This window comes from Hemitrygon akajei, chromosome 3, assembly GCF_048418815.1.
Source record: "Hemitrygon akajei chromosome 3, sHemAka1.3, whole genome shotgun sequence".
Taxonomy (NCBI): Eukaryota; Metazoa; Chordata; class Chondrichthyes; order Myliobatiformes; family Dasyatidae; genus Hemitrygon; species Hemitrygon akajei.
Genome location: NC_133126.1, coordinates 133152334 through 133224422, shown reverse-complemented (window position 1 = coordinate 133224422; position 72089 = coordinate 133152334). Strand labels below are relative to the sequence as shown.

The following is a 72089-nucleotide window of genomic DNA, read 5'->3' as shown; positions in this document are numbered from 1 at the left end:
AAGCTAGCCAAGAATAGTGTCCATCCTTGAAGACCAAAGGGTTAGTCTTGTGCATGGGGCAGTTTTCACAAGGAAACAGACATGGTGGACAGTGAGGTTAGGAAGAGAAATATGGATATTCTGGAGTAGGTCGGTAGGTAGTAGAATGAGGAGGTATTAGATGCCATGGGACACATTGGGATTGCTGAACATCCCAATGTTTAGCAATCCCAAAACTCCATCCGAGCTTGCTTTGGAAGTAAGGAAAGAGATAATTGGGCCGTGATGGAGAGCGTTGCAACTCACTTGTGGGTGAATTTCCAGAAATCTAGAGGATAGCTAATATTATTCCCTTACTTAAGAAAGGCTGAAGGGATAAGCCCGGTAACCACAGACTGGCGAGCTTAGTGTCCAGGGTAGGAAATTTACTGGAGAAAGTCCCATGAGATAGGATTTATGTACATTTGGATACATGGGCTGATGAGTGATTCTCTGCATGGTTTTGTGAGGGGGAAATCCTATTGCATGAACTTGACTTAATTTTTTTAGGTGGTAACTAAGAAGATTGAAGAAAGCAAGTTATAGACAGAATATAAATGGGCTTTATGAAATATTAATGATGGATATGAATGCAGGAGATATGATTAGCAAGCTGGCAAATGGCACAAGGAGTGGTTGATATCTCAAATTCACTACCAGAGGAGATGGTGGAATCATATACAATTATTACAATTCAGAGACACAAGGCATAGAAGGATTGGAACTTGTGCAATCAAATATAACTAGGGTAAATGAGCAAAAGGGTTGGTATTGACATGGTGAACTGAAGTGTTTTACAACCACAGACTTTGATCAATTTAACTGAGGTTTTTTTTTATTTCTGAATCAGAGAACCCAAAAAAGAGAAAATTATAAAGCATGACAAACTGAAAATTTAAAAGCAAACATCAACAGTTCAAAAGTCTTCATCCTCCTTTGCTCAGAACCTAGTTGAACTGCCTCTCACAGCTATTACAGTCAGTAATCTTTTTTGTACAAGTCTCTATTAGCTTTGTACCAAGTGATGGAGAAAGGTTGCCCATTCCTCCTTGCAAAACTACTCAGGCTGTGAATGTCAGTTGGGGAGCAGCAGTGAGCAGCAAACTTGAGGTCTTGCCAATCTTGAGGGCAGGTATGGGTGGGAAACGAATGCTGGTCTGGCCAAATGCCTCTCACCTTCCTTTACTTCAAAGGGAAAGGCCCTAGTTGACTTAAACTTTCCCCTGAAGACATGCTCTCTAATCCAGGCAACATCCTGGAAGATCTCTTCTGTACCTTCTTTAGAGCTTCCATGTCCTTCCGATGTTGCGATGACAAAACTGAGCACAATATTCCAAAAGTGGTCTCAGAGTTTTATAGAGCTGCAACATTACCTTGTGTCTCTTGAACTCAATCCCTCGAGCAAAGAAGGCCAACATACTATAAATATGCTTAACCAATGAAATACACACAAAATGCTGGAGGAGCTCAGTGAGTCAGGCAGCATCAAAGGAATATAATAAACAGTCCATGTGTCAGCCTGAGACCCTTCTTCAGGACTGGAAACATGCCAGCATAAAAAAGTAGGGAGAGGAGAAGGATAGCTAGAAGGTGATAGGTGAAGCCAGGTGGTTAGGAAAGATAATGGGCTGGAGAGAAAAGAATCTGATAGGAGATGAGAGTGATCATGGGAGAAAGGGAAAGAGGAGGGGACCCAGGGGGAGGTAATGGGCAGCTGAGAAGAGGTAAGTGGCCAGTGTGGTGAATAGAACAAGAGACGAATCAGAAGAAAAATTTTCTTTACTGGAAGGAGAAATTGATACTCATGACATTGGATTGGAGGCTACCGAGACGAGTCATAAGGTGCTGCTCCTCCACACTCCTCCACGCATCATCTCCGCACTAAAAGAAGCTGTGGTCTGACATGTCGGAATAGCATTCTGAATTAAAATGCTTGGGCCATCAAGAAGCTTTTGGCAGATGGAGCGGGGGTGCTCAACAAAGTGGGTCCCCTGGTTTATGATTGAGTTTAAGAGCTGAAAGGTAATGTTACAGCTACATAGGACCCTGGTCAGACTCCACTTGGACTACTGTGCTCAGTTCTGGTCACTCACTACAGGAAGAATGTGGAAACTTTAGAAAGTGTGCAGAGGAGAGTTACAAGGATGTTGCCTGATTGGGGAGCATGACTTATGAGGATAAGCTGAGTGAACTCGGCCTTGTCTCCTTGGAGCGATGGAGGATGAGAGGTGACCTGATAGAGGTGTATAAGATGATGAGAGGTATTGATTGAGTGGATAGTCAAAGACTTTTTCCCAGGGCTGAAATGACTATCACAAAAGGGAATAATTTGAAGATGCTTGGAAGTAGGTACGGAGGGTTAAGTTTTTTACGTAATGAGTGGTGAGTGCATGGAATGGGCTGCTAGTGATGATGGTGGAGACGGATACGACAGGATCTTTTAAGAGCTCCTGGATAGGTATATGGTGTCACAACCACGGATTCGGCAGTTGCACTCGTGACTATGCAGGTGTCAGCCAATTATTATTTTATTGTGATAACATTTAACTCCACCTGTTCCATTGTAGTGTTTGTCGAGACTTGAGCCCAGGACATAGCAACACTTTGCTTCCTGCATTCCGTCTTGCCTGAGAAATTGGGCTGTTGAGTCAACTGAATCCGAAGACTACCGGTATTTGCTTAATTCTTAGTTGTTATTTTCAGCCGTAGTCTAGTTACCGGCCCTGCTTGGCCTAGCGTTTATTGCTTTCTTTCCCTGTAACACTGTTCTCATTAAAGTCTGTGAACTATCGACCCACGTCAGTGTCTCTCACTTCGCACTTGGGCCATATCCAAACCCTTGTGACACATGGTGCTTAGAAAAATAGAGGGCTATGGGCAACCAAGGTAATTTCTAAAGTAATTACACGTACAGCACAGCATTGTGGGCTGAAGGGTCTGTATTGTGCTCTGGGTTTTCTGTGTTTCTATGTCTCTCCAATGCAAAACGGGCCACGTTGGGAGCACCAGACACCATAGACAACTTCAACAGATTTGCAGGTGAAGTGTTGCCTCACCTGGAAGAATGGTTTGGGGCCCTGAATGGAAGTAAGGGAGAAGGTGGATTGACAGGTGTAGCATCTTGTCCACATGCAGGGATAAGTGCCAGGAGGGAGATTGGGGTGGGGGGGGGGTGTAAATGGACAAGAGAATCATGGAGGGGTGATTCCTGCAGAAGGCAGACTGTGGGAAGGGGTAAAGACATGTTGGGTGGTAGGATCCCTTTGGAGATGGGGGATGTTGCTGAAGAAGGAGGACATCTCTGATGTTCTGGAAAAGAAAGCCGCATCCTTGGAACAGAAGCAGCAGAAACAAAAAATATGAGAAAAGGGAATAGCATTTTTACAGGATACAGGGTGAGAAGTAGTTAAGATAACTGTGAGAATCAGTGTGTTTATATAAGATGTCCATTGACAGTTTATCTCCAGAGATGAAAACAGAGATCAAGGAAAGGGAAGGGAGTTGTCAGGAATGGGCAAAATGAATTTAAGAGCAGGGTGCAAGGTGGATGCAAAGTTGATGAAATTGACGAGCTCAGCATGGGTGTATGGAGCAGCACCAATCCTGTCATCAATGTAGCTGAGGAAGAGTTGCAGAGAATTACCAGGGAAGACTTGGAACAGGGACTGTCTTCCATAGCCAATGAAGAGGCTTAACCACCCTATCAACTTGATAGATTTGTCAAGAAGGCAGATGGGGTGTTAACCGTGATTGGCTGTAGGATTGACGTTGAGAGTCACAGCAATTTTGAGGGATCGATGAGTATGGATGCCATCTGTTCCTCCTCACTGCCATTAACCCTCTACTCTGCCTTCCAGTTGGACCTTCCAAAGTGTTACTTCACATTTTTTTCAGAATGAACTCCATTTGCTCCATCCCAGAACTCCTCTGGTCACCAACCTTCTGTCAGACTATGGTCCATATGCTCCATCTCCTACCACGCTCTGCCTCAATGGACAAGCCAATTCTGAACCCACACAGTGAAGTTTATCTGCATCCCATGCCTCCTGACTTTCTGAAGGACCCTAAAAGAGCTAAACTCCATCTACACTACATCAACTGCTTTGTCACATCCTCAAAGAATTCAATCACATTCATGAGGTACTACTTGCTTCCTCCACAAGGCCATACTGACTATTCCAAAGACTCAGCTCAATAATAAGCAAATGCTTTGAGAGGCTGGTCAAGGACTACATCTGCAGCATGCTACCACCCACACTGGACACCTACAATTCACCTAAAACACAACCAAACAACAAATGACACAACAGCCACAGCTCTGCACACCGTCCTTACACATCTGGAGAAGAAGGATGCTTATGTGAGAATGTTGTTCTTGGACGACAGTTCAGCATTCAACACCATTATTCCCTCCAGGCTCGACAAGAAGCTCAGAGACCTTGGCCTTCACCCTGCCTTGTGTAGCTGGATCCTGGACTTCCTGTCAGATCACTGGCAGTTGGTAAGAGTGGGTTCCCTCACCTCTGCCCCTCTGACCCTCAACACAAGTGACCCTCAGGGCTGTGTACTAAGCCCTGTTTGCTGTGTAGTCAGCTTTGAAACTTGCTATTTGCTATGCATGTACCCAATTTAGTAGGAGAATGAAATCTTAAGAATGTAGAAGACAATGGTGTGTTAATGAGAGGTAGCTAAGAGATGTAGATTAGAACATGATTAAGTCAATGGGTAGAAAGAATAGTGGCGGATGTACATGTGATACACAACTATAGACCGATTGCATATGCTAATGCAACTAAACCAGGAGATTGCTATAAAAAATGCTATATCGAAGGATCGGTAGGCAATCAGCGACTAGCTCAATGACTGTCTCAGCTTTGATTTGCAAATTAAAGTTTAACCCTTCTTGAAGAATCTTCTGCGTCTCTTGGTCATTTGTGGGGCACGAGAAACCACGAAAAAATTGGCGACCGCAGCAGGACCGGAAAGAGACCCGCGGAAAGGAAACGGCAGATTGGGGATGCTTCCCAGTCCTCTAGGGACCCCCCACAAGGCTAACAGAATTAAGGGTGCACCCAAACAAAAGGTAAGCTCTTTTTGCGACAATTTGGACTAAGAATTCTGTTGGCTTTGGGGAGGTCTTGGAGTCTCAGAAGTGTGGAACCACTGCTGAAGTGTCTCTCCGGTCCAAAGAATCTGGCAGAATTGGGGGTTAACAGGAGGCTCAGAGGATTGATCAAGAACACTGCAGTGAGGGTAAGTACAAATAAGTTAATATGACGTTAAGTTAAGAAAAAGTCCACGTGGTGTTGGTAAATCCCTGTGGGTACCGCTTCGTATGAAACGAAGGTCTGAACGGGCAGGGAGGGGAAAATAGAGAAAATCCTCATGGATACCGCCTTAAGAGATAAGGGTCTGAATAGACGAGGTGCAAATAGCAAGTTCTGTGGGTACCGCTCTGAATAGAGGTCTGTACGGCCAGAACAGAATAGACTAGGCATAGAATTAGAGTAAATAATAATATCCAGTAAACGAACTGTGAATCTCTGAAATACCTTAAAAAGAGAGAATAACATGACAGGTAAAGGAACGGCAGTAGAGATTCTGAGCAAAAAATTCCCGTTAAATAAATATGAGATCACAAAAACTTCAGAAAATGGGAAAAAAGAACCAAAAACCTGGTCACAAAGTGGCCAAGAGAAAGAACGTTTGATGTAAGTTTGTGCGAAGAAATGGAAGGACTAATTAAAAATTACAAACCAAAAGATAAATCTAAGAAAAGAGGGCAAAAAAGAGAACGAGAAATGGAAGTGCTAAAACTCTTCAAAATGGAGGGAGAAAGGCTGAGGAGGACAGGTAGAATATTGATTACAAGCGAGGAAGACACTAAGGTGCTGGAGAAACAGCCTGTTAGAGAGAGAGGAAGGTACAGTGAGAGGCTGGCTTCGGCTCCGTACCCGGGTGTGAAAGAAACAGAAAAACCCCCTCCCTATAATGAGGAAGGAACCCCTAAGCAGTGCCCCCTGCTGACGGGAACAGTGAACATGCAGGGAGAAGTACAGGTTTGGGATAATGAGGAGAAAAAAAAACAATACGAGAAGGAAAAAGCGGCGATATGGAAGGAGATACAGGCAGAAAGGATAAAGGTGGAACAGGCACAGAGAGAAATGGAAGAAGGGATTGAACGGATGAAATACTTGAGAGAGGAAAATGAGTATGAGGAGTATTGGTTATACTATAGAAATAAACAGACTAGAAAAGAAAGTGGCTCATCAGGGCGGGAAGAGATGAGGCATTCAAGAGGAAGTGGAAAAAAGATAGGAGATGAGAGGCTTGGAGAAACACAAGAGAGAAGGGAATCAAGCACGAGTAAGGATCATGAGGAGTCCCTGCCACAGGTGTACAGACACAGACAGGAAGAAAGAGAAGGTGACTCATTGGAGGAGCAAGAGTTAAGTGGAGAGAGAGAGGATGCGAGAATTTGTGGGGAAGAGGTAGGAGGCAGAAGCCTAGAAGAGCAGAAGGAGGCGGTCGGGGAGCGACTTGTGGAAGTAGAGAGAGAGCCAGATAAGTCACTGAGAGGGGATTGCCAGAGGAGATGCGAAAAATACTCCAGGGGCCAACCAAGTATTGAATCAAGACAGAAAGGAAGGACTCCACAGGGAGATCGAGGGAAGAAGAGGACCCCGGAGACATTTGTGTGGGAGGCAGTAAAGACATACCCTGAGACAGATGAGGAGTCAGGTGAGGAGGAAAGCCAGGGCAGGTGGGAAGGAGGAGGAAGAATGATGCCGTTGTTAGTTAAAGGATCAGGACAAGTGCAGTATATCCCTTGGGGATCCCAGGACCTAGAAGGGCTGAAAAACACTCTGCCCAATCTACATGAAGGAGCAAGGAAATGGATTAGAGCCTTTGAAGAAGAAACGGAGGGACGATTATTAGCAATGGGAGATTTGAAGGCACTATTGATAAAGTTGATGGGAACCTCCAAATTTAACGAACTAATGGAAGTAGCTGGCATAGTAAACTCGAACGACCCGAGAACTGACGGAGATGGGTTTGACAGAGTGAGGCAGAGGGTATGGCAGGCCCTTAGAAAGCTTTATCCACCCAAAGTGGACCCCAAAGCCTTAAAAGGGGATCCACTGGGAGACACTGAAAACCCAGCAGCCTACGTAGAAAACCAGTTGAAAAGGTGGAGACTGGAGACTGAGCAAGAGGTGGAGAATAGCTTATTTATGACCTCACTGTTCCGACATAGCATTTTGGATGTAATGCCTCCACAAGTAAAATCCAAACTGGAGGAAGTGGTTGGGCTGATGTCAATGACCCCACAAGAATTTAGAGACCACGTAGTCCATGCGGTGCATTTGTGAGGCACGAGAAACCACGACAATACCCATGACTCTGTTGCCACCCAGAGCTCCAAACTGCTAATTAAATTTGCTGACAATACTACATGGATTGGCCTAATCTCAAATAATAATGAGAGAGCCTACAGAGAAGAATTCATCACCCTGACACAGTGGTGTCAAGCAAACAACCTTTCCCTCAATGGTGCAAAAACAAAGGAGCTAGTTGTTGATTACAGGAGGAATGGAGACAAGCTAACCCCTGTTGACATCAATGGATCTGGGGTTGAGAGAATGAACAGATTTAACTTCCTTGGCATACACATCACCGAGGATCTCACATGGTCTGTACATACTGATTGTGTAGTGATAAAGGCACAACAGCGTCTCTTTCACCTCAGACGGTTGAAGAAGTTTGGTATGGGCCCCCAAATCCTAAGAACTTTCTACAGGGCACAATTGAGAGCATCCTGACTGGCTGCATCACTGCCTGGTATGGGAACTGTACTTCCCTCAATCGCAGGACTCTGCAGAGAGTGGTGTGGACAGCCCAGCACATCTGTAGATATGAACTTCCCATGATTCAGGACATTTACAGAGACAGGTGTGTAAAAAGGGCCCGAAGGCTCATTGGATACCCGAGACACTCCAACCACAAACTGTTCCGGATGCTACCAGCATAAAAGCCGAGACCAACAGGCTACGGGTCATCTTCTCCCACCAGGCCGTCAGACTGATTAATTCATGACGATACAATTGTATTTCTATGTTATATTGACTGTCCTGTTGTACATATTTTTTATTACAAATTACTATAAATTGCACATTGCACATTTAGGCAGAGATGTAACGTAAAGATTTTTACTCATGTATATGAAGAATTAGAAAATTAGAGGATTATGGGTGAGCCTAGGTAGTTCTAAGGTAAGGACATGTTTTTCACAGAATCATGGGCTGAAGGGCCTGTATTGGGCTGTAGGTTTTCTATTTCTATGTTCTATGATGTAAGTAGTAAAATCAATTCAATTAATGCTCATAAATTCTATCTCTCAAAATCTTCTCCAATGGTTTGCAAACCACTGGTGTAAGACTCACTGGTCTATAATTCTCAGGGTTATCCATATTTCTTTTCATGAACAAATGAATAGCCATGAATGGCGTCAGTGTCCATAGTTTTAATATCCATGAATGATATTTTAAAACCAAAGTTTCCACAGGCAGGTGTTGATATGCTTTGTGATCAACTTCTTGAAGCACTTCAGCTCAGTTCCGTTCACCTAGCTATAAGAAGGATGCCACTACACTGGAAAGTTTATAGAAATCAAATTTCACAAGGATATTACTAGGATGGGTGAGCTCGAGTTATTTGGACTGTGAGTAGACAACATTATCCCCCAAAGCGATGAGGTTAATATATATAATATCACAAGAAGAATAGATAAGGTTTGTTTTTCGCACAAGTTTGGGGTGTCTAAACGGCATTGATTTAACATAAGAGCGGAAAGGTTTAAAAGTGACTTGAACAAAAACAGAGAATGGTGGGTATGTCAAATGTATTCCACAGGAAATGGTATGTAAAGGTGGGTACAATTACAATGCATAAAAGAAATTTAGACAGGTACATGGATTGGAAAGGGAAGGCTTGTTCCAGACTCATGCCCTGCAGCCTGTTTAACCCCAGATCTCATCCACAGTCGTTGTTCATTCATTGAAATGGCCGACTTCAATCAGTCACTCCTAGCTTTCACGCTCCCTGCCTAAAACAACTTTGTCATCTGTTATGTTCTATTTTCTCTTGTTTAGTGACAACCTCCCCCCAGATGGTTTGCTATTTTGCGATGCATTCTTAAAGTTATTGTTCCCTGCTGAATTGTCACCGCTGCTCTACTTTTGGCTCAAGGCCTTCTACATCTTTGTAATCTTTCAAAATAACAAAATAAAATTGATTCCACCAATGAGAACTACAGAGATAAGGAACTTCAATAATATGGACATTGTGCATAACCATTACAATTTACAATGATTTGCTATTAAATTCAGCCTTGCTAAATATCTTCCTACTTTTCATCAGACACTGAGTGTAATGAATAGCAGTGAGGCTGGGTCACAAATGCAAAGGGCGTTTTACAGTGAGTACCATGGTGGCAGCTGGAAAGTGGGGAATTCAGGATAAATGACACCAAATTGTTACCACAGTCAGAATCAAGACTGCTCAAAGTTTTGTTCAGCATGTCAAAACTGTGTACGTTTGCTGATGGTAACAAACAATGTTTCATCTTACTGATATTGTCCATATGATGCAAGACCCAGACACTATCGGCCAGTGACAAGTAAAATTCATGACACATAAATGTCAGACAATAACATAGTCAAATGATTTGCCCGTCACAAAAATTCCCTTCTGCCATTCCCTCATACACAATCTAGAATCTACATTTACCAGAATTTTAATTGAACCAGAAGCATAATTACTGCATCTACTCAGCAGATTCACATCTGGATATCCTGTGTTGAGTGACTCACCTCCTGACTTTCCAAAACACTGACCATTTGTAAAATAAACACCAGGAATGTGAAAAAACACTATCCACTGGTATGATTATGAAACAAGCTCAATATATCCAGGGCAAATTAGGTCTGATGCTGGCAGTTTATCCAGATATACTATTGCCTCAGCAACAGGCACCAAGACCCTACCTACCCAGAGGTGCCAGTGACCCTCCCAGTCAATTCTTTCCTGCGTGCCCAGAACCTCATTCCCACTCCATAATGTCCCCAAGATGACTGTAGTGGGGATGAGATGGGAGTGAGGAGAATAGATTAACTGGCTGCGTCACAGCCTGTTATGGAAATACCAATACCCTTGACTGGCAAATCCTACAAAGAGTAGTCAATGTGACCCAGTCCATCACGGGTAAAGCCCTCCTCAACATTGAGCACAGAACATTGTTGCAAAAAAGCAGCATCTATCATTAGGGATCCCCACAACCCTGGTCATGCTCTCCTCTTGCTGCTGCCATCAGGAAGAAAGTACAGGAGCCACAAGACTCACATCACCAGGTTCAGGAACAGCTATTACCCCTCAACCATCGGACGATTGAACCAAAGGGGATAACTTCACTTGCCCCATCACTGAACTGTTCCCACAACCTATGGACTCATTTTCAAGAAGAATTCATCTCATGTTCTCAATATTTATTGCTTATTAATTTAATATTTCTTTTATTTACAGTTTGTTGTCTTTTCCACACTGTCTGTCCACCCCATTGGTGTGGTCTTTCATTGATTCTATTATGGTTATTGGGTTTATTGAGTATGCTACAAGAATATGAACATCAAGGTGTTTATGGTGACATGTATGTACTTTGATAATAAATTTACTTAGAACTTTGAGACAATTGCTCACCTCTTTGTGGTCTGTGGCTTTGTGAAGAGGGTGTGGAGAAAGAAACAAGGGTCTGTGTCATGGTTCAACCTGAGCAGCTACGTGACAGAAGACTCTCTGATCTATGGGCTGTTCCCAGTGATGGGAATAACATACTGCCAGAAGATGATCAGTTCAGTGAAAAGCAGTCTCTGATCTACCCGAAAATTGTTGATCTGCCAACTCGTCTAGACGTCCGTCAAGGAATGTTGCCGACTGGGAAATTCCAGCCTACAGGAGTACATGCTGATGGATACACTGACGTTGGGTGCAGCCACCACAAGGGCTTGGTGAGGAAAGACCACAGTACAGAGTTCTTCCACTACTCGACAGGTAGATCCTCAGTTATTGCAGTACTGCACCACTGCATGGGTCGACCATACCACCAGTGGCAATATGGAGGAGGTATGAACTTTCCCAAAGTGACGGCTTGCACCTGACTCTGAGGAGAACGAATATTCTCACGGGCAGATTTGTTAGAGCTGTTGGCGAGGGTTTAAGCTAAATTGACAGGGGATGGCAACTGGAGCAAAGGGACTCAGGATAGGTTGGATGGTAAAAAAAGCAAAGAAAGCATACATTCAAACTGTCAGGAAGGGCAGGAAGCTTATTAGACAGAATTGCAGGCAGCAGGGTGAATATCAGTGCAATAGGGATGCAGAATCAAACAGGATAGCAAATACAGTACTCAAAGTGTTGTATCTCAATGCATGGAATTTAATAATTAAGTTGGATGATCTTGTTGCACTATTACAGATTGTCAGGTATGATGTTGTGGCCATCTCTGAATTGTGGCTGAAGGATAGTTGTACTTGGGAGCTGAATGTCCAAGTTACATGTTGTATCAGAGAGATAGGAAGGTAGGAAAAGAGGTGGTGTGGCTCTGCTGGTAAACAATGGCATCAAATCTGTAGAAGGATGTAACATAGGATCAAAAGATGTTGAATCCTTGTGGGTTGATTTAAGAAACTGCAAGGGCAAAAGGACTCTGATGGCAGTCGTATACAGGCCTCCCAACCGTAGCTGGGATGTGGACCACAGCTTACAATGTGAAATAGAAAAAGCATGCTAAAGGGCAATGTTATAATAGTCAAAGGAGATTTTAACATGCAGATCGATTGAGGAAAATCAGGTTGAAAATGGATCTCAAGCAAGTGAGTTTGTTGAATTTCTACAAAAGAGATTTTTTAGAGCAGTTTGTCATTGAGCCTACTAGGGGTTCAGCTTTACTGGATTGGGTGTTATGTAATGAACTGGAGGAGATTAGGGAACTTGATGTAAAAGAACCCTTAGGAGGTAGTGAACACAATATGACTGAGTCAAACTTAAAATTTGACAGGGAGGAAGGAATGTCTGACATAGCAGTATTTCAGTGGAGTAAAGGAAATTACAATGGTATGAGAGAAGAGTTGGCCAAATTAAATTGGAAGGAGATGCAGGCAGGGATGACAGCAGAGCACCAATGGCGTGAGTTTCTGGGAAGATGTGAAAGGTGCAGGATAGATGTATTACAAAAACAAAGAAATACTCAAATGGCAAAATAGTACAACTATGGTTACAAGGGAAGTCAAAGCTAATGTAAAGGCAAAAGAGAGGGCATACAAAAATGCAAAAATTAGCATGAAGACACAGGATTGGGAAGCTTTTAAAAGATACAGAGAGCAACTAAAAGAATTGTTGGGAGGGAGAAGATGAAATATGAAAGCAAGCTGGCAATTAATATAAAAAGGGGATAGTAAAAGCTTCTTCAAGCATGAAAATAAATAAATAAAAATAAAAGAGAGATGAGAATGGATATAGGACAGCTAGAAAATGAGGTCATAGAAAGAGGAAAGCAGCAGAAAGGAAATTATAGACCAGTTAGCTGACCTCAGTGGTTGGGAAGATGTTGGAATCAATTGTTAAGGATAAGGTTATGGAGTACTTGGTGACACAGGACAAATTCTGCATGGTTTCTTTAAGGAAAAATCTTGCCTCTTAGACCCATTGGAATTCTTGGAGGAGGATAAAGGGGATGCAGTGGATATTGTATATTCAGACTTTCAGAAGGCCTTTGACCAGGTGCCACTGGTGAGGCTGCTTACTGAGTTAAGGGATGATGGTATTATAGGAACGTTACTGGCATGGTTAGAGCATTGGCTGATTGGCAGGAGGCAGTGAGTGGGAATAAAAGGATCCTTTTCTGCTTGGCTGCCATGACTAGTGGTGTTCTGCTGCGGTCGGTCTTGAGACCGTTTCTTTTTGTGCTGTGTATCAATGATTTAGCTGATGCTATGGATGGCTTTGTTACCAAGTTTGCAGATACAAAGGTTAGTGCAGGTAGTGTTGAGGAAACAGGTATGCTGCAGGACTTGGACAGATTAGGAGAATGGGCAAAAAAGTGGCAAATGAAATACAATGTTGGAAAATACATGGTCATGCACTTTGGTTGTAGAAATAAATGTACAGACTATTTTATAAATGGGGAGAAAATCCAAAAATCTGAGATGCAAAGGAATTTGGGAGTCCTTGTGCAGAACACCCTAAGGGTTAACTTGCAGTTTGAGTTGGTGGTGAGGAAGGCAAATGCAATGTTAGCATTCATTTCTAGACGTCTAGAATACAAGAGCAGAGATGTGATGCTTAGGATTTATAAGGCACTGATGAGGCCTCACATTCCGCCTTGTGAACGGTTTTCAGCTCTTCATCTCAGAAAAGATGAGCTGGCCTTGGAGAGGGTTCAGAGGAGGTGCACAAAGATGATTCTGGAAATGAAAGGGTTATCATACGAGGAGCCTTTGATGGCTCTGGGTCTGTACTTGCTGGAATTTAGGATGAGGGGGGAAGCTCACTGAATCCTTTCGAATGTTGAAAGGCCTGGACAGAGTAGTGGAAAGGATGTTTCCCATAGTGGGAGTGTCTAGGACAAGAGGCCACATCCTCAGGATGGAGGGGTGTCCATTTAAAACAGATGTGGAGAAAATTCTTTAGCCAGAAGGTGATACATTTGTGGAACTTGTTACCACAGGCAGCTGTGGGGCCAAGTCATTTCTGTATTTAAGGCAGAGATTGATAGGTTCTTCATTGGATCAAAGGTTACAGGAAGAATGCCGGGAAGTGGGGCTGAGGGGGGACAAAAGGAATCAGCCATGACTGAATGACTGAGCAAGTCTTGATGCGCAAAGTGGCCTATTACTGCTCCTATGACTTATGGTCTTACGATTTTCAAAAAAAGAAATTGAATAGTACTTCATGCATTCTCTGTGGATGGAAAGATGAAAAGACGTTACATGGTTAGATCTTGTAAATATTTTCTATTATGAATAAAGTTTATTTTGATAATTAATGAGACTCCGTGATGGACAGCGGCTGCAGTACAGTCTTCAGATACTGGATCAACTCACGGTATTGTATTCAACCTCAGGGCTCAGACCCAGAACCAGAAGATCAAGCACAGCAAGGGTATGTGTGTCACCCTGAAAGTTCCACTTCAAGTAGCACATCATGCCAACATATCTTCATTTTTTGTATTAATAGATGAAAAGCTTGTAACTTCCTACCAAGCAGTAGTAAATGAATATATTCTCCATTCTGGCTACAGTATCTCAGAAATCTATCCTCGCACCACTTCATAGCACTCAGTACAGCCTGTCAATCTTCACCTCCTTCTCAAGTTATCGAGAAATATGCAAGGGATTCGGGTCTTGTAGATTCCCCGCCACGCTGATCTGCAAAAATACAAAGAATCCCTCAGTAATACCTGTGGTTGTGTTACTCAGTCCGGTGTAGACAGATTTGTTAGATGAGTGTATAAAAGGACACAGAGCCAAGGCAGATGGATCGAATGTAGCTGTGATTATGAATGTACTGAATAAACTGGAATGACCTGCTCTCGCTCACTTCGGTGAAAGAAGTTTGGCATGGAATCTATCATTGGTGAGAATAGGTGCTGTTTGACCTGCTGAGTTACTCCGGCAGTTTTTTTTCCTGCTTATAAGTGCAGCCCCAGACATCAGGGAATAACTTTGGGGCAGAAAGTGCAGATGGATCTCCAGTGGAAATCAATGTTGTATCAGCCAGCTAACTTGCAAAATCAGTGATGGTCTGCCTGCTGTTTAGAAACAGGACAGCTTTAAGGGGAAAAATTAAATTAACCCACAAAAAGGCAAATGCCGCAAGGGGATTTCCATGGAACAGCAGAGCGAGTGAGTGTTTGAAATGAACAGATGTACACACACAAAATGCTGGTGGAACACAGCAGGCCGGGCAGCATCTATAAGGAGAAGCACTGTCGACGTTTCAGGCCGAGACCCTTCATCAGGACAGACTGTTTTCAGTTACCTGTCGTTCAGCCCGCCAGGTGAAAGCCAGACCCAGCAGCGGTCCATAACCTGACCAGTGTCTCTTTGAGGAGTAAATATTCACAGTAGGGCTTTACTCCAGTGACACGAAGACTTCGACAGCACTGATGCTCAAATAACTATTGATAAATGAACCATATCAATGGATTGAATCAAAGACTCTAGGGAGCTGTGAGGCAGCAGCTTACTAGCCTTCAACAATGTTATCAAAACAAATAATCTGGTTTTGATTACACTATCCTTTGTGAGAACTGATAAGTTGTTTTTTTAATGAAGAAGATGACATAAACCTGCTTTACTCACACTCATCTGGCTAGTATTTGCTGGAAACCCAGTACTGAGTATTGAATCTCACATTTCTCTCACATTTTTTAGGACCACCTCACACTCACATAAAGGAAATGGGTGCATGAAACATCATGAAACTTACAGAGGCATTGAACATCAATATCTTCAGACTTGCTTCAGGTAATGTGTACAAACTGAGGAATGCTTGAATCTGTAAAACACATTGTGCACTATTCAAACACATCAAGAAAATGCTGACCTGCTGATAATCCTGAATTCCTTTTCCGTGATAATGTACCCAAACACCAGTGTCAGACAACACGTGCTGGGTGTAAATGCTAAGCATCTCCCACTTTAGCAGATTGTAGCTGTGAGGAAAGTCACTGATCTGATTTTATTTTCTCTCTCCTGAGGGTTCTATTTGACTTCTGAACATTTCCAGTATTTCTATTTTATTTTAGGACATTCAGAAATAATGCTCAACAAATATTTCTTCAAAAAGCTAGCTGTGCTCAGTTTCATCTCAAAGAAAATATTTCCTCTGCTCTTGTTCAGAAAGCTGGACAAAATTTCTTTCTATTCACTCTCAGTAGTAACTATCTTTTGTAGCAATAGTTTTTTTCTGAGATTCCATCGAACTCACACACATGATCCTGTCACTGCCAAGAGTATAATTGGAGAAGAGGGTTGGAGCAGCGATTGTACTTCAACCAACCTTGTTGATCTTTGTGCCGGTGGGTCTTTGACCAGCAGGTGTCTTGTCCAGATTGAGGCTCATTTCTAGTGCCCAGCCTGGCATCAGGTGGCGTTCAGCCCAACATTCATGGGAAAATGGTCCTTTGCTGACTGGCTCCAGTGTGCAGTGAATATAGTCCTTGAAACTTCAGTACAACTCACACACTAGTCCATGTACTATGGTGCTTCAAGGTAAACTGGTTGATCATGGTTTACAATGCTAGATTTCCAGCATCTACAGTACTTTACTTTTGAATTTATGTTTCTTTTCCAGTCTTCCATTTAATTTTGGTGTGCAGAGGGGCATTGTATGCCAGACCTGGTACTGTCAATAATGCTGCTGCAGGACAAACCGTGATGTTCCCCATAGAATACCAAAGCAACTAAGATCAGTACGATGTTACCTTTAGATTAACATTTCCACAGCACTTTAACATTCTCATATGGACATCCAATAATCCAGACAATCTGCATATTGTGCATCCACAAATAAACACAGAGCTACAATCAAAAATGGATCGGTGGTGTTATATGATATACAAGTTAGTGACAGTGGAGAATATCAAATACGAATCGACTACTATGGGGTAGAACTGAAAAACCATGATCAAAGTACTTTCACGATTCAAGTCTTTGGTAAGTATTCATTCCTCGTACTTTTCTATCAAAGTTCAAAGTACATTTATTATCAAAGTATGTATACATTAAACAACATTGAGATTCGACTCCCAACAGGAAGCCATGAAGCAAAAAATCCCAAAAACAAAGTAGAGATAGAGACAGATATCTGTTTTAACACCCAATGTGCAGAGGATAACAAAACACATTATCACCATAAGAAAATAAAAGAATGAAATAACCCATGACAAAAGACCAAACACCCAATGTTCAAAGAAAATAAAAACATCCTGCAAACAGTAACCGCAAGCAAATAGTGCTTCTGAACTGACATCCACAAGAGAGTCCCATAGTTTGGTGCAGATCCAAGTAAACGTCCTGGAGCAGCGATCATCATCTCCCCATGGAACCCAACAGCTTGACCTTTTCAATCTGGGCTGGCACTTAACTCTCCATCTGAATATCAGGTTCTGCCACTTTGAGCAGCAATCTAAACAGGCTCGTACCTCGCCTCGGACCCCAACTCCCTGACCTTTCCGACAACTTGATCTTTTTTAAACTGGCCCAGGGCTTAACTCTCCATCTGAACATTGTGTCCTACCGCTTCGAGCAATGGTCTGAACTGACTTGTACCTCGCACCAGGCCTTGACACCCTGACCTCCTCAGTCGGGCCTGGTGCTTAACTCTCTGTCTGAACAACAGTTTCTGCTGCTTGGATACGCCAGAGTTTGCTGCTTCGATTTGGCCTATAGATCTCCATCAACACCTCGTACCCAGTCACATCTAGTGCCTGGACCTCGCGGCCTTCACTTGGCCTATTCACAATCTTTTATGTTCTTCCATGCTCTCAGCAACAGGCCCACTCCCTCACTTTGCCTCAGTTCTGCCACATCGATTTGGCTACAAGTCCAAAGGGAAGTTACAGACTATTACTTACGATGATCATTTGCCAGAAAAAGTATGGTTAACAAAATATTTAGTTGCGATCCTTGTATCTTTAGCCACCAGCCAGAAGTCACAGAGGTTCACCACGCCATCTTGAACTGAAATTTTAAACTGGAAATCTTAAATCTTAAACCAGAAGCTCTTTTTAATGCCCTTGACACCAAGAAAGCATTTGGCTTAGTGTGATCTTAAGGAGTCCTAATAAGATCAAAGTCAGTGGGCATCAATGGAGAATTCTTTAATTTAGTTGTTGGAAGTCAATCACTGCATCAGTTCATCAGAGAATGGCCTAGGACCAACTACCTTCAATGACCTTCCCTCAATCAAGTCAGAAACGTGGAGATTTGCAGCTCATTCTGTAATATTAAATTCAGTACTGAACTTCCGAGAAAATGTTGCAATCTTTGCCTTCAGGGTGCAGGGTGTAGTGAGATGTTACTCACCCAGGCTACTGTGATAGCATGTGAAACCACAATCTCTGCCACAAGGACAAAGTCAGCAGGGACATAGAATGGTCACTGCGTACAGATTCCCTTTCGGTTAACACAGCTGCCTGACCTGGAAATGTATCAGAATTCCTTCACTGTTCCTGGGACTAAAGCCTGGAGTTTCAAATGTGTCAGTGGTCTGAAAGTATCTCCACCACAGGCAGCTCACCACCAACGTTGATGACCTTTAGGGAATGGCAGTAAAGACTGGCCTCACAAGTCATGCCTATTTGTTAAAAGATGAAAAGACAGAAAAAATTCTGTTTGATTAATTTAAAGGGTTTAATTTGAAGTTAAAAATATGTATTAGTGTTTTAGTGGATTCATATTGTATCAATTTCCCATGAAGAATGAATTTGAAAGGACTACTGCAGTTTATTCAGTTGTTCCTAACACAGCTGACACAAGCAGACCTGCAAAGACAAGTTTAGCAACATTTCTATTCACTGAGGCAAAATATGCAAATGTTTACAGTGTTATCAAAAAAGCTTCATTTTTTCACATAGTACAATAAGTTTATTGTTGCATAGGGTAGCGTGCTGAAACTGTGCTAAAGCTAAATGTAAGAAATGAACCTGTTTATCCGTCGTTTAACCAATTGAGCATTGTGAAATCAATTGGTATCATTGTTCTCACGACAGAAAGCAAAGCATGTCTCTACAGAAGTACTAGTATAGAATTTCAGTCATAGAAAGGTAAATATTATAATGTTTTTCCATTGTGAGCCAAATGAGATATGCCAAGCAGGTAGAACACAGAGCTGAAATTTTGAAATCCATTCAACATTACACTGACAGAATCCTTCATGAAATGGGTAAACAATAAAAATCAAAATACTGTGTTATCATTGTGTTCTCTGTTGAAGCAGAGTTTTATTGGCAGAACATGATTGTACGTGTTAGTGTAAGTCACAATCAAAGAAATTCTGCAACAACTGGACTGAGGAAATGCATACATCTAAATCCAGTCTATCAAATCCCATGGGAAAGTAGATACAAACTTTGGTTGTAGGAATCATCCCTTCCCCAAATTTCAATATCAGGACTTGGATCTGTATGAAAACATAGAACATAGCATGGCACAGTACAGGTCTTTTCACTCTTTTAAACCAATCTAAAGTCAATCTAACTCCTGTTTCCCACATAGCCTCTATTTTTTCTTTCATCCCTGTCCCTATCTAAGACTCCCTTAAATGCCCCTAATTTTTTGCCTCTACCATCACGCCTTGCAGTCTGCTACTATCTCATTCTCCTTCGCTCTAGAGAAAAATTCTCTAGCTGGCTTAATCTATCCACATAAGACATGATCCCTAATCCAGACAGCATCCTGGTAAATCTCCTTTGCACACTCTCAACCTTCAACATCCTTCCTATAAAAAGAAAATCAGAACTAAACACAATACTCGGTGTGGTCTAACCACAGTTTTATAAAGCAGCAACATTATTTCAAGGCTCCTGAACTCAATCCCCTGACAAGTGAAGGCCAACACAACTTAGGCCTTCTTAAACGCTTTATCAATGTGTGTGGCAACTTTGAGGGATCTATGAATGTAGACCCCAATATCTCTCAGTTCCTCCACACTGCTAAGAATCATGCCATTAACCTTGTATTCTGTGTTTATGTCTGATCTTCCAAAGTGCAACACTTCACACTTTTCTGGATTGAACTCTATCTGCCCCTTCTCAGTCCAGCTCTGCATTCTATCAATGTCCCATTGTTAACAATGACAATCTTCTACACAATCCACAACACCACCATCCTTCATGTCATCTGCAAACTTACGAACTCACATTCTACTTCCTCTTCCAAGTAAATTTTAAAAATCACAATGAGCAGGGTCCAAGAACATATCCCTGTAGAGTACCACTGCCCACCAACCTCCAGGTAGAATACATCCCATCTACCTGTAGGCAAGCCAATTCTTTATCCATGCTCCCAAGCTTCCCTGGATCCCATGCCTTCTAATTTTCAGAGTAAGCCTTCTATGGAGAACCTTGCCAACTGCTCTACCTTCATCAATTTGTTTTGTCACTGCCTCAAAGAATTCCATCATATTTCCAAGGACGAAACTTGTCCCTCACAAATCCATGCTGATATCCCAAATCAGATTATGCTTCTCCAAATGCTGTTAATCCTGTTTCTAAGAATCCTCTCCAAAGGTTTGCTCACCACTGACAGAAGATGAATGTGTTCTATATACCCAGGATTTTCCTTATTACCTTTTGTGAGAAAAGGAATCAAATTTTGCACCCTCCAGTGTTCTGTGGCCAGTGAGGATGCAAAGATCATCACCAGAGTTCAACAAAATTTCCCTTGATTCCTGTATTAACCTGGGGTGTATCCTGTCTGGCGCTGGGGACTTTTTCAGAAGTTCCAGCACATCCTCTTTCTTAACGTTAAAATATTCCAGCATATCAACCTAGTTAATATTGTCCTTGTTGCATGTTCTATTCTATATTGTAGGCTCTGAAGTTTATAACTTTATAATGTAAAACCTAAAAGAAAAACATGCAATTGTGTAGTAATGTATGAAAATGGTGAAGAAAATAATTGCAAATGCATTTAAAAATCCTCTTACATTTATGTATTTCAGAACCAGTTTCTCAGCCTCTAGCAAAGACTTTCAGTCATGGTCAGAATGCACCAAATATCACTTTGAATTGCTCCGTCTCCAATGGAAAGGCAGTCATGATTTACTGGGAAAAAATATCCTTATCTGGAGTCATCATCAAGACATATACGAACACAAGTCTTGTGATAGATTGTGCCACTGAAGAGGAGCAACATGAGTACAGGTGCATTGCAAAAAATCCCATCAGTAATGCATCCAGCAGTGAGATATCTATCAACTCGTGTAACACCAGAAATCTGAACGGTGAGAAACTGAACATTGATCTTTTACATAATACTGTCTTTGCAGTTGATAGCAAGGGTGTGAGCTTTTACTACTAGATAAGAAACATTTAATGATCTTTTTGAACAATTAAAGCAATATTAAACAGTTAGTGCATCGCCTTACAGTGCTGATTGTGTTTCAATTCTCGCCCCTGTCTATAAGGAGTTAATACATTCTCCCCATGACCGCATGGGTTTCCTGAGTGCTCCGGTTTCCTCCAATATAAAAAGATGGACAGTTACGGATTGTGATGTGGACTGGCTACATTGACACTTGTGGGCTGCCCAGCACAATCCTCACTGATTTGATTTGGCGTAAACAACACATCTCACTACGTTTCGATGTACATATGAGAAATTAAACTACCGTAAGCCTTAAGATTCTTTATTTAGAATATTCTGCAGATTTCAACCATAAATGAGGAAAAAGAACCACTGATAATGAAATCAGAAACTGCAGAAGCAGGAAATGTAAAATAAAAATAGAAAATGCTGGAAATACTCAGCTGGTCAGGCAGCATCTGTGGTTAGACATATAGAGTTAACATTCGAGCTCTGATGAAATCTGCTCAGCCTAAATCATTAATTCTGTCTCTTCCCACGTATGCTGTCTAAAAACAGTTAATGCTCATTGGTGCAGTGTGCTTTTAAGATACAGAACTACAGATCAAAGGAAAAGCAACATATAAAACAACTTTTAAAATGTAAGCCATTGGAAAAACTAATCTTTTAATGAGAGCTAGAGAACAGCCATATTATTGAGCTAAATGTGTGGTACACTTGACCTTAAGAAGCTGAATGGTGTGTTTATCTCATTAATTTCTGTAAACTGTTTTCAGATAAAAGGAATTATCTTATTATCCTGATGCCTTTGGTGATGATGGCAATTTCATTGTTTGTTTTTGCAAAATACTTCTCTAATCGGTAAGTGTTACTGCTCAGGTTAGTATGACCTGTAGAGAAAACAAAGTGGTCTCTTGCTCACAGAGCCTGGATTTCCTTTAGTTTAGGATAATTTATCAATTAAGTAAGTTATGACATAATTTGTGTATTAATGATGTGGCTGATGTCTGGTGTCTCTTCTGGCAATGGTCTCATATTAAATTAGCAATTGCACAGGCTTTTGGCTACATAACTGAATTCTGAGATTTTTTTTCAATAATAAATACTCAGTTACATTTTAAACTTAAGGCTTTGAAGTTCTGGTTGTAATAAGAGCACAAAGTGAAAAAGACAGCATAAACATAATTAAGTATGACAATTCAGAAGATGTTGGTGGTGATTCCTTGTTCCTAGATACACTACAGTTCAGAGGTCATTTCTAGCAGAGGCCCTAAGAAAATTGTAGCCTTCCTACAGATTGAGATGGACCGTTTCTCACCATCAACACTCACAAGGGCTTTATCTCTGTAATTGGCTTTTGGAGTAGCATCTGCTCCTACATGATGTCCAGAATCTATGGACCAGGTGCTGCAAGGCTGACCAGACACTCAGTGTTACTGATGACTTCACTGTTACTGATGAGGGTGACAAGGAACATCTCCAAAATCACAAGGTAATGTTAAAAAATTTAGAAGATTATGGCTCAGAGCATGACGCAACAAGTGTGAATTCTTTAAATCAAGTATCACTTACGGAGGTCACACTACTGTCGTACAAAGATTACCCAAGTGTGCTGAGAAAATACAAGCACTGGTGCCTTCCCCAGGCCAAAGGACATGTCATTTTTGTGCAGCAAACATGAGGAAATCTGCAGATGCTAGAAATTCAAACAACAACACACACAAAATGCTGGTGGAACACAGCAGGCCAGGCAGCATCTATAATGAGAAGCACTGTTGATGTTTCCGGCCGAGACCCTTCATCATTTTTGTGGTCCTTTTTGGGATTTGTCAATTACTATAACAGATTCCTGCCAAACCTGGCTGCTGTTCTCCACCTCTTGAACTCATTACTACAGATCAGGAAGAAATGGCAATGGACAAAGCAGTGAGGTAGCTTTCAAAAAGACAAAGGAAATGGTGACATCAGACACTGTACTGTCATGTTATAACCCACATCATCCAGTGAAGCCTACCTCTGGCATATTGTATTATAGTATAGGTATAGTCAAGTCACATCCTATGAATGATTGATGCAAATACTCCATAACCTTTACATCACATTCCATTACTGCTGTAGGGAAAATTCTGCACAGTTTGACAGCGATTGGGCTGTAAAACATTTCAACCAGCTCCTGTGCGGGAGAGAGTTTACCTTTATCACTGATCATCAACCACTAGTGTCCATTTTCAATCAACAGAAGTTCCACTAACAGCAGCAGCACAAATGCAGACGTAGGGTCTTTATTGGAGGACACAATCACAAAATTGAATTCAAGAGCACAACTAATCATGGAAATGCTGGTGGATTGTAGCATTTACCCTGGATAAGGATATACCTGAAAAATTTACAGGAGGACAATCCTCTTCACATATTCTTCCTATCGCAAATCAACAGTCTCCCTATTACAGCAGAGATGATCCAAAGGGAAACCAGAAAAGACCCCACAGTGTCTCAGGTCTACATGGGCACTCTAATGGCTGGACTATACAGCAGAAACTCCAGTTCCCCCATTTTAACCATTTTAACGAGGATGAACTTGCCCTTGACTGGGGTCACCTTATGTTTGGATTGAGAGTTCTTGTACCATCCAAGCTGAGAGATAAAGTGATGGAACAGCAATGTGCTGGTCATCTAGGCATGGACAAAATGAAAGTGTTGGATCAAAGCTGTCTGATGGCCTGGGATAGATCAGCAGATCAGGCACCATGCTATGTACTGTTTAGAATGCCAACACGGCCAAAAGACGACAAGAGAATCTTGGAGAAGAAAGGTGTCCAGAGCTGTCAGAACCACTTCCTGCAGTCCTACAGTCAATTCCTACAACCACCATAGAGGAGGCCCCAGAGGCTGTTTAGCAGGCTAATTAATTGGATATTTTTATGTTATGGCAGTGTTGTTATACGAAGCAAAGGCAGACTCGTCAGTCCGCAACACCCAAATAGACCATCGAGTATCTATCTCTATCAATCATGTTCACTGGCACTTGGTACATAGACTCTCTGCAATGGTAACTCAAGTGCACATCTGGATGAATCTGGAATCTTATCTTTTGTGGCCTTTTTTGGAGCTGCATTAGGTCCAGGCTATCAATTATTTTGTTCCCCTTACAACTGTTTACAGGAAGTGACATTAGACAATCTTGAATCTTGACTAATGGGGAGAAAATCTGTACAACCTTCTGTACTACTGCTGAGATTTTATCTCTGGTATCCAGTGCATAAAACTCTTCTTGATATCACAGTGATGTGAATTGGCTAAATAATTCTATGATGGTCAGGATCTCTGAATCATTTCTGACTGAATTTGATTGGAAATGCTTCAGTGTTACTTATAAGCCTCGTATCTGGGTCCACTAGAACTGTGAATGGAAAAGTCTCCTCCTGTTATCTGCATGGTTATCCACTATTTTTCATGAGAAGATCTGAAAGTATTATTTACTCCTGATGTACAAAGGCATTGCAGTGGAAAGATCCAGTATGTTACCCATAAGGTAGGAGTTGGAGTACAACTTTGTTTGAATTCATATCTGCATATAATTAAATGATTTCACAACTGTTTTGTAAGCTTTGTATTGAGTTATCAATTTAAACACTAGAATACAGTATTTTAACATCAGTGTCTTTTTTATATATGTCTGAATGACAAATCCTAATGCCTGATATTCATCTCCAAGAATTACCAGGAAACATTTACATTCCAGCACAAAATTCACCAACCCTGACTGGAATGCCACAGACCATACTTGCGAATGACAGCTCATTTCTCTATAGCACCTTTGGCTGATCACAAGCATGAGCAACTGGTAGCCAACCCATGCAATGAATTCCCAAGACGTGAACTTGCAGGAAAAACCGGGACACCTCATAACCACCTGAGAAGAGGTTGGAAGTGACATGATCACCTGCTCATGGAATATGATGAAATGTCTTGATTCTGACAGTGGTCTCCCAAACACTGCACTCCTGCCCTGCGAGTTCCATTTCTGTGAGCATCATTGCTATATACACAGCCTCCTTTGAATCCATTACATATAAGAACATAAGAATTAGGAGCATGAGTAGTCCATCTGGCCCATCGAGCCTGCTCCCCCATTCAATATGATCATGGCTGATCTGGCCATGGACTCATCTCCACCTACCCGCCTTTTCCCCATAACCCTTAATTCCCCTACTATGCAAAAATATATCCAAACTTGTCTTAAATGTTTTTACTGAGGTAGCCTCCACTACTTCATTGGGTCGAGAATTCCACAGCTTCAACAATCTCTGGGAAAAGCAGAGCTTTCTCATCTCCATCCTAACTCAACTCCCCCGAATCTTGAGGCTATGTCCCCTAGTTCTAATCCATTACATGGATTCCTAACCTAGACGCAAACCACAATTGTATCTCAGCTACGTCCATATATGTGACATTGGATGGAAAGACGTAGAATCCTTGTGGGTAGAGTTAAGAAACTGGAAAAGTAAAAAGACACTGATGGGAATTATATACAGACCTCCAAATAGTAGCCAGGATGTGCATCACAAATTACAACTGGAGTCAGAAAAGGCATGTCAAAAAGTTAATGTTAAGATAGTAATGGGGGATTTCAACATGCAGGTAGGTTGGGAAAATCAGATTGGTGCTGATTTTACATCACTGGAGAGAGAATTTGTAGAATCCCTACAAAATACCTTTATAGAGCAGCTTGTGGTTGAGCCCAGCAGGGGATCAGCTATTCTGGATTGGGTACTGTGTAATGAACCAGATTTGATTTGGCACCTTCAGGTAAAGAAACCCTAAGGAAGCAGTGATCATAATATAGAATTTCCCCCTGCAATTTGAGAGGGAATCTAAAGTCAGATATATCATTATTTATAATGGAATAAAGGGATTACAGAAGTATGAGTGAGGAGCTGGCCATAGTTAATTGGAAGGGGACACCAGCAGGGATGACAGCAGAGCAGCAATTGCTGGATTTACGGGGAAGAATTTAGAAGATGTCCCTTATGGGTGGATTTAGAGAAAAACTCGGTGAAGGGGCGTTCTTTGGCCTCTTTACTGGGAGCTCCTCTTCCTTTTTTGCTTCCTAAGAATGGTAATCAAGACTTTAATCCTATTATTAAACATATATTAAGAATTTGGTTTCAGTTTCGTAGATCCTTTGACTTTAATAATTTTGTTCTTTCTAGTAATATCCATCTTAATTATTTTTTTTAAACCTTCAATTTTTGATCAGACCTTTTCAATTTGGAAAACCAAGGGAATAGTAACTTTTTTAGATTTGTTCATGGGCAATTGTCTAATATCTTCCACTCAGTTAGACCTATCTAATGTACACTTTTTTAGATATTTACAAATTAGGAATTTTCTACGTAGTTTACTTCCAGATTTTCCCTTGCCTTATTCACCTAATATTATTGATACTCCTTTTCAGGTCAAACCATTTCAAAAAGCTATAATTCATAAATGGTTATCGTATTTGCGTCTGTTATCTCATGATAAAATTAAAGCTGCTTGGGAATTGGAGTTTTGAAAGTCACTTTCAGATAACTAGTGGGATAAAAATTTTTATTTGGTAAATACTTCTTCTATTTGTGCCCGTCATTCCTGATACAGTTCAAGGTAATGCATCAGGCGCATATGTCAAAGGACAAAGTAGCCCGTATTTTTTCTAATACAATCCTATTTGCAATAGATATAATATTGAGGTGGCTACTTTAATACATATGTTCTGGTCTCGTATAAAGTTAGTTAATTTTTGGAAAGAAGTCTTTAAAGCTTCATCAAAAGTTTTGAACTTGGATCTACTACAGAATTTACTTCCAGCAATTTTTGGGATCATTCCATCAGAAGCAGGAGATATTCCTGTTTCTGCTCAACGGATGATAGCTTTTACAACTTTATTGGCTAGGAGAACCATTTTGCTTAAATGGATGGATTCTAATCCAACTACTGTTATTCATTGGCTTACCTCCATTATGTCCTGTTTAAGTTTAGAGAAAATAAGAAGTCAGACATTTGATACATCCTCTAAATTTGAGGAAACTTGGCAACCTTTTATTCAATATTTTCATGTGCTCTGACTTATGGCCCTTCCAGTTACCTTTTTGAAGTTTTGGATTTGATCAGAAAGCATTTCCTTTTGTTGTCCTGCTTTCACTCTCAGTTTGAGCTGCCCAGTTCTTTCTTTTTTTTTTCTTTTTTTTTGTGTTTTGGGTTTTTTGGTGTACATTTCAATTATAAAAGTTTCTTTGTCTTTTTTCTTCTTTTTATGGATAAGAGGAGAATCAATTATCTTTTTCTTTATTTTATACTATTAGATTAATACTATGTATGATCTTGATAATGTTTATTTTCCCTTTTATTTGAATTGTTATTGATATAGATATCTGAGATAATTCTCCTCTTGTTTATATATATGTACTCTTTTATTTAACTAATAAAAAAGATTGATAAATAAAGAAAGAAGATGCAGGATACATAAATTTGGACATAGTATTCTAGAGGCAGGATGATGCAACATCCCTGACAAGGCAAAGCCAACATAAAAGAAAAGCGATGTCATATAACACAGCACAGATTAGTGGGAAGCTGGAGAATTGGGAAATTTAAAACCATTGGAAGACAACTTAAAAAGCCATAAAATGGAGAAGAAGAAATAAGAAGGTAAACTAGCCAATAATTTCAATGAGATATACCAATTCTATTCAGATATACAGTACTGTGCAAAAATCTTAGGCACATATTTACAGCTAGGGTGCCTAAGACTTTTGCACCATACTGTAGTAATTTTAAGTATTGCACTGTACTGCTGCCACAAAATAATCAAAAGTCATGAAACATTTGAGTGATGATAAACCTGATTCTAATATGTGTCTCTTTGGTGGACTGAGTGGGAAGGGGTTTAAAAGCTTAGGAATGGGGTGCGAGGTTATGATCAACTCCATTTCTCGTCGATTAAAGCATTGAGGAAGACTGAAAACATCGAGACCAATATGGAGAGTGAGCAAATGTTGAGTGCCATTACCAACCTGCCTCGCTGCTGCTGGGGGAGGGTGTCATTCCCTCTTGTTCAGTGCTCCCGAGGAAAGGCCCCTGTAATTGAGTGATCTCTTCCTCTTCCCCCCCACATCTCCCCTTCCCTCCTTCCTCTCCCCCCCACATCTCCTCCCTCTCTCCCCCCTACCCTTCCTCCCCAGTCGAAGGATGGTGCAAAGTTTCTGCATTTGTGCTTTATGAACTGAACTGTAGTTTGGATACTTCTGATTCTGTTTTAATGTTGTGTTTTAGCTCGTTCTTTATAGTTTGCATGTGGGGTGGTGTTGATATTCTTGTTGCCATTTGCAGGATTTGTTTTTGCACGTGGGGATGGGGGTTGATGTTCTGGCTGTTGTTTGTTCAATTTGGTGTTTTACCCGTGGGATGGTTGATGTTTTTCTTTGTTTTGTGGCTGTCTGAAGAAGACAGATCTCAGAGTTGTAAGTTGCATTTGTACTTTGATAATTAAAGTATTTTGAACTTTGAGAGGGGAATCACGGTAGGGAAAAGGGAAAGGGCAATGGGAGGGAGTGGGAAGCACCGCAGAGACATTCTGTAACCATCAATAAACCAATTGTTTCAAACCCTGATGCCTCAGGGCTGGCTGTGTCTGCACCTGTGTCACCCACTGCTCCTGGGAAACTTTCTCTGGTAGATGTACCACACCCCTCCCACAGTGCTCTGTGGTCACTATTCCCAACATCACTTGCTCCCGCCAGATTTGCAAACCTTCTCTCCATTCCACGTTGACAAACACAGTATTGTGCAAAAGTCTCATTGAAACCTTTTGAATGTCGAAAGGCCTAGATAGAGTGCATATAGGGAGGATGTTTCCCATAGTGAATGAGACATTTTTGGAGAGGGTGGAACCCATGGGAAAGGAGATTCGGAGAGTTTCACCGAGAGAGGAATGGAGGCATTGTGATTGGCTTTCCTTGATGCCTATGGTGAAAGGAGAGCAATAACAAAGTCAATATTTCAGAGACAGTCATGCAGTCAATCCCTCCCCCACAAACAACTCCCAAATGATCAGGCAACACTGACTGAGCAGGTGAACTTCGACCTGTGTAGGTTTGCTTTCTAACTGCACAAGCTGTTTCCCTGTCAGTGCAAGGCCATAGTGCCCATAATGGTTGGTTTAGCCCCAGCTCATGCTCAGAACTCACAGATGAGGGTATTCTGAGGTGGGAGCTCCAGGCTGGAATATGGTCTGTTCATGTGTAAGCACAGTCCACGTGTGCACGACCAGACCTGCCCAGCACAATCACGGCATGTTGACCAGCATCCCACAGAAGGTAGAGAGCAGCACAAACACAAGAAATACTCTGACTTCAGTGAGGGGTGCAGTTTGAGCAGTAAACTGATATTTCCACGAAAGGTAATTCTGCATAATAAAATCAAAACTTTGGATTTCTATAGTTGCATGTGGCAATAAACACACAGAGAACAAAGGTTCATTGAATTTTTTTGCTTCATTGCAAGCTCCATGAATTAATTTACAACACCAAAGGATAAAGTGCAAGGAATAAAATCCCTTAGAAGTTTGGCAGAGATTAAAAGCACCGGCATCTCAAAGGCCTCACCCAGTCACCCAGGAAGTGAACAGTTTCGGGGGAATACTGACTGAATCAGATCAGTTTCCAGATTTGGTTAAAAGCTATGTAGAGTTTACGAGGCAATAATTTGATAACTGTCTGACTTGTTCATTGTTGCCTTAGGGACGGAAAAGAATCTCTGGTTATGAAACCTAAAGCATGATTAATTTTTAAAAATTAAATATGGAATTTGTAATTGATGTAGAAGTATTAGTTATGATGCACTACTAACATGGAGAAAAACAAGCAATTTCCTCTATAAAATATTGCTGTGATTTAAAAAAAAATAAAAAATCATATTTTAAATAAAAAATATAAAATATTAGTGCTAATTATATTAACAGTATAATTACCTTGACATTTCACCTATTTAATCAAAGTAACTGGTGTGGTCTCGTCCACCATTGAAACTGCAGAGTACATACTAACTGGATTCACCACAATAAGTGAAGTTTTATTCAGCTCTTTGAAGCAGATTGATAATCTGGGAAGAACTAGTTGATGTGAGGCTGAATGGAATGAGCTCTTATTCAGCTCATATTGAAAGGTGAAAGGCTTTGATAGAGTGGATGTGGAGAGGATGTTTCCAATGGTGGGAGAGTCTAAGCCCAGAGAACACAGCCTCAGAATAGAGGGGTGTCCATTTTGAATGGAGATGAGGAGGAATTTCTTTAGCCAGAGAGTGGTGGATCTGTGGAATTTTTGCCACAGGCAGCTGTGGAGGCCAAGTCTTTCTGTACATTTAAGGCAGATTCAATGAAGATAAAATATTGATCGGTCACAATATGAAGGGATACCGAGAGAAGGCAAGAGATTAGGACTGAGAGAAAAATTGGATCAGCCAGGATGAACTGGCGGAGCAGACTCAATGGGCAAAATGGCCTTATTCTGCTCCAAATCTTTTGGTCTTATGGTCTTACCATGGCCAGTTCTGGGCTTTGGATCAGGGAGAAAAGACTTCTATCATGGGTAAGGGGGTAAACCAGAATGTATTTCAGTAGATTGTCTTAAACCAGCCCACCAAGATTTGGAGAATTCTGTTACCATACCCCTGCTGTTGCAATATGACCAGGATGAATAGGGAAACTTGTCAAATGCCTTACTAAAATTCATATACTCCACATCCACTGCTCTAACTTCATTAATTTGTTTTGTCACATCCTCAAAGCATTCAGTCAGGCTTATAAGGTACAACTTGATCCGTCACAAGGCATGCTAACTATCCCTAATCAGACTCTACTTCTCTTAATGCTCATAAGTTCTGTCTCTAAAAATATTCTCCTGTGGTTTGCAACTACTGATGTACAACTCAGTGGTTTATACTGTAATTCCTAGGGTTATCCCTCTTTCCTTTCATGAACAAACTCATAGCCAGGAACGGTGTCTGTCTGTAGATTTAATATCCATGAATGATATTGTAAGAGTGAAGTTTCCTCAGGCAGGTGCTGATATGCTTTGTGTCCAACTTCTCAAAACACCTCAGTTCAGTTCACCTAGCTATAAGAAGGGTCTCACTCAACTGAGAAATTTCTTAAGGAAAGAAATTTCACAAGGATATTACTGGGACTGGAGGGCTTAAATTATATGGACTGTGTGGATAGATCGGGTATTTTTCACCAGAGAGAGGGGTTTAATGTGAATAAAACCATGAGGAGAATCAATGATTATTAGATGGCATTGATTGAAGGTAAGAGGGTAAAGTTTTAAAAGAGATTTGAGCGACAATAGAAGATGGTGGATCTGTCAGATGTGCTGTTGGGAAACTAGTAATGGTGGGTATAATTACAATGTATAAAAGAAATTGAGACAGATACATGATTGGAAAGGTTTAGGGGATATCAGGCAAATGCAAAAAAATGGGAGTAGCACAGGGAAGTAACTTAATCAACATGGCTAGATGGGGCCAAAGGCCCTGTTTCCACTCTATATATCTCAATAGCTCCACTACACCAACCTTGTGAAAAATTCCTCTTATCTCCTTGGTGCCACCAACTTAATGAACATATGGTTGTGATCTGGCTGACCTTTCATCAGGCCTGCTCCTGTTGTCATCTTCCAGCATGCACAAGCAGGCATTTCCCAGTCTCCAACCAGCTAATTGTATTCACCTCCCACCCATTCCTGACTCAGCACATGCAGCCTATTTAACCCCAGCTCTCATCACCAGTCCTTGTTCAATCTTTGAACCAACCAGTCTCAACCAGTTCCTCCTAGCCTTCACACTCCCTGCCTAAAGTTTGCCTTGTTGCCTGTCGTATTTAGCTTCTATTCTCTCATGTTTTGTGCACCAACCCCACCTCCAGTCTGGTTATATTGCGATCAATTACTAAAGATATTGTTCACTGCTGAATTGTTTCTGCTGCTTTGTTTTTGGTTCAAGCTGCTTCTTCTTCTTCCCTCAACTCCTGGTGGAGTCGTTGGGGCACCGTCATGACAAGCTTTACACCAGTTTGGAGTGTTCATCATGCGGTGTGTCTTGGGCATCTGAAACCTGGCAGAGCCCATCCCTCTCCAGGTTTGACCACAGTCAATTTCCTCCAACTAGGTGGCTCGCCTTGCTCATGAACATGTGGTCATTATAGTTCATCTGAGAACCTTACACCATTGTAATCTTTCAAATTAACAAAATAAAACTGATGTCATCAATGAGAACAGCAAAGAAAAGGAATTTCAATGAAGTGGACATTTAACCATTACAATTTTACAATGATTTATAATTAAGTTCAACCTTACTCAATGTCTTCTTACTTTTCATGAAATACTGAGTGTAATGATTAACAGTGAGGCTGGATCACAAAAGCAAAGGGGAATTTTACAATGAGAACAGTGAGTATCGTGGTGGATGTTGGGAAGTGGGGAATTCAGACTAAATCACACCAAATTGTCACCACAGTCAGAATCAAGACAGCTCAGAGCTTTGCTCAGTGTGTCAAAAATGTTCATGTTTGCTGATGGTAACACACTTTATGTTTCCTCTTACAGATATTGTCCATGTGTTACAAGACCTGAACAATATTCAAACTTGGCTTGAGCATTGACAAGTAAATTTTGTGACACACAAATGTCAGACAATAACAAAGTAACGATCTGCCCGTCGTGAAAATTCCTTCTGCCATTCCCTCATGCACATTCCAGAATCTACATTTGGCAGAATTTTAATTGAACCAGGAGCATAATTACTGCATCTACTCAGCAGGTTCATATCTGGATATCCTGTGTTGAGTGACTCACCTCCCAACTTTTCAAAACACTTTGACCATCTGTAAAATAAAAGTCAGGAATGTGAAGAACACTCTGCACTGGTGTGATATGTACAGTATACTGCAACTTGGAGCAAGCTCAATGTATCCAGGGCAAAGTAGATCTGATACTGGCACGTTATACACATATACCATTGCCTCATCACCAAACCTCAGCCACAGGCACCAAGACCCTGCCTGGCTGACGGTGAGAGGGGCCCTCCCAGTCAATTCTTTCCTGCATGCCTGGAAGCTCACTCTCACTACACCCTGCCCCAAAAATTACAGTGGTAGGGACAAGATGTGAGTGAGAAGAGTAGATTAACTTGCTGCATCGCAGCCTGCATGGAAATACCAATGCCCTTGAATGGGAAATCCTACAAAAAGTAGTGGATGCAATCCAGTCCATCAAGGGTAAAACCCACCCCAACATTGATCTACACAGAACGTAGTCGCAAGAAAGCAGCTTCTATCTTTAGGTCCCCCACAATCCAGGTCACACTCTCTTCTCACTACTGCCATCAGGAAGCAGGGACAGGAGCCTCAGGACTCACACCACCAGGTTCAAGGACAGCTACTACCCTTCAACCAGCAGACTCTTGAAGCAAAGGAGATAACTTCACTTGCCCCATCACTGAACTATTCTCACAACCTATGGACCCAATTTCAAGAACTATTCATCTCATGTTCTGAATATTTGTTGTTTATTGATTTTTAAAATTTTTTGTATGTGTGCACACTGGCTGTCCACCCCATTGGTGTGGTCTTTCATTGATTCTATTATGGTTATTGGATTTATTGAGTATTCTACAAGAATATGAACATCGTCAAGTCACATTTATGGTCATTTCAACCATAACTGCTGGTACAGTACATAATAAAGATGAGCCTGACTGAATGCTTTGAGGATGTGATAAAACAAATTAATGAAGTTAGAGCAGTGGATGTGGAGTATATGGATTTTAGTAAGGCATTTGACAAGTTTCCCTATTCATCCTGGTCATATGGTAACAGCAGGGGTATGGTAACAATTCTCCAAATCTTGGTGTGTCATACGGGGGTGTTGTAGGACCCAAATGCAGGACGCAGACACTGTAGTGCTAGGAACAGGGCAAGACGAGGGACTGGGAACAAGGAGCCTGGGGTGGACTTAGAGCCCAAGACTGGAACCTGGGTCTTGCCTCGGGCTCGGACCCCCAAACACAGGTGCAGACATGATGAGCGAGGGGGTGGTGTCAAGCCTTGGCTTGAGCTTGGAGGCAGACTAGGAACTGTACATAAACATAGAGCCGGGACTTCTCCTTCGACAAGCCAGGACTCATCACCACTCCACACCAAGGTGGGGCAGGACCATCTGTCGGGTAACGGCAGAACAGCCGGACTTACCCGACAGAGACAAAGACAAGACAGATTCCCCCCGCAGGGCAATGGCAGAGCGGCCTGACTTACCCCACGGAGGCGAGAACAAGACAAGACAGATTATCCCGCAGGGCAACAGCAGGACGGCCCGACTTACCCCACGGGACGAGGGCAGGAGGAGACAAACACTGAAGAATGACAGACAGTTCCATCTCTGCATCGGGGCTGCTCCGAGTAGCCGTTACGGCCGGCAGCCTTGGCTGGCTACTGTCATAAGTCAGGTGTTGAATCAGGACCCAGCTGCAGGACACAGACACTGGAGTCCCAGAACCAGGACGAGATAGAACCCAAGGACGGGACAGGATGCGATCTAGGCAGGGGAAGCAGGACCAGGACAAGGGACTGGGAACAAGGAGCCTGGGGTGGACTCTGAGCCCGAGACTGGACAAGGACCCAGAACCTGGGTCTGCCTCAGGCTCAGACCCCGAAACACAGCTGAGGACATATCAAGGCTTGAGGCTGCAGGCTGCAGGTTTGGGTCGAGGTTTGGAGCTTGGGGAACTCAGAGGCTGGAGCTAGGGGCAGACTAGGAACTGTACATCAACATGGAGCCAGGACTTATCCTCCCACAAGCCGGGACTCACCTTTAACAGGACACTGACATCAGACAGGACAGCACACAGACAGAGCCAGGACTCATCTATAACTCTACACAAAGGTGGGGCAGGACCATCCATCAGGTAACAGCAGAACAGCCTGATTTACCCCACAGAGGCAAGGACAAGACAACACAGAACACCCCACAGGGCAACAGCAGAGCAGCCAGCCTTAACCTACAGGGGCAAGGACAGGAAGAGACAAACACCAAGGAACAACAGACAGTTCCACCTCTGCATTGGGGTAGCTCCGAGTAGCCATTACAGCCAGCAGCCTTGGCTGGCAACAGAAACAACCAGATCCCCACCTAGCTCAGAGTGGCTGACAGCCACCCAGCTGGCCTGGGAAACAGCTGAATCCATACCACAATGACCACTCCAACTACTACCAGCATAGCTCCCAGAAGCCATGGTTCTCCAACACAGCCCCAAAGATGGCAAGTGGCCGTACCAGCCTTCCACCAGCCATCTGCTCCATGAGAATCTTGCCAGGGAAGCTTGACAAGATGACACCCCCCTCCCCCAATCCCAGGGCCACTTATATTCCCAGCCAACAAGATGAGCATCAAGTGTTTATGGTTTAGTCCAACTGAAACAAGGGACAGCCGGAGTCCAGAGCCCGTGGACCCTGGACCAGACCACGACATGGTGGGCTGGCTTAAGACAATCTACCAAAATACATTCAGGTTTATCCCCTTACCCATGAGGGAAGCCTTTTCTCCCTGTTCCAAAGCCCAGAACTGGCCATGGTAAGACCATAAGACCAAAAGATTTGGAGCAGAATTAGACCATATGGCCCATCACGTCTACTCCGCCAGTTCATCCTGGCTTATCCAATTTTCCTCTCAGCCCTAATCTCAAGTCAAGTCAAGTCCAGTCAATTCACTTTTTATTGTCATTTCGACCATACAGTACATAGTAAAAATGAGACAACGTTTTTCAGGACCATGGTGTTACATGACACAGTACAAAAACTAGACCGAACTACGTAAAAAACAACACAGAAAAAAATTACACTGCACTACTGACCTAACCAGGACTGCATAAAGTGCGCAAAACAGTTCGGGCATTACAATAAACAATAAACAGGACAATAGGGCAGTAAAGTGTCATTCCAGGCTCTGGGTATTGAGGAGTCTGATAGCTTGGGGGAAGAAACTATTACATCGTCTGGTCGTGAGAGCCCGAATGCTTCGGTGCCTTTTCCCAGACAGCAGGAGGGAGAAGAGTTTGTATGAGGGGTGCATGGGGTCCTTCATAATGCTGTTTGTTTTGCGGATGCAGCGTGTAGTGTAAATGTCTGTGATGGTGGGAAGAGAGACCCCGATGATCTTCTCAGCTGACCTCACTATCCGCTGCAGGGTCTTGTGATCTGAGATGGTGCAATTTCCGAACCAGGCAGTGATGCAGCTGCTCAGGACGCTCTCAATACAACCCCTGTAGAATGTGATGAAGATGAGGGGGTGGGAGATGGACTTTCCTTAGCCTTCGCAGAAAGTAGAGTCGCTGCTGGGCTTTCTTTGCTATGGAGCTGGTGTTGAGGGAACAGGTGAGATTCTCTGTCAGGTGAACACCAAGAGATTTGGTGCTCTTAACGATCTCTACCGAGAAGCCATCGATTTTCAGAGGGGAGTGGTCGCTCCATGCCCTCCTGAAGTCAACAACCATCTCTTTTGTTTTGTTCACATTCAGAGACAGGTTGTTGGCTCTGCACCAGTCCTTTAGCCGTTGCACCTCCTCTCTGTAAGCTGACTCGTCGTTCTTGCTGATGAGACCCACCACGGTCGTGTGATCAGTGAACTTGATGATGTGGTTCGAGCTGTGTGTTGCAGCACAGTCGTGGGTCAGCAGAGTGAACAGCAGTGGACTGAGCATGCAACCCTGGGGAGCCCCCGTGCTCAGTGCGATGGTGTTGGAGATGCTGCTCCCGATCCGGACTGACTGAGGTCTCCCAGTCAGGAAGTCTAGGATCCAGTTGCAGAGGGAGGTGTTCAGGCACAGTAGGCTCAGCTTTCCAGTCAGTTTCTGAGGAATGATTGAGTTGAATGCTGAACTGAAGTCTATGAACAGCATTCGAATGTACGTGTCTTTTTTGTCCAGATGGGTTAGGGCCAGGTGGAGGGTGATGGCAATGCTGTCATCGGTTGAGCGGTTGGGACGGTACGCAAACTGCAGGAGTTCCAGTGAGGGGGCAGCAGGGTCTTGATATGCCTCATGACGAGCCTCTCGAAACACTTCATGATGATGGATGTGAGTGCAACGGGACGGTAGTGAGTTAAGCAGGACACTGAAGACTTCTTCGACATGGGGACGATGGTGGCGGCCTTGAAGCATGTTGGAACAGTGGTGCTGCTCAGGGAGATGTTGAAGATGTCAATGAGAACATCTGCTAGCTGGTCTGCACATCCTCTGACACTCTACCAGGGATGTTGTCTGGTCCAGCAGCCTTCGATGGGTTGACCCTGCACAGGGTTCTTCTCACATCGGCCATGGTGAAACTTCAGGGTGTTTATGTTGACATGTATGTACTTTGATAATAAATTTACTTTGAACTTTGAGACAGTTGCTCACCTCTTTGTGGTCTGTGGCTTTGTGAAGAGGATGTGAAGAAAGAAGCAAGGGCTTGTGTCACAGTTCATCCTGAGAGGCTACGTGACAGAGGACTCTCTGATCTGCGGGTGTTCCCAGTGATGGACATAAAGTGCTGCTGGAAGATGATCGGCTCAGTGAAAGATGGTCTCAGGTCTACCCGAAACTTGTTGGTCTGCCAACACATTGAGGACTTCCTGTCAGAATGCCGGCAGATCCCCAACACGTGCCCCTCAGGGCTGTGTACTAAGCCCCCTCCTTTACTCGCTGTATACCCACTTCTGTGACATCACACACAGCTCTAATCTGTTAATTAAATTTGCTGATGACACTACACTGATTGGCCTAATTTCAAATAATGATATGGATCCAGCTACACAAGGCAGGGTGAAGGCTGAGATCTCTAAGCTTCTTGTCGAGCCTGGAGGGAATTATGGTGTTGAATGCTGAACTGTAGTCCAAGAACAGCATTCTCACAAAAGTATCCCTCCTCTCCAGGTGAGTAAGGACGGGGTGTGTAGAGCTGTAGCTATTGGAATGGAGACAGGCTAGCCTCTATTGATATCAATGGATTTAGGCTTTGAGAGGGTAAACAGCTTTAAGTTCCTCACCATACACATCACCGAGGATCTCATGTGGTCTGTACTTACCGGCTGTGTGGTGAAAAAGGCAGAACAGCACCTCTTTCACCTCAGATGGTTGAAGAAGTTTGGTATGGGCCTTCAAATCCTAAGAACTTTCTAAAGGGACACAATTGAGAGTATCCTGACTGGCTGCAACACTGCCTGATATGGGAACTGTACTTCCCTCAATCGCAGGACTCTGCAGAGAGTGGTGCAGACAGCCAAGCACATCTGTCCATGTGAACTTCCTACTATTCAGGACATTTACAAAGACAGGTGTATAAAAAGGGCCCAAAGGATCACTGGGGACCTGAGTCACCCCAACCACAAACTGTTCCAGCTGCTACCATCCGGGAAATGGTACCACAGCATAAAAGCCAGGACCAACAGCCTCTGGGACAGCTTCTTCCACCAGGCCATCAGACTGATTAATTCACGCTGACACAACTGTATTTCTATGTTACATTGACTGTCCTGTTGTACATACTATTTATTATAAATTGCATATTTAGACGGAGATGTAAAGATTTTTACTCCTCAGGTATATGAAGGATGTGAGTAATAAAGTCAATTCAATTAAATTCAGCTCTCGCTCATGTCAGAAATAAGTTTGGCATAGAATCTATGATTGGTGAGAATAGGTGCTGTTTGACCTGCTGAGTCACTCCAGCAGGTTGTTTTTGATTATTTGTCGAAAGTACTGCCCCAGACATCAGGGAATAATTTTGGGGCAGAAAGATCTCCAGTGGAATGTTGTACCAGCCAGCTAACTTGCGAATTTAGTAAAAACACAAAATGCTGGCAGAACTCAGCAGGCCAGACAGCATCTATGGGAGGAGGTAGTGACGACGTTTCGGGCTGAAACCCTTCATCAGGAGTGAAGTAACATGGGATGGTCGAGGGGGGGATAAGAAGTGGGGGGAGGGATAAAGTAAACAGCTGGAAAGTGATAGGCTGGAGGGAAATGGGCTAGGGGAAAGGTGGACTACCTCCCATACCTCCATTCTCTACCTCCTCCCATAGATGCTGTCTGGCCTGCTTAGTTCTGCCAGCATTTTGTGTTTTTATTTATTTCCAGCATCTGCAGATTCATCGTGTTGCGAATTTAGTGATGGTCTGCCGGCTGTTTAGAAACAGGACAGTTTTAAGAGTAAAAAACTTGAAGTAAACCATAAAGAGTTAAATGTCGCGAGGGGATTTCCCTGGAACAGCAGTGAGTGTTTGAAGTGAACATGTGTACACAGACTGATTACAATAATTTGTTGTTCAGCCCGCCAGGTGAAAGCCAGACCCAGCAGCGGTCTATAACCTGCCCCGTGTCTCTTTGAGAAGTAAATATTCACAGTAGGGTTTTACTCCAGTGACACGAAGACTTTGGCAGCATTGATGCATAAATAATTATTGGCAAATGAACTATATCGATGATTAATAACTTGATAAATGAACGAATTTGTGGAATAAAAACTGAAATGTATGCAGCGAAGAATAGCCACTAATGTGATTAAATAATTATAAGATCAATTTCAGTGTACAATTTATTTAATATAAATGGATTTTATATTCCAGGGATACCTAGGCGGGCTGTGGAACAGTTTTCGCGCCTTTTTGAAACGATTTCCTGGATTGCAGCGGCCATTGGAAGCGGTACTCGACTCGCAGACACGCTGGGAATTGCATGAACCGAAGAGAGTTTCTCTCATTCCTGCAAACGAGGGAGGCAGTTTCTCCATCTCAGCCTGGACGGGAACAGAGTCAGTGATCCTGAGGGATTCAGACTGGCCGTTCCTGACCATCTCCCGCTGACAGGACTTCCCAAAGGTGAGTTTCAGTCCCGCACTGTCGGCCTTTGTCGGGGTTGCGGTGGGGATTCACAGCATTGTTGTTTCGTCAAATTTACCTAGGAGCAGAATGAGGTGAGAGTGACATAGAAAATATTAGAATGTTAATGAATTGTGAGGTGAGGGTGACCGGGTAATAGAAAAATATCCATTTTGAGAGCAAAATGAAACAGATATTAACACACGGAGGGGCATCAAAATGATAGAGACCTGCATGACCCCTGCGCAGCAGCGAACATATTTTTCAGGTAAAAACTGCAACGTACACAACAACGATCAGCCTCTAATGTAATCAAATGATTATAAGATCAGTTTCAGTATACAATTTACTTATTATAAAATTGATTTTATGTTCCAGGGATACGTTGGCGGGTTGTGGTAGAAATAGGAACTTTTTGCGGTCTTTTTAAACTACTTCCTGGGCGGACAGGGATTGAAAGGGCTGTTGGAAACAGTGCTCATTCGGAAACACACTGGGAATTGGGTGAATGAGAAGAGAATGTCTCTGATTCCTGTAGAAGTGGGAGCTCCAGTCCCCTCGAACCCAGCCTGGACTGGAACAGAGTCGGTGATCGGCTGGATTCAGACTGACCGTCACTGGGTCGTTGTTCCATCTCCCGCTGACAGGGTTTTGTAGAAGGAAAGTTTCAGTGCAGAATGTTCATTACTCGGTGGGTGGGGCCGAGAGGGGATTCACAACACTGTTGTTTTGTCAAAATCTACCTCTGTGCAGAATGAGGAGAGAGTGAAGCACAGAAAAACTGTTAATATGTTATTGAATGGAGAGGAGGGAGGAACCGGGAAAAATATCCATTTTGAGAGCAACATCAAGGAGATATTTACTGAACTGATCAGCTGTGAATTGTTGAATGGCAGAGCATTCTCTGGGAGATGAATGATACACTCCTGCATTGATTTCTTAATCTTACATAGCTGAGACCGGCTGTTTGTACAGCTACACCTTCACCTCAGTAATATATCTGTAGTAGATTGATGTGCCAATGATGGTATTGGTAGAGGTTACTACTGCACAGTCCTTATAGAGATAAAGTGCTGTAACAGAGTTGTGACACTCTGTCATAAGGTGGGCATTGGGACCCAAATGCAAGACAGACACTGAACTACCAGGAACAGGACTAGGCGTGAGAAGGAAGCAAGGGAAGTGAGGAAGAAAAGATACTAGACATGACACAGGTCCTGGACGAGACAAAGATTCCGGGCCTGAGCTAGGACTTGACTAGGATAGTGGAACCAGGACATGGAACTGGGAACTAGGAGCCTGGGCTTGGACTCCAGGCCAGAGACTGGGCAAGGACCAGAACCTGGTTCTTGACTTGGGCTTGGACTCCAGGCCAGAGACTGGGCAAGGACCAGAACCTGGTTCTTGACTTGGGCTTGGACTCCAGACCCAGTTGAGGACAAGACATGGCTACAAGATGAGGAGAGGAAACAGGACTGAATGGGTGACTCCTGGTCAGTACAAGGGAACCCCAGCACCGGACGAGGGAATCCCAGCACCCGGCTGGGCGAGGCACCTGGACAAGACAAGAGCACAAAGCCGAGGCTTGGACAGGGCAAGGTGCTAGGATGTGGTTAGGACTGGACAAGACCCTAAAGACTTGACTTGGTCGAGGAAGAGACAGGAATGCAGAGCCTTGGTCGAGGGAGAGACAGGAACATGGAACACAGAGCCAGGACCCCTCCTTGGAAAAAGGACGTAGGGCTGGGACTCATTACACAGCATGCAGAATACGATGAGACAGTTCCCAACACAAGCTAGTGGCAGACCACCGGACCTACCTAGTGAAGGTGTGGACACAGACAGTTCCCAACACTATGTAGTGGCAAACGGCCGGACCTACCTATCAAAGGCGTAGACACAGACATTTCCGTCACTAGGAAGCGACAAATGGCCAGACCTACCTAGTGAAGGTGTGGACACAGAGCCAGTTCAAAACAACGAAAGACAGTTCCTTATTTTGCTCCAGTGGTTGAACTTGACAGCAGAGAAGGCAAGGGTTACAGGCAAGGTGAGGCTCCAGGCGGGAGATGAAGGGAAGGGATACAAACAGGAGGTTTGGACAGGAACAATCCAGCAACCAGAGGCGCTCTCTCTCTCTCTCTCTCCGTCTTGTTTTACGGCGGTTGGCACCCAGCTTAATGGTGCATTACCGCCGCCTTCTGCTCCGGAGTATGCGATGGACTCACATTCTAAATCCCTTCACCCAATCGCACACATACACATACCCTAACCTACACTTTATCCTCCCCATCCTAGTACCCTATTTCTGTTTATCCATCATATCCTATAAAAAAACCCTGTACCCCTTAAGAAAGCTAAAAATACCCTGACCTGTGTTCTCTCACCCATGCCCAGCAACCCTTTTAATGTGAATTCCTGCACCCACAATTCCCTTGGATTAATTCTCATCATCTCTCTCTGTATCCCATACTTCCTGCAACTCAGAACTACATGCTCTACTGACTCCTCTTCCTGACATTCCTCACACAGTCCTGTCTGATGATTCCCTATCAATTTCAATGTTTGGTTTAGTGCGCAGTGCCCCAGCCTTAACCTAGTCCACACAATTTCCTCCCTTCTGTATCTACTTCCTACCCTAGTATCTGCAACACTTTTTTGTATTTGATATAAATGTCTCCCTTTTCCCTCCCTGTCCCATCTTTCTTGCCACATTTGGTTAATTTTTTCCCACATTACACACTTAACCTCTGCTTTACTGATACTAATGTGCATTTCTATATTTTCTTTCTTTATTGCCCTCTTTGCCAACTCATCCACCCTTTCATTGCCCTTCACCCCTACATGAGCTGGAACCCATAGAAATTTAACCTGACCTCCCTTATTTGCAACTCTTGTGACTGACTGAAGGACTTCATGAAGTACATCTTGCCGGCTGTTTGAGTGAGAAGACCTTAAACTTGCTAGTACTGAAGATGAATCTCAGCATATCAACACTTTGACTAGTTTAGTTTTCTCCACCCAACGCAATGCAACCAACACTGCCATCATCTCCACTGTATACACCGCTAACTTATCAGATGTTCTTCTGCTGATTGCAATTGCTTTTGCTGGTATAGCCACCCCAAACCCTGTCACTCCTGCCTCAGGTTCCTTAGCACCATCTGTATAGACCTGAGTACAATCACTATACTTTTCCATAACATGACAGTTAAATGCACTTACCAAATCAGTTTTATACTTTCCTTTCCTTTTTACCTCTAACAAATGCCAGTCTACGCCAGGCCATACCAGCTTCAATGGAGCTACAACCGGATAAACTACTGTAGGACTTATCCTTAGATCAAACACTCCACATGATCTAGCAATATCATTCCCTACCCGACTAAAGTTTTCCTTCTGAAACCTCCCATTTTCCCAGGACTCCTGCAACACTCCTTTAGCAGGGTGAGAATCATTGTGTCCCTGCAAATTAACCCAGTAGTTTACCATCAATTGCATCCTTCTTAATTCCAAAGGCATTATTCCCATTTCTACCTGCAGGGCTGATACGGGTGATGTTTTAAAAGCCCCACTGCACACTCTCAAAACCTGAGCCTGAATCACATCCAGTTTCCTTATAAGAGACCTAGCTGCTGATCCATATGCTACACTTCCATAATCCAACACAGATCTTACTAAAGCCACATACATTCTCTTTAATGCTGAACAACTTGCTCCCTATTCCCTACCAGTTACATTTCTCCTCAACTTTCCTGATATGGTCTGCCCATGTTAATCATGAATCAAATATAACTCCCAGAAATTTAAATGATCCAACCCTTTCTAATTCAATCCCATACATCCTTAACTTCTTCCCTACTTCAATTCTTTTCCTAGTGAAAAATACAGTTTGAGCAACCAGAGGCTGAATCCTGAAGCTATTTATGAAGCCAGCCCAAACAAGAATCAGCTGCCTCAACAGAAACTGTGGAAAACCCGAAAACCTGGAATAATGTACATGGACCGGACAGTGAACCAGAATGCAGTTTTCACAGACTGGACCATGACACACTCTCCATTGTGTTGTGTGGCAATATGGTCATGATAATTGACTGGACATCCATGAGCTGATCTGGACCATCAGCAAAAGTGGAAGTATGATCTCCATGATCTGTCCTCTCTAAGCATAACATATCCCTCACTCTACCTCTATAATGAAGGTAGGAGATCAATGAAGATACACATGGAGACAGCAGTGTCATGAGTACTCAATATTGAAGAGATTGGAATTCTCGTTGACTGAGATGAATATGAGTCACCTGATTGTCAGTTATGGGAAGATCTATCTTTGCAAAGTCCGACAACTTCACTGATTTCCATGTGATAACATTATTTTTGTAGACAGTAGAGCCCAACAGTGAACAGAGTCTCTCTTAGCCTGGGTGACTTGAATTTCTTTGTAGTCTCTTGCATAGATAATGACACAATCAATAGGTATCTGTGACTATTATGGATGCTGCTATGAGGTCTTGTATCTGTCTCTGAGAGAATGGAAGTTGGAATATTTATGCTCCAAGCATTTTGTCAGTAGGAAGGATCCACGGAGTTATCTTTTCATTCTCCCTCTTTGACAAGCATCTCTAACAGAAGGTCCCATTTTAAAAAATTCCTCCACAGCAGACCAGTTTACCTCTCTTGGCCACAGTTATGTTTCTTACCCAAGGCCAGAGTAGATCTTCTTGACTTCATCCATAACTTTGGGAAGTAGACACTAATACCAGTGATTGCTAATTCCATAACAGATTAAGCCATAAGTCTGTGGAATTCATTTGCCCTGTGAGCTCAGAGTTGCTGGAATACTTTGCTGACAAAAATCCCATCCTGTGAACATGGTGTCTTCATGTTTGCCCCTCCAACATGATCACCAGTTCCTTTTTCAACCACCCATCTATTTCCAATTGTGTCTTAGTGGCAATGTTAATCTCAAAGTGCCAGGGCAGCCAGGCTATGAGGACAAATAATGTTAGGATCTCTCACTTCTGGGATTACCTAGAAGGTCCATAGATCCTAGATTTCACAGTTAAACGTTCTTATCTTCTTACAGCATTTGTTATATGTAATGTAAATTGCAATAAAGTAGACGACAATGTCAATTGTGTCCTCAGCTATTCAGAATTTAGTGGATTGGGCTTAAATAATTCACATTACCTGGCTATGGTGCTTACTCAGCTACCAAATATCCACTTTTTCCATCTCTAAATATATTTTTGCCTGATACATACTGTAAGAGTCATAGAAAGGTACAGTGTGTGAACAGGCACTTTGGCCACCAAATCCAAATTAACCAGCAACCACCCTTTTGCTATAATCCTAATTAATCCAATTTATATAATTCATCCAACATTCTTATCTACCTTTTTCATTCTCTTCCCTACACCACCCACCCCTCCCCCACCCCCAGAGACCCCGGACTCAGCCAGTCATCGACATATTATGGGAAATTAATCATTTAACCTACTGATCTGCTTGCATTTGGGATATGGGGAGGAAAACAGAGCACCTGAGGTCAGGATTGAACTGAGGGCTCTGGGGTTCTGTGAGGCAGCAGCTTACTAGCTTCCAACAAAGTTAATCTGTTTTTGATTGCATTTCCCTCGGTGAAAACTAATGAGCTGTCTTTTTAATGATGAAGAAGATGACATAAACGTTCTTTACTCACACTCATGTTGCTAGTATTTACTGGAGACCCAGTACTGAGTACTGAATCTCACATTTCTCTCATCTTTTTTAGGACCACCTCACACTCACAGGAAGGAAATGGGTGCATGATACATCATGAAACTTTCAGAGACATTAAACATCAACATCCACAAACTTGCTTCAGGTAACATGTACAAACTGAGGAATGCTCAGTAAAAACATCAAGAAAATGCTAATTGCCAATAATTGTGAATTACTTATCATGGCAATGTAACTAACACCGATGTCAGATAACAGATATGTTGGGTGTAAATGCCGAGCATCTCCCACTTTAATAGATTGTAGCTGTGAGGAAAGTCGCTAATCTGATTTTATTTTCTCTCTCCCCCGCCCAGGGTCAGATTAGGCTAGTGTGAGGCCTGTAGCATATGTTATAAAGGGGCCCTAAATTTAAAACATGCACATAAGTATTAAAACATAAATTATTTACTTAAAGTAATTCAATTTTTTTCATTTGCTATTCAGCCAGATAATACGACAAATGTCTGACACTTCAGTAATAGTGTTACTTAATTACATGTAGGTATCAATTTCAAATGTCAAAAGTAACAAAACTACAATTTAAAAGTTACTTTTTCTAGATGTAGCATGAGCAAATTTGTTGATGATACTGGAAATGTCTATTTCATGCAGAAGTTCATGTTCAATGCTCATTAGAGTGAGATTGTTCAATCTGTTTTGACCCATGGTGCTCCTTAGTTCATTTTTAGTCCTTTTCAGTTTTGAAAATGAGCATTCTCGTTTGCAGTTGGTAACCAGGAGTGACAAATTGATGCACAAAGCATGTTCTACATTTGGAAAATATGACTCCAAAGAATTGTCAGTTATCAACGGTACAACTGTAACTCTACAAGGTCTTGTTTGGTGCCAATATGAGAAGCAAGATCAGTTTTCAACAGTTCAGTAAACTGCACAAATTCTTCATCAAGACTTTCTTCCAGATCTTCTGGATATGATTTATTAAAATTTGATGACCTCTTTACAATCTCTTCAGGTGTAACTGATGAAGGAATCCAAAAACACCATTCAGCTTTAGATAAGCCTTTTTGACAGGGCAGAAAGCAAGCTGTCAGTAATGGCAAGAAATGTTCGGCTTTTAAACTTCTGAGAAGGCGTTTGAGATTCAACAAGTGGATCAAGAGTGCCGGAACCACTGAAATCATCATACGCGTGATTTTGCTTGTGTTTTCTTCGAGTTTGTTGTTGATAATCTTCACATTTAGTCAGATCCTTGGCTTTTTGCTCAATGTCTGAAAAAGTAGACCGCATAGCTTGAATATATCCATACAAGGATTCATAGAGTGCCCAAGCTGTGTTCAAGTCTTGGCCAGAAGATTGCAAAGAAGCACTGGTTATTTGAAAATGCTGTAATACTTGATCCCACAATATGACCATTATTCCTGTTTCCAACTTCATCATTGCTGAAAGTAATCCACGAGCCTATTGTTGACACTCTGCCTTCTGATCATGGTTATTTGAAATGTCATCCAAGACTTGTTTTATTGCAGAAAAGCTGTGTAAAAGTGCTTTTGTTGCATCTGCACGAGCTGACCACCTGGTATCTGACATTCTTTTCACAATGGGCAAATGAGCACTACCACCAGATAATGCGGCAGAGAGGAGATCCCACCGATAAGTAGAAGCAGAAAAAATGTGTACAGGCTTTCTACAGATTGAAAGAAAATTAATGCTTCTTGACAACATTCAGCAGCACATTTTCCAACCAAATTTAGTGAATGTACAAAACATGGAATGTAATCCACAAACTCATTCAGCTCTTTAATTCGTGTTTGTAAGCCACTATACGTGCCACTCATGTTGCTGGTATTGTCATAACTTTGACCACGGCAGTCTTTTATGTCAATGTCATTTTCCTTTAAGAAGTCAAGTAAACTTTGAGTGAACTGTTATGACCTTCCATATCCAAAAACTTCATAAATCTTTAAACTCGTCCAGATGGCAAAACATAGCGCACAGTCAAAGTCAGCTGGTCCACATTAGGTATATCTGGAGTGGAATCCAATGAAAAAGAATAATACTTGTATTTCTTCACTTCACCGATAATGTGATCCAGTACACTGGATCCAATCAGATTGATGAATTCCTCACATGTTGTTTTAGATAGGTATGATTTATATCCCCTTCCTTTGTTTGTACGAGCATTTATATGCTTTGCCAGAAAAGGGTTAAACTTCGCCAGTAATTCTAACAACCCCAAGTAATTTCCATTATGAGGACAGCCAACAGTTTCATCACTACCACAAAATGAAAGGCCTTGTTCTGTTAAAAACTTTACAACTTCAATTATTTGCTCTAGAAGTGTGCACCAATACTTTTGTTCAGTCTCCATTTCTTTCACAAGGTAGGAACCGACTCGTTTAGCGGCACAAAACTCACGGTCTAATCTGATCTTGTATGTTCCTGAGCTGGTTCGGACTACCTAAAATCAGAAACAAAATGAGGAACCATGAACTGGGTCACATAAAACTATTGAGTCACACATTCCTTGTCGCAGGCTCACCGCGGCGGCGCATCCTCCAACTGCATAACAGCGCATGCTGCTGCGGCTTGGGAGCGTGGGAGACAGCACAAAGGTCACCACGACACAGCAAGGAGGCAACACACATCTGCACACACATACCATGTGGCATGCAGCTCCCCCGACATGAAAACAACAGCGTTGCCAGATCGTCATGAGAATACGGTGAGAGATCCAATTTCACCAGACTGCAACTTGCAAGCATTTAGTGCAGGGCCCTCGAAAATGCAGGGCCCGTAGAATATGCTACTTTTGCAGCTAGGTTAATCCAGCCCTGCTCTCCCTGTGGATTCCACTCTACTTCTGAACATTTCCACTATTTGTATTTTATTTTAGGACAATCGGATATAGTGCTCAACAAATATTTCTTCACAAAGCTATCTGCACAGTTTCATCTCAGAGAAAATATTTCCTCTTGTAACAATAGTTTATTTTTCTGAGAATCTATCAAATTCACACACATGATCCTGTCACTGCCAAGAGTACAATTGGAGAAGAGGGTTGGAGCAGGGATTGTACATCAACCAATCTTGTTGATCATTGAGCCGGTGGGTCTTTAACCAGCAGGTGTCTGGTCCAGATTGAGGCTCATTTCTAGTTTCCAGCCTGGCATCAGGTGGCGTTCAGCCCAACATTCATGGGAAAATGGTCCTTTGCTGACTGGCTCCAGGGTGCAGTGAATATAGTCCTTGAAACTTCAGTACAACTGACACACTACTCCATATACTATGGTGCTTCAAGGTAAACTGGTTGATCATGGTTTATAATTCTAGATTTCCACTGTCTACAGTACTTTACTTTTGAATTTATGTTTATTTTCCAGTCTTCCATCTAATTTTGGTGTGCAGAGGGGCATTGTATGCCAGACCTGGTACTGTCAATAATGCTGCTGCAGGACAAACCGTGATGTTCCCCATAGAGCACCAAAGCAACAAAGATCAGTACGATGTTACCTTTAGATTAACATTTCCACAGCTCTTTAACATTCTCATATGGACATCCAATAATCCAGATAATTTGCATATTGTGCATTCACAATATAAACACAGAGCTACAATCAAAAATGGATCGGTGGTGTTATATGATATACAAGTTAGTGACAGTGGAAAATATCAAATACGAATCGACTACTATGGGGTAGAACTGAAAAACCATGATCAAAGTACTTTCACGATTCAAGTTTTTGGTAAGTATTCATTCCTCGTACTTTTTATAGTTCCAGTATCTTTAGAAAGTTAAGTATTTTCAAGTTCCAGCCCTTGGTCAAGGTCAACTATATGAAGAGCAGAAGTGAGTTGTGTGATGACCCTTCACAGCAAGAAAGCATTTCACTAAGTGTGACCTTAAGGAGTCTGAATAAGATCAAAGTCGGTGGGTGTCAATGGAGAAATTCTCTCAATGATCGGGGTCATTTTAAATGTTGGCGGTCCATCATTCAGCCCTAGAAAATCACTGCATCAATTCCTCAGACTGAATCCTAGGCCCAGCAACTTTCTCTCAATCAAGTCAGAAATGCGGAGGTTTGCAGCTCATTCTGTAAAATTAAATTCAGTACTGAACTTCCGAGAAAACGTTGCAATCTTTGCCTTCAGGGTGCAGGGTGTAGTGAGATGTTACTGACCCAGGCTACTGTGATAGCATGTGAAACCACAATCTCTGCCACAAGAAGGGCAAAGGCAGCAGGGACATAGAATGGTCACTGCGTACAGGTTCCCTTTCAGTTAACACAGCTGCCTGACCTGGAAATGTATCAGAATTCCTTCACTGTTCCTGGGACTAAAGCCTGGAGTTTCAAATGTGTCAGTGGTCTGAAAGTATCTCCACCACAGGCAGCTCACCACCAACGTTGATGGCCTTTAGGGATGGGCAGTGAACACAATAATCAGTGTGGTCCAACCAAGTTTTATAGAGCTGCTACATTACCTCAAGCCTCCTGAACTCAATCCTCTGACAAGTGAAGGCCAACACAATTTATGCCTCCTTAGCCACCCTATCAACTTGTGTGGCAACTTTGAGTATTTTTTGGACATGGACACCCAGATCTCTCTGTTCTGCTAAGAATCTCACTGCTAAGAACTGTACCATTAGCCTTGCATTCCACAACACCATTCGTGTCTGGTGCAAGCTTACAAACCCACCCTTCCACTTCCTCATCCAAGTAATTTATAAAAATCACAAGGAGTGGGGGTCCAAGAACAGATTGCCACTGGCCACCAACCTCCAGGCAGAATACATTCCATCTACTACCACTCTCTACCTTCTGTGGGAAAGCCAATTCTGTATCCATGCTCCCAAGCCTCCCTGGATCCCATGCCTTCTAACTTTCTGAATAAGCCTTCTATGAAGAATCTTGTCAACTGTTCTACCTTCATCAATTTCGTTCTGTCACTGCCTCAGAGAATTCCATCATGCTCCAAAGGTTCAACTTGCCCCTCCCAAATCCATGCTGATATCCCAAATCAAATTGTGCTTCTCCAAATGCTATAAATCCTGTTTCTAAGAATCCTCTCCAATAGTTTGCTCACCACTGACATAAGATATATATACCCAGGATTTTCATATTACCTTTCATGAACAAAAAATGAAATTTTGCTCCCTCCTGTCTTTTGTAGCCAGTGAGTGTCCACAGATCATCGCCAGAGTACAGCAAACTTTTTGCTTGCTTCTTGTAGTAACCTGGGGTATATCCTGTCTGGTGCTGGGGACATCTAACCGAATGTTTTTCAAAGCATCCAGCACATCCTCTTTCTCAATATCAATATTTTCCAGCATCTCAACCTGTTTAATGTTGTGCACTTTGCATTTTCTATTCTGTATTGCAGGCTCTGAGGTTAAGAACTTTATAACACAAAATGTAAAAAAAAGTATGCAGTTGTGTAATAATGTATGAAAATTACCAAGAAAATAATCACATCAAGTAATTGCTCTGCATTTAAAAAACCTCTTACATTTTTATATTTCAGAACCAGTTTCTCAACCTGTAGCAAATAAATTAAGTCATGGTCAGAATGCACCAAATATCACTTTGATTTGCTCCGTCTCCAATGAAAAGGCAGTCATGATTTACTGGGAGAAAATATCCTTATCTGGAGTCACCATCGAGACGTATACGAACACAATTCTTATGATAGACTGTGCTACTGAAGATGAACAACATGAGTACAGGTGCATTGCAAAAAATCCCATCAGTAATGCATCCAGCAGTGAGATATCTATCAACTCGTGTAACACCAGAAATCTGAACGGTGAGAAACTGGACATTGATCTTTTACATAATACTGTCTTTGCAGTTGATAGCAATGGTGTGAACTTTTACTACTAATCAGGAAGCAGAGAATGTTTTTTTTCTGCAATTAAAGCACTATTGAGCAGTTAATGCATTGCCTTACAGTACCAGCTGCAAGATCAGGTTTTGATTCTTGCCTATCTGTCAGGAGATTGTATGGTCTCCCCATGAGCGCATGGGTTTCCTGAGTGTTCCAGTTTCCTCCCCCATTCCAAAGATGGACAGATATGGATTGTGAGTTGTGGACTGGCTACATTGACACTTGTGGGCTGCCCAGCACAATCCTCGCTGATTTGATTTGGCCCAGATGACACATCACACTATGTTTCGATGTACATATGATAAATAAAACTCATCCCTAAGATCTTTATTTAGAATATTTGGCAGATTGTAACCATAAATGAGGAAAGAGAATCACTGACAATCAAATCAGAAACTACAGATGCAGGAAATGTAAAATAATGATAGAAAATACTGTAAATACTCAGCAGGTCAGGCAACATCTGTGGATAGACATACAGAGCTAACATTTGAACTCTGATGAATTCTGCTCAGCCTAAATAATTAATTCTGTCATTCTTCCCACATATGCTGCCTAAATAACAGTTAATGTTTATTGATATGGTGTGCTTTTAAGATATGGAACCACAGATCAAAGGAAAAGCAAAATATAAAACTATTTTTGAATAGCAAGCCATTGGAAAAACTAATCTTTTAATAGGAGCTGGAGAACAGCCATATTATTGAACTGAATGTGTGGTACACTTGACCACAAGAAGCTGAAAAGTGTATTTATCTCATTAAGTTCTTTAAACTATTTTCAGATAAAAGGAATTACCTTATGATCCTGATTCCTTTGGTGATGATGGCAACTTTATTGTTTGCTTTTGTACAATACTTGTCTAATCGGTAAGTGTCACTGCTCAGGTTAGTATGACCCGCAGAGAAAACAAAGTGGTCTGTTGCTCACAGAGCCTGGATTTCCTTTATTTTAGGATAATTTATCAATTAAATAAGTTATGACATAATTTGTGTATTAATGATGTGGCTGATGTGTGGTGTTTCTCTGGCAATGGTCTGGTTTTAAATTAGTAATTGCACAGACTTTTGGCTACATAATTGAATTCTGAGATTTTTTTTCAATAGTAATCCTCAGTTAAATTTTAAACTTAAGGCATTGAGGCTTATAATAAGAGCACAAATTGAAAAAGACAGCATAAACATAATTAAGTACGACAATTCAGAAGATGGTGGTGGTGATTCCTTGTTCCTAGATAGACTCATTACTACAGATCAGGAAGAAATGGCAATGGACAAAGCAGTGAGGTAGCTTTCAAAAAGACAAAGGAAATGGTGACATCAGACACTGTACTCTCATGTTATAACCCACATCATCCAGTGAAGACTGCCTCTGGCATGTCGTATTCTAGTATAGGTATAGTCATGTCACATGTTATGAATGATGGATGTGAGCACTCCATAGCCTTTGCATCACATCAGGAAATGTAAATTAAAAAACCCAGAAAATGCTGGAAATACTCAGCAGGTCAGGCAGCATCTGTGGTTAGACATACAGAATTAACATTCGAGCTCTGATGAATTCTGCTCAGCCTAAATCATTAATTCCATCACTCTTCCTACATATGTTTCTAAATAATAGTTAATATTTATTGATGCAGTGTGCTTTTAGGATTTGGAGAATATAGAACAACTTTTAAAAAGCAAGCCATTGGAAAAACTAATCTTTTAATAGGAGCTGGAGAACAGCCATAGTATTGAACTGAATGTGTGGGACACTTGACCATAAGAAGCTGAATAGTGTGTTTATCTCATTAAGTTCGATAAACTATTTCAGATAAAAGGAATTACCTTATGATCCTGATTCCTTTGGTGATGATGGCAATTTCATTGTTTGCTTTTGCAAAATGCTTCTTTAATCGGTTAGTTTCACTGCTCAGGTTAGTATCACCCAAGAGAAAACAAAGTGGTCTGTTGCTCATAGAGCCTGGATTACTTTTATTCTTAAGATAATTTATCAATTAAATAAGTAATGGCAAATCTTGTTTATTAATGATGTGGCTAACGTGTGGTGTCTCTTCTGCCAATGGACATGTTAAATTGGTAACTGCACAGACTGTACACCACATAACTGAATTCTGAGATTTTTTCCAATAATAAATACTCAAAGTTCCATTTTACACTTGAGGCTTTGAAGTTTCGGTTGTAATAAGAGCATAAAGTGAAAAGACAGCATTCCTGAATAAACATTGTGTTGCTGGAATGAGTACAGTTCAGATGTCGTCTCTAGCAGTTGTATTTTATAAAAACAGAAATTTTAAGTGCTATTATGAGGAACTGAGTTTTTAATGTGTTAGCTTATAATTGGCATTTCCTCAAAAACATTTCAGATTTTCAGTTCCTAAGGATGTCATAGTCGGGGGCAGTCGTGGGGATAAGCTCCCATTACCTATAAAATGCCCCAAATGGCAGGTGACTCCAGCAGCCTCTGATAACCAAGTCCAACTCTTGCCCTTCACGTGTGGCTTAGCTACTAGGCCCGGCAGAATTGTTTCTACTGACAAGTGGCAAAGGCAGAACCACTGGTGCCTTAAAACCAGTTACTTTGGGCAGGTTGGGCTCATCAGCCTTGGATGGCATCTAGCCTAGGAGAAGGAAAACTCTGATTTTAACCCTCCGCTGACTTGTGGCCATAACCTCTCATGGGAAAGGCTTCGGGTGTAAACCCCGAGGTAGAAATCCGGGGCCAGGGTCCCTAAGGTAGTTTGAAGTTTATAACTTCACTCCGGCAAACTCTGCGATGACACAGGTGCCAAGCTGTACTGGCGCTTGCCCTTCCCATGGACTACATCAGTGATGTGGCAAGGGGAACCCACTGCATGGGGAGCAGCTGCTTCTTCAAATTTTCCCATCCAGGCTTGCGCCCTGGAGAGGACACAGTCCACCAGAGGTGCAAACACATGCTCTCCTGGGATCAGGGGCTGCCTATTACTGTTACTTCAGATTTTCAGTCTATAAAATAATTTGACTTTTTATAATTTATCTACTATCATACCTGACCCACTCTTTAAATTGAAATCTGTAAGACAGAATTAATATTACCACAAATGGACTATGAGAAACTGTCTCTTCTGTGCACTCATGCACTGGGGCTATCACATCTATTTAAACTGCCTTCTTTGAATCTATTACATGGATTGCTAACCTAGATGATGAATCACAATTGCATCTCAGCTATGTCAGTATATGTGTAAAATCCTTGTGCGTAGAGTTAAGAAACTGCAACGGTAAAATGGTCCTGATGAGTATTATATACAGGTCTCCGAACAGTAGCTAGGATGTGAGCTACAAATAAAAGAGTCGTAAGGGTTAAAAGATGAAATGTAAAGATAAGCTCGCCAATAATATCGAAGCCGTTACCAAAGATTTTTTTCAGAAATACAATACTATGTAAAATCTTAGGCACATATGGTATATATAGCTAGGGTGCCTAAGACTTTTGAACCGTACTGTAGTAATTTTATCTATTGCACTTTACTGTGTGTAATGATAAATCTGATTGTGATATTTGTCTGGGTAGTGAACTACGATGGAGAAGGGGGCAGGGAGAAGGGAGTCATGGCTGGGAAAAGGGCAAGGCAGAGAGGGTAGGAGGTGGGAAGTGCCAGAGGGACATTTTGTAATGACCAATGAACAAATTAATTGGAATTAAATGTCTTTGTCTGGATTCTCAGGGTTGGTTGTGTCTCCACCCATGCCACCACCCCTCCCCCCACACCTAACACACTTCCTCTGTTATCAGTCCCACACCCCTCCCACAATGCTTTCCTCTTGCCATTCCTAACATCCTTTGCTCAGCCAGATTTACTAACTTGCTCTCTGCTCTACATTGACAAATACAGTACTGTGCAAACAATAGTATGTATGTGTGTGTATGTACACACACTATACACCTCAAGACTTTTGTACAGGGCTGTATAAAGAATAAAAGAGAGACAAATAGATATTGAGTCACTGGAAAATGATGCTGGAGAGGTAGTAATAGCGGACAAGGAAATTCAAATGAACTAAATGAGTATTTTGCATCAGTCGTCTCTGTGGAAGACACCAGCAGTGTGCCGTAGGTTTGAGAGTGTCAGAGGCAAAAGTGAGTGAAGTTGCTAATACTAGGGAGAAGGTGCTTGGGAAACTGAAAGGTCTGAAGGTTAATAAGTCACCTGGACCAGATGGACTACACCCCAAGGTTCTGAAAGAATTAGCTGAAGAGATAATGGAGACATTAGTAATGATCAATAGATTCTGCATGTTTTCAGTGACTGTATTATTGCAAATGTCACTCCATTAAAAGGAGGTAAAAGAAAGGAAATTATAGGCCGGTTACCCTGACTCAGTGGGTGTGAAGGTGTTGGAGACAATTGTTAAGGATGTGATTTCAGTGTGCTTGGAGGAACATGATAAAATTGACTAAAGTCAGCATGGTTTCCTTCAGGGAAAATCTTTCCTGACAAATCTGTTGGTATTTATTGAGCAGCATTGACAAAGGAGAATCAGTGGATGTCGTGTACTTGGATTTCCAAGAGGCCTTTGACAAGGTGCCTTGATGCCTATTGTGAAAGGGAGAACAGTGACAAAGTCAATATTGCAGAGACTGAGAGACTCTCATGCAGTCAATCCCTCCGCCACAAACAACTCTCAAATGATCAAGCAATACTGGCAGAACAGGTGAATGTAGACCTGTCTTGCTCTCCATTCGTATTGGAAGAACATTTTGACCTTCAGAGCAAGGCCAATGCACATGTAATAATTAATGTTCCATTAGTAATTCAAGTGCACATCTAGATGGAATATGGAAGATATTACCTTAGAAGATGATGGAAGCAGGTACTCTCACAACATATAAGAAATACCTTGAGCAATACACACAAAGTGCTGGAGGAACGCATCAGGTTAGGCAACATCTATGGAGAGGATCTCTTAGGTTAGAGGAGCAACACCCCATATTCCGTCTGGGTAGCCTCCAACCTGACAGCATAAATACCAATTTCTCCAACTTCCAGTAATTTCTCCCCATTCCCTTCCTCTCTTTTTCCATTCCCCATTCTGATTCCCCTCTTACCCCTTTCTCTGTTCCTCACCTGCCCATATTTTGCACTGTGCCCCTCCTCCTTCCTTTACTCAGATGGTGCACTGTCCTCTCCTATCAGAATCCTTCCTCAGCCCTTTACCTCCTCTGCCTATCCCCTCCCATCTTCTCACTTCATTCCTCCTCTCTACTCACCCACCTTCACCCCCACCTGGTTTAAACCCTCACCTGCCAGTTTGTACTCCTTCCCCTCATCCCACCTTATTCTCACTTCTTTCCTCTTCCTTTCCAGTCCTGGTGAAGGGTCTTGGCCAAACACATTGACTGTTTATTCCCTCCATAGATGCTGCCTAAACTGAATTCCGCCAGCATTTTGTGTGAGATTTTCTGGATATTTCTGAAAAGTTGTGAGAGTGTCTATCTCCACCATTCTCTGAGGCACTGTGTTCCAGATTCCAACCACTTTTTAAGTGAAATAGGTCTTCCTCAGACCCTGCTCATTTATCTCTTGACCTAAAGAGATCTTATAGAAACATGTAAAATTTTGAAAGGGATAGATAAGATAGAGGCAGAAAAGTTGATTCCACTGGTAAGTGAGACTAGAACTAGGAGACAGGGCCAAAAGATTTGGGGGTGTAGATTTGGGACAGAGATGAAGAGGAACTGATTTTCCCAGAGAGTGGTGAATCTGTAGAATTCTCTGCCCAATTAAGCAGTGGAAACTACCTCAGAAAATATATTTAAGACAAGGTTGGATAGTTTTTTTGCATAATTGGAGAATTGAAGGTTATGGGGAAAAGGCAGGTAGGTGGAGATGAGTCCACGGCCAGATCAGCCGTGATTTTATTGAATGGTGGAACAGGCCCGATGGGCCAGATGGCCTACTCCTGCTCCAAATTCTTATTTCTTATGTAAATGAATACCCTTGCAGGTAACTTTGTTGGGGAGAACAGTTTCTGCTAACTATTGCTAATATTTTTTTCTATTGGGTCCCTCTTCAAAGTTCAATGTCAATTTATTGTCAAAGTATATATTTGTCACCATATACAACACTGAGATTCATTTTCTAGCTGGCATCCTCAATAAATCTATAATAGAATAATAAAATTAATACTCTCCTATACACCAAGGAAAACAAACATAGTCTGTCTATTCTCGAGGCCTTAACATTATCGGGTAGAGACATTATTGTAACTGTACAAGGATGGCTTATGTACAGCCTGGTGTCACTTTGCATACATACATACAATGTATTTAAGTTATCTTATGTATTTATATTTTATGTGTTTTTTTAGTTTTACTGTTGAGTTCTTTATCTTTTGTTTTTTTTTCATGCTGCATCTGATCCGGAGTAACAATTATTTTGTTCTCCTTACACTTGTCCACAGGAAGTGACATTAAACTATTTTGAATCTTGACTAGAGGCTAAGAAAATCAGTACAATCTTCTGTTCTACTGCTGGGATGGAATCTAGTTGCATAGCTTTTATCTCTGGTATCCAGTGCATAAAACTCTTCATATCACAATGAAGTGAATTGGCTGAAGAATGCTAACATGGTCAGGATCTCAAGTGTATCATTTCTGGTTGAATATAGTTGCAAATGCTTCCATGTTCCTTATAAGACTCGTATGCTGGGTCCACTAGGGTTGTGAATGCCTCCCTGTGTTATCTGCCTGATTATCCACCATTTTTCATGAGTAGATTTGAAAGGACTGTTTATTTTTGATGTACCAAGGGATTGCAATAGAAAAATCCAGCATAAGGTAGTAGTTGGAGTAAAAATGTGTCAGGCTGTTACATGGGTGAGTGTTATCAATGTCAGCACAGTTCCCAGGCATTAAGAGGAGAACTTTACAGGATAGACTAGGCTGCATGTGACCTTCCCATATACGTAATTGAATGGTTTTGCAACAGGTTTGAAAGAGATTTATCAAATTTAAAAAACACTGGATTATACAGTATTTTAACATTAGTATCTTTTGTTTAGATGTCCGAATGACGAATCCTAATACTTGCACTGTGGAGTTTGATAATCACCTCCAAGAATAACCTGGAAACACTCTCATACCTGCGTAAAATTCACCAACTCCTAGTTGAATGCTACAGACCACCCCTACAAATGACAGCTCAAATCTCTATAACATCTTTGACTGACATGCACATGGATGACCATCTGAACATGAAGAAGCCATTGTGAATCTCCACATCTCCTGCCGATCCTTTGCTCTCAGAATCTGAAGCTGATATGCCTTCAGAAGGGTGAATCCAAGGAAAGCATCAGGACCGTACGGGGCATTTGGCTATGCACTAAAGACATGTGCTAATCAGCTGGCTTGTTCTCACTAATGTCTAACCCCTCACTTCAGAAGTATGTGGTATCCACTGCTTCAAGTAAATTTCGATCATACCAGTGCCCAAGAAGAGTGTGGTGAAATGCCTCAATGACTATTACCCAGTTGCACTTGCATCCAGAATGGTGAAGTACTGTGAAGTGTTTTTGAGAGGTTGGTGATGAAACGTAACAGCTCCTGCCTGACAGGTGACTTGGATCCATTCCAATTTGCCTGCCAGAGCAACAGCTCCACAGAAGATGCCACCTCATTGGCATTTCACACACCCTGAAACATCTGGACAGCAAAGACATCAGGATGCTCTATTGATTACAGCTCAGTACTTAATACCATCATCCACAAAAACTAATCAATAAGCTCCAAGACATTGCACTCAATACCTCCGTGTGCAAATGACCCCATTGAGTTCAGATTGGCAAAAACATCTCCTCCACTATCTCCATCAGCACAGGAGCACCACAGCGATGTGTACTTAGGCCCCTGCTCTATTGGCTTTACACCTATGACTGTATGGCTAAGCACAGCTCCAACACCATATTCAAGATTGCTAATGTCACCAATGGTGGTGGTGAATCAGCACACAGGAGGGAGATTGAAAGTTTGGCTGAGTGGTGTCATAACAACAAACTCTCACCCAATGTCAGAATGACTAAGGAACTGATTGTAGACTTCAGGAGGGAGAACCAAAGGTCCATTAGCCAGTCATCATCAGAGTTGGAGAGGGTTGGCAACTTTAAATTCCTGAATGTTACTATTTTAAAGGAACTTCCCTGGACCCATTATTTAAACATTATTGCGAAGAAAGCACAACAGCACCTCTTCTTCCTGAGGAGTCTGCTAAGATTCCACATGACATCAAAAATGTTTACAGAGTTCTATAGATGTGTAGTGGGGAGTGTTTGACTGGCTGCATCACAGCCTGGTATAGAAACACCAATACCTTTGAACAGGAAATCCTACCAAAGGTATTGGATTCAGCACAGTACATCACAGGTAAAGCCCTTCCAACCATTGAGCACATCTGCATGAAACGCTGTCATAGGAGAGAAGCATTCATCATCAGAGATCCTCACCACTGAGGCCATGCTCTACTCTCACTGCTGCATCAGGTAAAAGGTACAAGAGCCTCAGGACTCACCAACAAGTTCAAGAACAGTTACCACAACTCAACCATCAAGCTCTTGAACAAGAGCGAATAATTATACTCACTTGCCCATCCATTGAGATGTACCCATGACCGATGGTCTCACAGTGCAGAAGGATTTTATATCTTGTTATTTAATATTCTCACTTTATATCATGTTATTTCATGTTCTGGTTATTTATTGCTATTTGTTTATATTTGCATTTGCACAGTTTGTTGTTTTCTGCACTGTTCTTGCTCTTTCATTGATCCTGTTATAGTTGCTAGTCCATAGATTTTTGCTGAATATCTATTCTGTAGATATTCAGCAAAAATCTATAGAATAGCAACTACAACAGGAAAATGAATTTCAGGGTTGTATGTGATGACATACCTGCATTCTGATAATAAAATTTACTTTGCACTTTGAACTTTGACCAACTGGTAGCTAACCCAAGCAATGAATTCCCAAGACAAACTTGCAGAAAAAACCCAGGACAACTCTTAACCACCTGAGTGTCGGATGGAGAAGACACGACCACCTGCTCTGCAAATGGAATATGAGAAACTGTCTCTTCTGTGCACTCATGCTCTGGGGCTATCTCATCTATTTAAACTGCCTTCTTTGAATCTGTTACATAAATGTGTTTCTAACCTAGATGATGAATCACAATTGCAACTCAGCTATGTCGATATATGTGACATCGGAAGAGAAGGTGTAGAATCCTTTTGCATAGAGTTAAGAAACTGTAAATGTAAATTGATCCTGATGAGTATTATATACAGGTCTCCGAACAGTAGCTAGGATGTGAGCTACAAATAAAAGAGTCATAAGGGTTAAAAGATGAAATGTAAAGATAAGCTCACCAATAATATTGAAGCGGATACCAAAGATTTTTTTCAGATATACAATACAATGTAAAATCTTAGGCACATATGGTATATGTGTTGCCTTTAAGGCATTTGTTTAGTTTATTATATTTTCGCTTTAGTAATTCATTTGTAGTCATTTTCTAGTTAAAGTTAAAGTTGTTTAAAGTAAATTCGTTGTCTGTGATATATCACGGCATGCAATGACATCACACCAGGTTACGCCGCGTCTTGTGGGAAAATACCGGTTTGGAGAAACAGGAAGGAGGGGGCTTATGTATGTGGAGGATCAGCGCGAGAAAAGTTTTCTTTCTACGCACTAGAAACATCAGAGAAGCAACGCAGTAAGTTCATGAGATAATCGATATGTTGAATTAAAAATGTTAATGCTGATTCTGTTAAAAGTAATGACGGCTGATAAGTTTATGTTCTTTGTTAACCAAGAGTTGTGGATAGTTTGTGTTGATGTATTTAAAACCAGTCGATGGCGTAGGTAGATTCTGACTGTATGTTGCACTTTAATGTAATATAGTTGTTGTAGTTTTACTTTCGCAAGTATTTATGATGTAAACGTGATGTCAAGAAGGAAACAAATACTGTATATATTTTGTATTGTTTTATCAACAGTTTTCACCATACGTTAATGTGGAAGAGTGAACAGTAAATGGTTAATCTTACTGGGACCACCTCATTGACTGGTTTATGCTTGGTGTTTAGTTCAGAGTTCTTTTACACCTGTGCGAGAACACTACAGTATATATAGCTAGGGTGCCTAAGACTTTTGAACAATACTGTAGTTATTTTATGTATTGCACTTTACTGTGGCCATTAAAAAAAAGGAAATTTCATGATGTGTGCGATGATAAATCTGATTGTGATATTTGTCTGGGTAGTGAACTATGATGGGGAAGGGCGCAGAGAGAAGAGAGTCATGGCTGGGAAAAGGGCAAGGCAGAGGGTAGGGGGAGGGAAGTGCAAGAGGGACATTCTGTAATGACCAATAAACAAATTGTTTGGAATCAAATGTCTTTGTCTGGATTCTCAGGGTTGGTTGTGGCTCCACCCATGCCACCACCCCTCCCCCCACACCTAACACACTTCCTCTGCTATCAGTCCCACACCCCTCCCACAATGCTTTCCTCTTGCCATTCCTAACATCCTTTGCTCAGCCAGATTTACTAACTTGCTCTCTGCTCCACGTTGACAAATACAGTACTGTGCAAACAATAGTATGTATGTGTGTGTATGTACCCACACTATACACCTCAAGACTTTTGTACAGGGCTGTATAAAGAATAAAAGAGAGACAAATAGATATTGAGTCACTGGAAAATGATGCTGGAGAGGTAGTAATGGAGGACAAGGAAATTCAAATGAACTAAATGAGTATTTTGCATCAGTCGTCTCTGTGGAAGACACCAGCAGTGTGCCGTAGGTTTGAGAGTGTCAGAGGCAAAAGTGAGTGAAGTTGCTAATACTAGGGAGAAGGTGCTTGGGAAACTGAAAGGAAGGTTAATAAGTCACCTAGACCAGATGGACTACACCCCAAGGTTCTGAAAGAATTAGCTAAAGAGATATTGGAGATGTCAGCAATGATCAATAGATTCTGGCATGTTTTCAGTGACTGCAATATTGCAAATGTCACTCCACTTTTCAAGAAAGGAGGGAGGAAGAAGAAAGGAAATTATAAGGCAGTTAGCCTGACTCAGTGGGTGTGAAGGTGTTGGAGTCAATTGTTAAGGATATGATTTCAGTGTGCTTGGAGGCACGTGATAAAATTGACAAGTCAAGGAAAATCTTTCCTGACAAGTCTATTGGAATTCATTGAGCAGTGTAGACAAAGGAGAATCAGCAGATATCATGTACTTGGATTTCCAAGAAGCCTTTGACAAGGTGCCTTGATCCTCGTTGTGAAAGGCAGAAGTGTCAAAGTCAATTTTGCAGAGACTGAGAGACTCTCATGCAGTCAATCCCTCCGCCACAAACAACTCTCAAATGATCAGGCAATACTGGCAGAGCAGGTGAATGTAGACCTGTATCGCTCTCCATTCGTATTGCAAGAACAGTTTGACCCTCAGAGCAAGGCCAATGCACCTGTAATAGCTGGTTTATCCCCAGCTCATGCTCAGAGCTCACAGATGAGGGTTCTGTCGGCTGGGAGCACCAGACTGAAACATGATCTGCTCATGTGTAAGCACAGTCCATGTGTGCACAAGAACAGACCTGCCTAGAACAATCACCTCATGTTGGTCAGCATCCCACAGAAGGTAGAGAGCAGCACAAACATGTGAGCTACTTCTACTTTAGTGTGGGGTGGGGCTTGAGCAATAAACTGACATAGACATTAAATCTCTTCCAATGTTTTGTATGAACAAAGGTAACTCTGCAAAATAAAATCAGAATTTTGGATTTTGAAATTTACTCATGACAATAAAAAAGCATAGAAAACAATGGTTCACAAACAAGAAAATCTGCAGATGCTGGAAATCCGAGCAACACAAGCAAAATGCAGCAGGCTAGGCAGCATCTATAGACAAAAGTACAGTTAACATTTTGGGCTGAAAGCCTTCAGCAGGTCTGGAGAAATAAAAGGCTGAGGAGTAGATTTGAAAGGTGGGGGGAGGAGAGAAAAACGTCAGGTGACAGGCGAAACTTGAAGGGGGAGGGATGAAGCCAAGAGCTAGGAAGTTGATTGGTTAAAGAGACAAGGTGATGGAAGAAAGAAAAAAGGGGAAGGAGAGGAACACGAGGGAGCAAGGAGATAATATGTGAGAGGGACAAGGGGATAGGAAGTGGTGAAGGTGGGGGGAGGCATTACTGGAAGTTTGAGAAATCAATGTTCATGCCACCAGGTTGGAGGCTAACTAAACGGAATATAAGGTCTTGTTTCCCTAACCAAGATGTGACCTTATAACCATATAACAATCACAGCACGGAAACAGGCCATTCCGGCCTTCCTAGTCCGTGCCGAACTCTTAATCTCACCTAGTCCCACCTACCCGCACTCAGCCCATAACCCTCCACTCCTTTCCTGTCCATATACCTATCCAATTTTACCTTAAATGACACAACTGAACTGGCCTCTACTACTTCTACAGGAAGCTCATTCCACACAGCTATCACTCTCTGAGTAAAGAAATACCCCCTCGTGTTTCCCTTAAACTTTTGCCCCCTAACTCTCAAATCATGTCCTCTCGTTTGAATCTCCCCTACTCTCAATGGAAACAGCCTATTCACGTCAACTCTATCTATCCCTCTCAACATTTTAAATACCTCGATCAAATCCCCCCTCAACCTTCTACGCTCCAATGAATAGAGACCTAACTTGTTCAACCTTTCTCTGTAACTTAAGTGCTGAAACCCAGGTAACATGCTAGTAAATCGTCTCTGCACTCTCTCTAATTTATTGATATCTTTCCTATCACCATTCAATATTGTGACCAGAACTGTACACAATATTCCAAATTTGGCCTTGCCAATGCCTTGTACAATTTTAACATTACTTCCCAACTTCTGTACTCAATGCTCTGATTTATAAAGGCCAGCGTTCCAAAAGCCTTCTTCACCACCCTATCTACATGAGACTCCACCTTCAGGGAACTATGCACTGTTATTCCTAGATCTCTCTGTTCCACTGCATTCCTCAATGCCCTACCATTTACCCTGTATGTTCTATTTGGATGATTCCTGCCAAAATGTAGAACCTCACACTTCTCAGCATTAAACTCCATCTGCCAACGTTCAGCCCATTCTTCTAACCGGCATAAATCTCCCTGCAAGCTTTGAAAACCCACCTCATTATCCACAACACCTCCTACCTTAGTATCATCAGCATACTTACTAATCCAATTTACCACCCCATCATCCAGATCATTTATGTATATTACAAACAACATTGGGCCCAAAACAGATCCCTGAGGCACCCCGCTAGTCACCGGCCTCCATCCCGATAAACAATTATCCACCACTACTCTCTGGCATCTCCCATCTAGCCACTGTTGAATCCATTTTATTACTCCAGCATTAATACCTAACGACTGAACCTTCTTAACTAACCTTCCATGTGGAACTTTGTCAAAGGCCTTGCTGAAGTCCATATAGACTACATCCACTGCCTTACCCTCGTCAACATTCCTCGTAACTACTTCAAAAAATTCAATAAGGTTTGTCAAACATGACCTTCCACGCACAAATCCATGCTGGCTACTCCTAATCAGATCCTGTCTATCCAGATAATTATAAATACTATCTCTAAGAATACTTTCCATTAATTTACCCACCACTGATGTCAAACTGACAGGTCCCTTATCCCGACAGTGGAGGATGCCATGGATGGACATATCAGAATGGGAATGGGAAGTGTAATTAAAATGGCTGGCCAATGGGTAATCCCGCTTGTTCTAGTGGACAGAGCATAGATGCTCAGCGAAGCAGTCTCCCACTCTACACTGGGTCTTACCGATATATAAGGCCACACAGGAGCACCAACAGCAGTATATGACCCCTACTGACTCACCTACTGCTTGATTGCAAGCTCCATTCATTTACTGACAAACTAAAAGGATAAAGTGTGTGAAATAAGGTCTTGTAGAGGTGGAGCAGAGATAAAAAGCACATCAATGCCTCATCCAGAGACCCAGGAATTAAACACTTTGGTGCAAATACTGACTAAATCACATCAGTGCCTCCAGATTCAGTTAAAATCTGCGCAGAGTTCACTGAGCAATAATCAGATAACTCTAAACACGAGAAAATCTGCAGATGCTGGTAATTCAAGCAACACACGCAAAATGCAGGCAACATCTATAGGAAGAAGTACAGTCGACATTTCGGGTCAAGGCCCTTCGTCAGGACTAACAGAGAAAAAAGCTGTAAGAGATTTGAAAGTGGGAGGGGGAGACCCAAAATGATAGGAGAAGACAGGAGGGGGAGGGATGAAGCTAAGAGCTGGGAAGCTGATTGACAAAAGGGACACAAGGCTGGAGAAGGGGGAGTATCAAAGGATGGAAGGCCTTGGAAGAAAGAAAGGGGGAGGGGAGTGCCAGAGGAAGATGGAGAACAGGCAAGGAGTTATTCTGAGAGGGAAAGAGAGAGAAAGAAAAAATTAGGAATGGGGTAAGAAGGGGAGGAGGGGCATTAACAGAAGATGAAATCGATGTTCATGCCATCAAATTGGAGGTTATCCAGACGGAATATAAGGTGTTGTTCCTCCAAGCTGAGTGTGGCTTCATCTCGACACTAGATAACTGTCTGACTTCTTCATTGCTGCCTTAGGGATGAAAAAGGATATCTGGTTATCAAACCTAAAACATGATTAACTTTAAAAAGTAAATGAAGAATTTGTGGTTGATATAACAAACATTAGTTATGATACAGTACCATCACATAGAAAAACAAATAATTTTCTTTATAAAATATTGGTGTGATTATATATAATTGGTTAACAGCGTAATTACCTTGACATTTCACCTACTTAATCAAAGTAACTGGTGTGGTCTAGTCCACCATTGAAACTGCAGAGTACATACTAACTGGATTCACCACAATAAGTGAAGTTTTATTCAGCTCTTCAAACCAGATTGATAATCTGGGAAGAACTAGTTGATGTGAGGCTGAATGGAATGAGCTTTGTTTTTAGAGTTTAGATGAATGAGGTGTTGTATATAGAACAATTGATTCTGAAAGAACATGACAGAGAAGATACTTTGAGATTATTTCTTTGCCCGGGAAGGCCAGTGTTACTGTGTGTAGACACAAAAATAAGAATTCAAGTTTTCAAGAGATATCTCTTCACTTTACCTAGAGTGCTTGCTTTGAATTTAACCCAGAGAAAAGTAAATGCTCAGCTATTAAATATTCTTAGAAATGTTATTCACGTAAATCAAGTGACATGGAAAATGGATGTGAAATGTGTCAACATAGTGCAAATTCTGAAATAATATCATTTTCTGTTTAAATATTGATCTATTTGCATACTGTATGTTGTATTTCATTGTATTCAGATTCAAGTATCTAAATATTTCTTATACTGCTGATTTTCATTGAAATTTATAATTGCACGTTAAAAGAGGTATTGTATCCTCTTAATATAAATGGCTGTTAGTTTTACGTCATTCAATAATTAGCATTCTATCAATTTATTTAGTCTGTGCTTTATATTGTCTGGTTACACTTCAGTATTGAACACATATTGTTTGTTGTGTTCAGACAGAATTAAATAGAAATCGATCCCAGTTTATAGAGTTTAAAGTCCAACTGGTAGCACAGGAATACTCCATGGAATGAAATTCAGATGCAGAGTGTAAAACATTTCCCAGGCAGATGACCACTCATAGTCACTGTTAACAAGACTATTAAGCTTTATTGGCTAATGAGAATTTTCTGTGTGATTCACAATAATTGTAAGATATAATCTGATGTGATGCAGACTGTAAAACAATCACACAAATTAATTTAATTGGTGTAGACAGCAATCTGTACAGTAGTCAGATGTGGACTACAAATTACAATAGGAGATGGAAAACGCATCCCAAAAAGGCAATATTACCATAGTAATGGGGGATTTCAATACGCAGGTAGACTGGGAAAATTAGGTTGCTGCTGGATTCCAAGAGAAAGGATTTGTATAAAGCCTGCCAGATGGCTTTTTAGAGCAGCTTGTGGTTCAGCCCACTATGGCAAATGCTATACTGGATTGAGTGTTGTGTAATGAACTGGATTTGATTTGGGAGTTTAAGATAAGGAACTCTTATGAGCTAGAGGTTATAACATGAAAGACTTCACTCTGTAATTTGAGAGGGAGAAGCTAAAGGCAGATGTATCATTACTACAGTAGAATAAAGGAAATTATAGAGACATGAGAGAGGAACTGGCAAAGTGGATAGAACTAGGTCACCAGCAGAAGAGCAGTGGCTGTAGTTTCTGGTAGAAATTCAGAAGGAGCAAGATAGATACATTGTAAAAATGAAGGGGTGTTCTAAAGGCAGGATGATGCAACCATGGCTGACAAAGGAAGTCAAAACAAAATGAAAGCAAAAGAGAGGGCATTTAATAAAGCAAAAATCTGTGTGAAGTTAGAGAATTGAGAAGCTTTTTAAAACAAACCGAAGGCAAATAAAAAAGCCATAAGGTGGAAAAAGTTGAAATATTAAGGTAAGCTAGCCAATAATATCAAAGCGGATACCAGAAGTATTTCAGATACATAAAGAATAAAAAAGAGGCAAGAGTAGATAACAGATTGCTGGAAAATGACACTGGAGAGGTAGTAATGGGAGACAAGGAAATGACTGATGAACTAAGTAAGTATTTTGCATCCATCTTCACTGTGCAAGACACTAGAAGTATGCCAGAATTTTGAGAGTGTCAAAGGGCAGAGATGAGTGCAGTTGTTATTACTAGGAGGAAGATGCTTGGGAATCTGAAAGAGCTTAAGGTATATCGGTCACATGGGCCAGATGGATTTCACCCAGGTTTCCGAAAGAGGTAGCTGAATAGATTGTGGAAACATTAGTAATGATCTATTAAGAATCACTAGATTCTGGCATGGGTATGGAGGATAGGAAAATTGTAAATGTCACTCCATTCCTCAAGAAGGGAGGGAGGCAGAAGAAAGGAGATTATAGGCCAGTTAGTCTGAGCTCAGTGGTTGGTAAGATGACGGAGTCCATTATTGTGGATGAGGTTTCGGGGCACATGGAGGTACGTGATATAATCCACTGGTTGGTATGGTTTCCTTCAGGGAAAATCTTGCCTGACAAATCTGTTAGAATTATTTGAGGAAATAACAAGCAGGATAGACAAAGGAGAATCAGAGGATGTTGTGTACTTGGATTTTCAGATGGACTTTGACAAGTTGCCACACGTGAGGCTACTTGACAAAATAAGAGCCTGTTTTATTACAGACAGATACTAGCATAGATGGAGGATTGGATGATTTGCAGGAGCAAAGAGTGGGAATAAAGGAAGCCTTCTCTGATTGACTGCCAGTAACTAGCGATGTTCCGCAGGGGTTGGTGTTGGGAAAGTTACTTTTTACATTACATGTCAATGATTTGGATGTCGGAAATGATGGCTTTGTAGCCATGTTTGTGGATAATACAAAGACAGGGGAAGGAGCAGGGAGTGTGGAGGAAACAGGAAGGCTGCAAAGGACTTAAAAAGATAAGGAGAATAGGTAAACAAGTGGCAGATGGAATACAGCGTCGGGAAGTGTATGGTCCTGCACTTTGGAAGAAGGAACAAAAGCACAGACTATTTTCTAAATGGGCAAAACATTCAAAAATCCAAGGTGCAAGGAGACTTGGGAGTCCTCAGGCAGGATTCCCTAACAGTTAATATGCATGTTGAGCTGGTGGTGAGGAAGGCAAATGCAATGTTAGCTTCCATTTCAAGAGCACTAGAATATAAAAGCAAGGATGTAATTTTGAGGCTACATAAGGCACTGCTGAGGCCTCACTTAGGCTATAGTGAACTGTTTTGGGCCCCTTATCTAAGAAAGGATGTGCTGACATTGGAGAGAGTTCTGAGGATGTTCATGAGATTGATTCCACGTATTAAGGGGTTATTGTATGAGGAGCATTTGATGGCTCTGTGCCTGTACTTCCAGGAACTTGGAAGGATGAGCGGGGACCTCATTGAGACCTATTGAATATTGAAAGGCATTGATAGAGTAGATGTTTCCTGTAGTGGGAGAGTCTAGGACCAGAGGACAGTCTCAGAATAGAGGGGCTTCCATTCAGAATGAAGATGAGGAGGAAGTTCTTTAGCCCGAGAGTGGCAAATCGGTGGCATTTGTTGCCATTGGTGGCTGTGGCGTCTAAATCAATCAGTATACTTAAGACACAGTTGATACGTTCTTGATTAGTACGCCATGAAAGGTTATAGGGAGAGGGCAGGAGAATAGGGTTGAGAGTGAAAATGGACCGTCATGATGGAATGGGCTAATTCTACACCTATCACTTATAGTCTTCTTTATGGAATGTAGTATTGAGATTTTACACCAGGATGTGTTGCATGTACAATCTTCCACAATTGACATGTTTGCTTCGTTCCAATAATCGCAAAGGTCCAGAGTCACAGCGGCAAAACCTGGTAATAAAAATCATTATTTTATATCAGTACAATTTTACTGATCATTGCCCAAATTTTACTAAATACTTTTCCAGTCATGAAGTTTGTAAACAGCCCTGGATTTCTCAAATGAGGAGTTATTATGGTATTTGTGTAATACATAATCAACCTTCCCTGATGTCTACACTCTAGACGTGTGTTCCAGCATTACCTGAGACAACAGTGTATATTTGGGGATGTTCTGGGCACATGGAAGGTATGACAAACAATGTTTATGCTTGCTGATTTTAAAACAAGGAAAATGATCAACGTAATCCATTTTTTCATTGTTTGTAATAAACTGACACATAAAAACAAAAAGAAAAAAATGGAAAGCAGGTAAAGAGAGAATGGAGAAGTATAGAATGAGAGATGGGTTTGTCTGTTAATGGCATAGATGTTTTGGACCAAATCCCTCTGAAAAAATGTGATCCAGGTCACCCAATCATTAATGAGTCACCTGCTCAGCGGGTGTGATCATCATTTAGGAGTTGGTTGTGTGGGAGGGATTGGCTACATGACTGTCTCTGGAGTATTTATATTGTCACTGCTCTCCCTTTCACCACAGGCATGAAAAAAGCCATAATGTCATTCTTTAATAGATTAGATTTCAATAATCACCAAAACTCCTTTCCTATCTGAAGTTGACCAAGCCTCCTTTCCCATGGATATACTGGAATCTTACCAAACCTCCTTTCCCGTGTAGATACTCGAATCTCACCAACCCTCCTTTCACATGGGTTCTATCCTCTAGATTCTGGTTTCCATGTTCTTCTTCAATCCGGTAAAAGTGTTCTGATGTGATCACCTGGAAGGTGTGAAAGTACAGACCCCAAGATATAGGACAACAGAAACAGTAACATCGCAAAGATATTGCTCAAAGGGAGCAAGTATGTACTGTGGCTAAAAAAACCATATCACATGACCACAACAAGTATGACAGCAGAATAATAAACCTTAAAGTTCAGTAAGGTAGAGGCCTTCAAATAAATCTTTTAAAAAAGCATAAAACCAAAGTATTTGTTTTAATATTTTCAGCAATAACCTCCAGGGGGCTCTATGGTTGAAGCAATCAGATTCAAGAAGACCAGTTGTGCAATTGGCATAGCTACCAGAACATTCTGTCATGGCATTTGATGAGCACTTTCAGTGAAGTCTCTATCACTGTCATTGCAGTGACACCAATAGTTTGGAATTTAACATTCCAATAACTTGCTCTCCGGATCCTGCACAGCCAGACATACCTTCAGCAGATGGAAAGACCACCCACTTCAACCAGGAAACTGGATCAATGGATCCTCTCCCATTGATTTCAATTCATTTATGCAAAGGAGTTAAAGTAAGTGTATTTTAGTTGTTTTTTCGTATGGTTAACTTTAATGATATTGTTTATTCAATCATTTTATCTTTTAATGTTTCCCAAATACTTTAGTTAATTGTTAAAAGTTTTGGATAATTTGTGAATGTCAGAAACAACAAGAAAAAGATTCAGTTTATTGACCGTAGTCAGTTGAGATTGGCAACATCTCCTCCACAATCTCCATCAGCACAGGTCACCACAAGTCTGTTTTCTTCTTCCCCTGCCCTACTGTGAGGCTAAGCACAGCTCCCATGCCATATTCAAGTTTGCTGATGACACACTCCACCGTCGTAGACCAACTCAAAGGTGGTAACAAACCAGCATATAGGAGGGAGATTTAAAACCTGGCTGAGTGTGGCCAGAACAAAAACTTCTAATTCAATGTCAGCAAGACAAAGGAGCTGATTATTGACTTCAGGAGGAGGAAACCTGACATCCCTGTGCCAGTCCTCATAGGAAGATCAGAGGGCGAGAGGGTCAGCAACTTTAAATTCCTCAGTGTT

At 41.7% G+C, this 72089-nt stretch overlaps 1 protein-coding gene and 1 long non-coding RNA gene across 2 annotated transcripts; both read left to right on the top strand.

Moving 5' to 3' along the window:
* Positions 1 to 16575: 16575 nt before the first annotated feature.
* On the top strand, positions 16576 to 22005 carry LOC140723907 (uncharacterized). Its single transcript, XR_012098001.1, has 3 exons — positions 16576 to 16790; positions 20800 to 21081; positions 21941 to 22005. It is a non-coding gene; the product is annotated as an uncharacterized lncRNA (long non-coding RNA).
* Positions 22006 to 48512: 26507 nt separating this feature from the next.
* Positions 48513 to 59480, top strand: LOC140724580 (SLAM family member 9-like). Its single transcript, XM_073039008.1, has 5 exons — positions 48513 to 48551; positions 49362 to 49572; positions 51350 to 51631; positions 52497 to 52581; positions 58762 to 59480. The coding sequence occupies exons 1-5, from the start codon at positions 48513 to 48515 to the stop codon at positions 58781 to 58783; spliced, it is 639 nt and encodes a 212-aa protein (XP_072895109.1). The 3' UTR covers positions 58784 to 59480.
* Positions 59481 to 72089: the final 12609 nt, after the last annotated feature.

Bases quoted from the DNA above. Each gene is read 5' to 3' on its own strand.
- LOC140724580 (XM_073039008.1), top strand. From the start codon at position 48,513: ATGAAAACAACAGCGTTGCCAGATCGTCATGAGAATACG. The intron at 48,552-49,361 runs GTGAGAGATCCA...ACATTTCCACAG, and splicing joins CAGATCGTCATGAGAATACG to CTCTTTAACATTCTCATATG. The intron at 49,573-51,349 runs GTAAGTATTCAT...TTTATATTTCAG, and splicing joins TTTCACGATTCAAGTTTTTG to AACCAGTTTCTCAACCTGTA.